At 47.7% G+C, this 72,089-nt stretch overlaps 2 protein-coding genes across 2 annotated transcripts; one reads left to right on the top strand and one right to left on the bottom strand.

Moving 5' to 3' along the window:
- Positions 1 to 44,451: 44,451 nt before the first annotated feature.
- LOC120921590 (vomeronasal type-2 receptor 26-like) lies at positions 44,452 to 63,376 on the top strand (the record flags this gene model as incomplete). The annotated part of the gene is made up of 6 exons (XM_040334094.1): positions 44,452 to 44,717; positions 44,931 to 45,195; positions 57,285 to 57,506; positions 58,907 to 59,010; positions 60,187 to 60,380; positions 62,481 to 63,376. Coding segments are annotated over exons 1-6 (1,947 nt in total), but the record flags the coding sequence as incomplete, so codon positions are not given.
- Positions 63,377 to 69,724: 6,348 nt separating this feature from the next.
- On the bottom strand, positions 69,725 to 70,813 carry LOC120921593 (olfactory receptor 52A1-like). Its single transcript, XM_040334097.1, has one exon. It carries the CDS (start codon positions 70,763 to 70,765, stop codon positions 69,788 to 69,790), a length of 978 nt encoding a protein of 325 aa, XP_040190031.1. The 5' UTR covers positions 70,766 to 70,813; the 3' UTR covers positions 69,725 to 69,787.
- Positions 70,814 to 72,089: the final 1,276 nt, after the last annotated feature.

Raw genomic sequence — 72,089 nt, 5'->3', positions numbered from 1 at the left:
AAACGAATGTTCTTAAGGTATTTTCTTTCGGGATTGAATGCTCTTGGGGTATTTCCTCCTAGGATTGAATGTTCTTGGGGTATTTCCTCCTAGGATTGAATGTTCTTGGGGTATTTCCTCCTGGGATTGAATGTTCTTGGGATAATTCCTCCTGGGATTGAATGTTCTTGGGGTATTTCCTCCCAGGATTGAATGTTCTTGGGGTATTTCCTCCTAGGATTGAATGTTCTTGGGGTATTTCCTCCTAGGATTGAATGTTCTTGGGGTATTTCCTCCTAGGATTGAATGTTCTTGGGGTATTTCCTCCTAGGATTGAATGTTCTTGGGATAATTCCTCCTGGGATTGAATGTTCTTGGGGTATTTCCTCCTGGGATTGAATGTTCTTGGGGTATTTCCTCCTAGGATTGAATGTTCTTGGGATAATTCCTCCTGGGATTGAATGTTCTTGGGGTATTTCCTCCTGGGGTTGAATGTTCTTGGGGTATTTCCTCCTAGGTTTGAATGTTCTTGGGGTATTTCCTCCTGGGATTGAATGTTCTTGGGGTATTTCCTCCTGGGATTGAATGTTCTTGGGGTATTTCCTCCTAGGATTGAATGTTCTTGGGGTATTTCCTCCTGGGATTGAATGTTCTTGGGGTATTTCCTCCTAGGATTGAATGTTCTTGGGGTATTTCCTCCTGGGATTGAATGTTCTTGGGGTATTTCCTCCTGGGATTGAATGTTCTTGGGGTATTTCCTCCTAGGATTGAATGTTCTTGGGGTTATTTCCTCCTGGGATTGGATGTTCTTGGGATATTTCCTCCTGGGATTGATTGTTCTTGGGGTATTTCCTCCTAGGATTGAATGTTCTTGGGATAATTCCTCCTGGGATTGAATGTTCTTGGGGTATTTCCTCCTGGGGTTGAATGTTCTTGGGGTATTTCCTCCTAGGTTTGAATGTTCTTGGGGTATTTCCTCCTGGGATTGAATGTTCTTGGGGTATTTCCTCCTGGGATTGAATGTTCTTGGGGTATTTCCTCCTAGGATTGAATGTTCTTGGGGTATTTCCTCCTGGGATTGAATGTTCTTGGGGTATTTCCTCCCAGGATTGAATGTTCTTGGGGTATTTCCTCCTGGGATTGAATGTTCTTGGGGTATTTCCTCCTGGGATTGAATGTTCTTGGGGTATTTCCTCCTGGGATTGAATGTTCTTGGGGTTATTTCCTCCTGGGATTGGATGTTCTTGGGATATTTCCTCCTGGGATTGATTGTTCTTGGGGTATTTCCTCCTGGGATTGAATGTTCTTGGGATAATTCCTCCTGGGATTGAATGTTCTTGGGGTATTTCCTCCTGGGATTGAATGTTCTTGGGGTATTTCCTCCTAGGATTGAATGTTCTTGGGATAATTCCTCCTGGGATTGAATGTTCTTGGGGTATTTCCTCCTGGGGTTGAATGTTCTTGGGGTATTTCCTCCTAGGTTTGAATGTTCTTGGGGTATTTCCTCCTGGGATTGAATGTTCTTGGGGTATTTCCTCCTGGGATTGAATGTTCTTGGGGTATTTCCTCCTAGGATTAAATGTTCTTGGGGTATTTCCTCCTGGGATTGAATGTTCTTGGGGTATTTCCTCCCAGGATTGAATGTTCTTGGGGTATTTCCTCCTGGGATTGAATGTTCTTGGGGTATTTCCTCCTGGGATTGAATGTTCTTGGGGTATTTCCTCCTGGGATTGAATGTTCTTGGGGTTATTTCCTCCTGGGATTGGATGTTCTTGGGATATTTCCTCCTGGGATTGATTGTTCTTGGGGTATTTCCTCCTGGGATTGAATGTTCTTGGGGTATTTCCTCCTGGGATTGAATGTTCTTGGGGTATTTCCTCCTATGATTGAATGTTCTTGGGGTATTTCCTCCTGGGATTGGATGTTCTTGGGGTATTTTATCCTAGGATTGAATGTTCTTGGGGTATTTCCTCCTGGGATTGAATGTTCTTGGGGTATTTCCTCCTAGGATTGAATGTTCTTGGGGTATTTCCTCCTGGGATTGAATGTTCTTGGGGTATTTCCTCCTGGGATTGAATGTTCTTGGGGTATTTCCTCTTAGGATTGAATGTTCTTGGGGTAATTCCTCCTGGGATTGAATGTTCTTGGGGTATTTCCTCCTGGGATTGAATGTTCTTGGGGTATTTCCTCCCAGGATTGAATGTTCTTGGGGTATTTCCTCCTGGGATTGAATGTTCTTGGGGTATTTCCTCCTAGGATTGAATGTTCTTGGGGTATTTCCTCCTGGGATTGAATGTTCTTGGGGTATTTCCTCCTGGGATTGAATGTTCTTGGGGTTATTTCCTCCTGGGATTGGATGTTCTTGGGGTATTTCCTCCTGGGATTGAATGTTCTTGGGGTATTTCCTCCTGGGATTGAATGTTCTTGGGGTATTTCCTCCTGGGATTGAATGTTCTTGGGGTATTTCCTCCTAGGATTGAATGTTCTTGGGATAATTCCTCCTGGGATTGAATGTTCTTGGGGTATTTCCTCCTGGGATTGAATGTTCTTGGGGTATTTCCTCCTAGGATTGAATGTTCTTGGGATAATTCCTCCTGGGATTGAATGTTCTTGGGGTATTTCCTCCTGGGGTTGAATGTTCTTGGGGTATTTCCTCCTAGGTTTGAATGTTCTTGGGGTATTTCCTCCTGGGATTGAATGTTCTTGGGGTATTTCCTCCTGGGATTGAATGTTCTTGGGGTATTTCCTCCTAGGATTGAATGTTCTTGGGGTATTTCCTCCTGGGATTGAATGTTCTTGGGGTATTTCCTCCCAGGATTGAATGTTCTTGGGGTATTTCCTCCTGGGATTGAATGTTCTTGGGGTATTTCCTCCTGGGATTGAATGTTCTTGGGGTATTTCCTCCTGGGATTGAATGTTCTTGGGGTTATTTCCTCCTGGGATTGGATGTTCTTGGGATATTTCCTCCTGGGATTGATTGTTCTTGGGGTATTTCCTCCTAGGATTGAATGTTCTTGGGATAATTCCTCCTGGGATTGAATGTTCTTGGGGTATTTCCTCCTGGGGTTGAATGTTCTTGGGGTATTTCCTCCTAGGTTTGAATGTTCTTGGGGTATTTCCTCCTGGGATTGAATGTTCTTGGGGTATTTCCTCCTGGGATTGAATGTTCTTGGGGTATTTCCTCCTAGGATTGAATGTTCTTGGGGTATTTCCTCCTGGGATTGAATGTTCTTGGGGTATTTCCTCCCAGGATTGAATGTTCTTGGGGTATTTCCTCCTGGGATTGAATGTTCTTGGGGTATTTCCTCCTGGGATTGAATGTTCTTGGGGTATTTCCTCCTGGGATTGAATGTTCTTGGGGTTATTTCCTCCTGGGATTGGATGTTCTTGGGATATTTCCTCCTGGGATTGATTGTTCTTGCGGTATTTCCTCCTGGGATTGAATGTTCTTGGGATAATTCCTCCTGGGATTGAATGTTCTTGGGGTATTTCCTCCTGGGATTGAATGTTCTTGGGGTATTTCCTCCTAGGATTGAATGTTCTTGGGATAATTCCTCCTGGGATTGAATGTTCTTGGGGTATTTCCTCCTGGGATTGAATGTTCTTGGGGTATTTCCTCCTAGGTTTGAATGTTCTTGGGGTATTTCCTCCTGGGATTGAATGTTCTTGGGGTATTTCCTCCTGGGATTGAATGTTCTTGGGGTATTTCCTCCTAGGATTGAATGTTCTTGGGGTATTTCCTCCTGGGATTGAATGTTCTTGGGGTATTTCCTCCCAGGATTGAATGTTCTTGGGGTATTTCCTCCTGGGATTGAATGTTCTTGGGGTATTTCCTCCTGGGATTGAATGTTCTTGGGGTATTTCCTCCTGGGATTGAATGTTCTTGGGGTTATTTCCTCCTGGGATTGGATGTTCTTGGGATATTTCCTCCTGGGATTGATTGTTCTTGGGGTATTTCCTCCTGGGATTGAATGTTCTTGGGGTATTTCCTCCTGGGATTGAATGTTCTTGGGGTATTTCCTCCTATGATTGAATGTTCTTGGGGTATTTCCTCCTGGGATTGGATGTTCTTGGGGTATTTCATCCTAGGATTGAATGTTCTTGGGGTATTTCCTCCTGGGATTGAATGTTCTTGGGGTATTTCCTCCTGGGATTGAATGTTCTTGGGGTATTTCCTCCTGGGATTGCATGTTCTTGGGGTATTTCCTCTTAGGATTGAATGTTCTTGGGGTAATTCCTCCTGGGATTGAATGTTCTTGGGGTATTTCCTCCTGGGATTGAATGTTCTTGGGGTATTTCCTCCCAGGATTGAATGTTCTTGGGGTATTTCCTCCTGGGATTGAATGTTCTTGGGGTATTTCCTCCTGGGATTGAATGTTCTTGGGGTATTTCCTCCTGGGATTGAATGTTCTTGGGGTTATTTCCTCCTGGGATTGGATGTTCTTGGGATATTTCCTCCTGGGATTGATTGTTCTTGGGGTATTTCCTCCTGGGATTGAAAGTTCTTGGGGTATTTCCTCCTGGGATTGAATGTTCTTGGGGTATTTCCTCCTATGATTGAATGTTCTTGGGGTATTTCCTCCTGGGATTGGATGTTCTTGGGGTATTTCATCCTAGGATTGAATGTTCTTGGGGTATTTCCTCCTGGGATTGAATGTTCTTGGGGTATTTCCTCCTAGGATTGAATGTTCTTGGGGTATTTCCTCCTGGGATTGAATGTTCTTGGGGTATTTCCTCCTAGGATTGAATGTTCTTGGGGTATTTCCTCCTAGGATTGAATGTTCTTGGGGTATTTCCTCCTGGGATTGAATGTTCTTGGGGTATTTCCTCCTGGGATTGAATGTTCTTGGGGTATTTCCTCTTAGGATTGAATGTTCTTGGGGTAATTCCTCCTGGGATTGAATGTTCTTGGGGTATTTCCTCCTGGGATTGAATGTTCTTGGGGTATTTCCTCCTAGGATTGAATATTCTTGGGGTATTTCCTCCTAGGATTGAATGTTCTTGGGGTATTTCCTCCTAGGATTGAATGTTCTTGGGGTATTTCCTCCTAGGATTGAATGTTCTTGGGGTATTTCCTCCTAGGATTGAATGTTCTTGGGGTATTTCCTCCTAGGATTGAATGTTCTTGGGGTATTTCATCCTAGGATTGAATGTTCTTGGGGTATTTCCTCCTAGGATTGGATGTTCTTGGGGTATTTCCTCTTAGGATTGAATGTTCTTGGGGTATTTCCTCCTAGGATTGAATGTTCTTGGGGTATTTCATCCTAGGATTGAATGTTCTTGGGGTATTTCCTCCTGGGATTGAATGTTCTTGGGGTATTTCCTCCTAGGATTGAATGTTCTTGGGGTATTTCCTCCTAGGATTGAATGTTCTTGGGGTATTTCACCCTGGTGGTCTGGTGGCTTCCCTGGTGGTCTGGTGGCATCCCTGTGGTCTAGGGCGGCATACCTGTGGTGGGCATCCCTGGTGGTCTGGTGGCTTCCCTGGTTGGTCTACGGTGGCATCCCTGGTGGTCTACGGTGGCATACCTGTGGTGGGCATCCCTGGTGGTCTTGTGGCTTCCCTGGTGGTCTGGTGGCTTCCCCGGTGGTCTGGTGGCATCCCTGGTGGTCTAGGGTGGCATACCTGTGGTGGGCATCCTTGGTGGTCTGGTGGCTTCCCTGGTGGTCTGGTGGCATCCCTGGTGGTCTACGGTGGCATACCTGTGGTGGGCATCCCTGGTGGTCTGGTGGCTTCCCTGTGGTCTGGTGGCATCCCTGTGGTGGGCATCCCTGGTGGTCTGGTGGCTTCCCTGGTGGTCTGGTGGCATCCCTGATGGTCTGGAGGCTTCCCTGGTGGTCTGGTGGCATCCCTGGTGGTCTACGGTGGCATACATGTGGTGGGCATCCCTGGTGGTCTGGTGGCTTCCCTGGTGGTCTGGTGGCATCCCTGTGGTGGGCATCCCTGGTGGTCTGGTGGCTTCCCTGGTGGTCTAGTGGTATCCCTGGTGGTCTAGGGTGGCATACCTGTGGTGGGCATCCCTGGTGGTCTGGTGGCTTCCCTGGTGGTCTGGTGGGCATCCCTGGTGGTCTGGTGGCTTCCCTGGTGGTCTGGTGGCATCCCTGTGGTGGGCATCCCTGGTGGTCTGGTGGCTTCCCTGGTGGTCTGGTGGCAACCCTGGTGGTCTACGGTGGCATACCTGTGGTGGGCATCCCTGGTGGTCTGGTGGCTTCCCTGGTGGTCTGGTGGCTTCCCTGGTGGTCTGGTGGCATCCCTGTGGTGGGCATCCCTGGTGGTCTGGTGGCTTACCTGGTGGTCTGGTGGCATCCCTGGTGGTCTACGGTGGCATACCTGTGGTGGGCATCCCTGGTGGTCTGGTGGCTTCCCTGGTGGTCTGGTGGCTTCCCTGGTGGTCTGGTGGCATCCCTGTGGTCTAGGGTGGCATACCTGTGGTGGGCATCCCTGGTGGTCTGGTGGCTTCCCTGGTTGGTCTACGGTGGCATCCCTGGTGGTCTACGGTGGCATACCTGTGGTGGGCATCCCTGGTGGTCTGGTGGCTTCCCTGGTGGTCTGGTGGCATCCTGTGGTGGGCATCCCTGGTGGTCTTGTGGCATCCCTGGTGGTCTGGTGGCTTCCCTGGTGGTCTGGTGGCATCCCTGGTGGTCTAGGGTGGCATACCTGTGGTGGGCATCCCTGGTGGTCTGGTGGCTTCCCTGGTTGTCTGGTGGCATCCCTGTGGTGGGCATCCTTGGTGGTCTGGTGGCTTCCCTGGTGGTCTGGTGGCATCCCTGGTGGTCTACGGTGGCATACCTGTGGTGGGCATCCCTGGTGGTCTGGTGGCTTCCCTGTGGTCTGGTGGCATCCCTGTGGTGGGCATCCCTGGTGGTCTGGTGGCTTCCCTGGTGGTCTGGTGGCATCCCTGATGGTCTGGTGGCTTCCCTGGTGGTCTGGTGGCATCCCTGGTGGTCTACGGTGGCATACCTGTGGTGGGCATCCCTGGTGGTCTTGTGGCTTCCCTGGTGGTCTGGTGGCATCCCTGTGGTGGGCATCCCTGGTGGTCTGGTGGCTTCCCTGGTGGTCTGGTGGCATCCCTGGTGGTCTACGGTGGCATACCTGTGGTGGGCATCCCTGGTGGTCTGGTGGCTTCCCTGGTGGTCTGGTGGCATCCCTGTGGTGGGCCTCCCTGGTGTTCTGGTGGCTTCCCTGGTGGTCTGGTGGCATCCCTGGTGGTCTACGGTGGCATACCTGTGGTGGGCATCCCTGGTGGTCTGGTGGCTTCCCTGGTGGTCTGGTGGCTTCCCTGGTGGTCTGGTGGCATCCCTGTGGTCTAGGGTGGCATACCTGTGGTGGGCATCCCTGGTGGTCTGGTGGCTTCCCTGGTTGGTCTACGGTGGCATCCCTGGTGGTCTACGGTGGCATACCTGTGGTGGGCATCCCTGGTGGTCTGGTGGCTTCCCTGGTGGTCTGGTGGCATCCTGTGGTGGGCATCCCTGGTGGTCTTGTGGCATCCCTGGTGGTCTGGTGGCTTCCCTGGTGGTCTGGTGGCTTCCCTGGTGGTCTGGTGGCATCCCTGATGGTGGTCTGGCGGCTTCCCTGGTGGTCTGGTGGCATCCCTGATGGTCTGGTGGCTTCCCTGGTGGTCTGGTGGCATCCCTGGTGGTCTACGGTGGCATACCTGTGGTGGGAATCCCTGGTGGTCTGGTGGCTTCCCTGGTGGTCTGGTGGCATCCCTGTGGTGGGCATCCCTGGTGGTCTGGTGGCTTCCCTGGTGGTCTAGTGGTATCCCTGGTGGTCTGGTGGCATCCCTGTGGTGGGCATCCCTGGTGGTCTGGTGGCTTCCCTGGTGGTCTGGTGGCATCCCTGTGGTGGGCATCCCTGGTGGTCTGGTGGCTTCCCTGGTGGTCTAGTGGTATCCCTGGTGGTCTAGGGTGGCATACCGTGGTGGGCATCCCTGGTGGTCTGGTGGCTTCCCTGGTGGTCTGGTGGCATCCCAGTGGTGGGCATCCCTGGTGGTCTGGTGGCTTCCCTGGTGGTCTGGTGGCATCCCTGGTGGTCTACGATGGCATACCTGTAGCACAAACCCCCCCTGTCAGAGGAGTAGCCGATCACCGGCTCTCCTTTACTTGTGTCTGACCGACGTGAGTGAGGAAAAGACGATCACCGGCTCTTCCTGTTTACATCGTGATCAGCAGTGATTGGACACGGCTGATCACGTGGTGTAGAGCCTCCGCCGGAGATCGGTGTTGCGCGGTGTCACACTGAACTTCCTCGGCACAAAGTGTCATTTCTGAAGGAAAAATAGTCATTTAACCCCTTCCATACCGGGGGGCCTATTCTGGCACTTCTCTCCTACATGAAAATCATCATCCTATTGCTAGAAAATTACTCAGAACCCCCAAACATTATATATGTTTTTTTTAGCAGACACCCTAGGGAATAAAATGGCGGTCATTACAACTTTTTTTCTCGCATTGGTATTTGCGCAATCATTTTTCAAACGCCTTTTTTGGGGGGAAAAAATGGTTTCATGAATTAAAAAATAACAAATCAGTAAAGTTAGCCCAATTTTTTTGTATAATATGAAAGATGAAGTTACGCCGAGTAAATAGATACCTAACATGTCACGCTTTAAAATTGCGCACACTTATGGAATGGCGCCAAACTTCGGTACTTCGGCATACCTGTGGTGGATGCCCACCACAGGTATGCCATAGTAGACCACCAGGGATACCACCAGGCCACCAGACCACCAGGGAAGCCACCAGACCACCAGGGATGCCCACCACAGGTATGCCATCGTAGACCACCAGGGATGCCACCAGACCACCAGGGATGCCACCAGACCACCAGCGAAGCCACCAGACCACCAGGGATGCCCACCACAGGTATGCCATCGTAGACCACCAGGGATGCCACCAGACCACCAGGGAAGCCACCAGACCACCAGTGAAGCCACCAGACCACCAGGGATGCCCACCACAGGTATGCCATCATAGACCACCAGGGATGCCACAGACCACCAGGGATGCCACCAGACCACCAGCGAAGCCACCAGACCACCAGGGATGCCCACCACAGGTATGCCATCGTAGACCACCAGGGATGCCACCAGACCACCAGGGAAGCCACCAGACCACCAGGGATGCCCACCACAGGTATGCTACCCTAGACCACAGGGATGCCAACAGACCACCAGGGATGCCACCAGACCACCAGGGATGCCCACCATAGGTATGCCATCGTAGACCACCAGGGATGCCACCAGACCACCAGGGAAGCCACCAGACCACCAGGGATGCCCACCACAGGTATGCTTTGAAATTGTTTACAGGTTACCAGTTTAGAGTTACAGAGGAGGTCTAGTGCTAGAATTGTTGCACACGCTCTAACGCACGCGGCGACACCTCACATGTGGGGTTTGAACGGCGTTTACATATGTGGGCGGGACTTGCATGCGTGTTCGCTTCTGAGTGCGAGATAACGGGACAGGGGCGTTTTGAATTTTTTTTTATTTATTTTTTATTTTTATTTTGATCACTTTTATTCCTATTACAAGGAATGTAAACATAATTTGTAATAGGAATAGTGTGTTACAGGTCCTCTTTATGGAGAGAGCTAGATAAGACCTCCCCCTCCCCCCACATCTCTCCTCCAGGCTTACAAGCATGAAATCGGTGGGGAAAAAAAATCACCGATCACGCGCCGACAGCCGCAATAGCGGCTTTGTTTACTTCCGGGTACCGGATGGTCACCAGTCATCTCTATGCTTTCCAGGCAGTGCCGACCGATTCGTTCTCCGGGCCCCCGATGGCACGGGAGAGCCCGGAGAAGCACCGGATGGTGGCGGGAGGGGGGAGGGGACTTCCCCTCCCGCTGCCTATAAGAATGATCAAACGGCGGGATCGCCGCTTTGATCGTTCTTATCGTGCGCATAATCGGCGGCTGAAGACGGCGATATTCAATGACGCCTGTAGCTCCTCCCATCATTCAGATATCACCGCACAAAGCCGAGGACGTCCCAGGGACCCCCATAACCATGGTATGCCCAATTACTTGCATGTAACCCTTTAACCACTTCCCGCCCGGCCAATGGACAATTGACGTCCGGGAAGTGGTTGTGAAATCCTGACTGGACGTGTATTGGCGTCCTGCAGGAATACATGCCGGCGCGTGCCCGCGGGGGCGATCGGTGATGCAGTGGGTCAGTCTGACACCCTGCATCTCCGATCTCGGTAAAGAGCCTCCGGCGGAGGCTCTTTACCACGTGATCAGCCGAGTCCAATCACAGCTGATCACGATGTAAACAGGAAGAGCCGCTGAACGGCTATCCCTCACTCGTGTCTGATAGACGCGAGTAAAGGAGAGCCGTTCGGCGGCTCTCCTGACAGGGGGGGTCTGCGCTGATTGTTTATCAGCGTAGCCCCCCCCCCCTCGGATGCCAACACTGCACCACCACGGAAGGGCAGTAAAAAAAAAAAAAGAGAGAATTGATGCCAATCAGTGCCCATGGGGCACTGACTGGCAACATGGGACAACATGGGACTGGCATTGGGATAAACAAGTGATGCCCAGCAATGCCATCAGTTCCACCCCTTAGTGTCCATCAATGCCACCCCTCAGTGCCCACCTATCAGTTCCCATCTGTGCCATCCATAAGTACCCATCAGTGCCACCCATAAGTGTAGCCCATGAGTGCCCATCAGTGCCACCTATGAGTGCCCATCAGTGCCGCCTATGAGTGCCCATCAGTGCCGCATACCAGCGCCACCTATCAGTGCCGCCTGTCAGTGTCTGACAGTGCCGTCTCACCGGTGCCCATCAGTGCCACCTCATCGGTGCCCATCAGCGCCACCCTCATCGGTGCCCATCAGTGCCACCTCATCGGTGCCCAATGGTGATTTGCCAGGGGTCACCAAATCCTTGGCCTGTTGCTGAAGCCCACACCGCTCTCCCAGCCTTTTCTTGGCTGTTCCTGGAGCCCGCGCGGCCGCCCACTCAGCCTCCTTGCAGCCATTCAGTTCACGGCATAGCTGGGGGGAGGGCAGAGACTATAAGTCAGCTGACTGGTGAGGAATGTGAAGTGGGAGGGGCTGAAGGAGACCCTATCTCCTGATTTCAGCATAGGTGTCACCACACTATGAAAATTATTTTCCTGTTAGGGGTCCCCACAATGTGTGAAATGTTGTCAAGGGGTCACGGCACTGGGAAGGTTGAGAACCGCTGGTTTAGAGAGACATTTAGGGCCAGATTCTGAAAGGGCTTACGATGGCGCAACGCCATTTGCGCCGTCGTAAGTCCTAATCTGGCCCCGGCGTATCTATGCAAATGATTCTTAGAACCAGTTACGCATAGATATCCATTAGATCCAACAGGCGTAAGGCTCTTACGGTGTCAGATCTTAGATGCATTTTTTTTCCCGCCGCTAGGTGTCGCCGACGTCGTTTTCCCCCGTCGTCTATGCAAATTAGTTATTTACGCGAGATTCCCGAACGTACGCGCGGTCGACGCAGAGAATTTACGACGTTTCCGTAGCTTTTGCGACGCGTAAAGTTGCCCCTGCTATACGAGGGGCAACCAACGTTAAGTACGGCCGTCGTTCCCGCGTCGAAATTTTAAAAAGTACGTTGTTTGCGTAAGTCGTCCGTGAATGGCGCTGGACGCCATTTACGTTAACGTCGAAACCAATGACGTCCAAGCGACGTCATTTAGCGCAACGCACGTCGGGAAATTTTAGGGACGGCGCGAATGCGCTGTACGATCGGCGCGGGAACGCGCCTAATCTAAATGATCCATGTCCCCTACCCGGATCATTTGAATTAGGCGGGCCTGCGCCGGAGAATTTACCCTACGCCGCCGCATCTTTACAGGCAAGTGCTTTGTGAATCAAGCACTTGCCCGTAAAACTTGCGGCCGCGTAACGTAAATGAGATAAGTTACGCCGCCGCTGTTTTACGCCAGTCTACGAGAATCTGGCCCTTAGAATTTTGTATTTCAGTAATATCTTTATCTCCGTCTTGTGTTGTGTTCCCCTGATAGGTGATATTCCGGGGGCTGGTTACCGTATTCTGGTGATAATTCTAACATTGTAGAGAAAAATAGATCTGGTGACTAGTGTTGCTCACGAATATTCGTATTGCGAATATTCGGCTCGAATATGGCATATTCGAGTATTCGCGATATATTTTGAATTTCGCGGTGAATATTCGCAATTCCGAATATTTGAATTTTTTCAATTTTATTTTTAGAACAGATCACATCCTAGAGATCTCCATCGACGTCTAAAAGCATTGCTGGTATGATTAGAGACCTTGGGCCGAGTAGCTGAAGCCATCATTTTATCTTGCCGAATATTCGCAATGCGATTATTCGGCAATCGGAATATCGCGCGATTATTTTCTCCGCCCTTCTTTTGCATCAGAGCCAATCAGAGGGCTCCTACCGCAGTTGTCGAAATTCCGCAATAAATATCGCATTCGCATTTTGCGAAATTTCGATAAAATATCAGGAATATTCTATTTCATAATGAGCCAATCAGAGGGCTCCTACCGCAGTTGTCGAAATTCCGCAATCAATTTCGCATTCGCATTTTGCGAAATTTCGATAAAATATCACGAATATTCTGAGCCAATCAGAGTGCTCCTACCGCAGTTGTCGAAATTCCGCAATAAATATCGCATTCGCATTTTGCGAAATTTCGATAAAATATCACAAATATTCTGAGCCAATCAGAGGGCTCCTACCGCAGTTGTCGAAATTTCGCAATTATTTTCGCATTCGCAATAGCGAAATTTCGCAAATATTTCTTTTCGATAAAATATCACGAATATTCGAATTTAGCGAATATATCTCGAATATTAGGCTATATATTCGTGATATATCGCGAAATCGAATATGGCGTACTCTGCTCAACACTAAAGGGTGACATCATTCTCCATTGTTAGAGTGATTGTAACCCTTCTGTGTGCCGTTCTCCCGGGACCACCGACACCTGAGCGCCCCCTAGAGACACCAAAAGAACGGCGCATGATTACAGTGGTGGGGCCGCTCCGTTCAGAATAGAACAAAAGAACAACAAAGTCACCAAAGAACAACAAATGTGATATTTTACCGGATTAAAGTCTCTGCCGGATTCCCCCCCAGGAGACAGACGCCGAATTTACTCATCACTATTACGATACAAACGCCCGTCATACAAGTCTTACTACGTCTCCTTCACTTCAACTTCTCGTTCACACGTCTGGTTTAGGTGAATAATAATAAAATACAAATTAAAAAAAAAAATGATAATATTAAATAAATAATACATTAATTTAGAATAAAATGAACAACAATATTAGTATTATTTTAATAATTTTTTTAATTAACTAGCACTGTGAAAATATTTGATACATTGTACAGTGATGTGTACATCAGTGCTAATTGATTAAAAAAAAATTAAAATAATACTAATATTGTTGTTCATTTTATTCTAATTTAATGTATTATTTATTTAATATTGTCATTTATTTATTTTATTTGCTATTGTTTGCTGTTTAGGTTGAGCTTAAAATTATTGATGCTTTTGGACATTTTCCCCTATAAAATGCGGTATATAATGCAAATCAACATTTTACTTAAAAATGAATAAATAAATGAAACAGTGGCCCAGATTCTGAAAGGGCTTACGACGGCGCAACGCAATGTACGCCGTCGTAAGTCCTAATCTGGGCCGTCGTATCTATGCGCCTGATTCTTAGAATCAGTTACGCATAGATATCCATTAGATCCGACAGGCGTAAGGCTCTTACGCCGTCGGATCTTAAATGCAATTTTTTTTTCCGCCGCTAGGTGTCGCCTCCGTCGTTTTCCCCCGTCGAGAATGCAAATTAGCAAAACACGCAAATTCCCGAACGTACGCGCGGCCGACGCAGTGAAGTTACGACGTTTAAGTTAGATTTGCGCGCCGTAAAGTTGCCCCTTGCTATATGAGGGGCAACCAATGTTAAGTATGGCCGTTGTTCCCGCGTCGAAATGTAAAAAATGTACGTTGTTTGCGTAAGTCGTCCGTGAATGGGGCTGGACGCCATTTACGTTCACATCTAAACCAATGACGTCCTTGCGACGTCATTTAGCGCAATGCTCGTTGGGAAATTTTAGGGACAGCGCAAGCGCAGTACGTTCGGCGCGGGAACGCGCCTAATTTAAATGCTCCATGCCCCCTACCCGGATCATTTGAATTAGGCGGGCTTGCGCCGGGGGATTTACGTTACGCCGCCGCAACTTTACAGGCAAGTTCTTTGTGAATAAAGCACTTGCCTGTAAAACTTAGGGCGGCGTAACGTAAATGACATACGTTACACCGCCGCAGTTTTACGCCCATCTACGAGAATCTGGGCCAATGTGACTGCCTTTCTGTGTAGTAAATAGTAAAAATCCTGTACACTATGCTGCGTACGCACGATCGTTTTTCGGCATGAAAAAAAACGTAGTTTTTAAAAACGTCATTTAAAACGATTGTGTGTGGGCTTCACATCGTTTTCCGGCTTCTGAAAAACGTCAATAAAAAAAATTCTAACATGCTCCATTTTTTAACGTCGTTTTAAAAAATTTTGTTTTTCGGGTTGTAAAAAACGGTAGTGTGTGGGCAAAAACGATGTTTTAAATCCGCGCATGCCGAGAAGCAAGTTATGAGACGGGAGCGCTCGTTCTGGTAAAACTAGCGTTCGTAATGGAGATCGCACATTCATCACGCTGTAACAGACAGAAAAGCGCAAATCGTCTTTTACTAACAAGGAATCAGCTAAAGCAGTCCAAAGGCGAATAGAACTTCCCCTTTATAGTGTTGTGTTGTACGTCACCGCGCTTTGCTAGAGCATTTTTCAAAAATGATGGTGTGTGGGCAACATCGTTTTTAATGATGAAGTTGGAAAAACAACGTTTTTTTTAATGCCGAAAAACTATCGTGTGTAAGCGGCATGAGTGTTTGTTATTAGGTGTTGGGTGAATGGTTTGGCCTTGAGCATGAGTTTAGGCCGAACATTGGTTGTTCGCTCCGTTCAGGGAACACCTGAATTTGCAGGGTGTTCACCACGCCGAATGCCATGCAGTCCATTGCACAGTGTATTCTGCACCCTGATTGGGCCAAGCTTTGCCCAGTCAGGGTGCAGTGAATAGCTTGTGATGTCATTGATCCAGCTTGCCCTCAGTCCAGACTTACCATTGGGCTTGACTGGGCTCAAGCCCATGGGCCCTGTGATACATTTGCCTATATGTCTCAGTGTACTGCTCCCTGCTAGCCATGGGTAGATGTAGAAAGGAATTTCATGTGTGATTCATTCCTCTGACAGGTTATTGACGTGCTAATGTCCCCTCACTATTCTAAACGTTAATTGATCTATTGTGTTGTGTAAAGAAGATCTGTGTTTACCCTTAAAAGATGTGTATTGTATCATCAGGCTAAATGATTAGAGAAGTAGTATGTTAATTATTCTGATTGCTTCAGCGTAGTAATTAACTCCAGTGATGTCTTTATCTAAAGAAATGTGTCTGCATGGTCGGCTCCGACTTGTCTCCTATAATCTGTATGGGAAACCCCACTGTGTGAGGGGGGCGTTCCTAACAGGCTGTAACCACATATAAGCTGAGTTTTTGTGTCAATAAAGTGTCTTGGTTCCAGCATCCAGTCTTGACTCATGTGTGGGGAATCCTGTGATGTTCTTGTATGGAGAGGAGGGAATGCTTGACGGGGATATCATACCGATACCGTCACAAATTGGTTGGCAGCAGCGGGATCTTCCCTTCTACTCTCCTTCACACCCGGATTCCAAGCAGACACTGGAAGAACTACTGGAAGGATTTCTAGCAACAAAACCAAGCGGGTCATCATAGCGGAATCAATGGAGATAGACCAGGAGGACGGGATTGCAGCAACGCCAGCAGTACAAGAGATGGATACACCAGTGATTCAGGAGGAGGAATCGCCAGCCAACAAGCTAATGAGAGAGAATCTAGCGTGGTTCGGCCCGAACCCAACGCCGGATGTGGTGCTGAAAGTGATGGACCTGTTAGTAAACGCAGAACTACAGAAGGATAAACAAATAAGGGACGCAGAACTACAGTTAAAACTGGCAGCAGTCCAACAAGCAGCCGCACCTTCTCCGAACAGTGAGTACAGCACAGCAGATGCAAGGAAGATTCCGTTTAGCGCTTTTAAAGCTTTTGATGAAAAGGACTGTGAAATTGATAACTACCTGGCGGATTTTGAGCGACAATGTAACCTGCACCGAATAGCTAGAAGAGAGTGGGTTGCAATATTGTCAGGCAAACTGTCAGGCAAAGCTTCTGATGCTTTCCGGACCGTGCCAGATCAGGATATCCATAGCTACGCCAGGGTTAAAGAAGCGCTCCTGGCTCGTTATGCGGTAACTCCAGAGTCCCACCGACAGAAGTTCAGGGACTCACGCAAAACCACGAAAGACTCTTACGCGGAATGGGCATGCCAGTTGTCCCTGTCGGCCTCTAACTGGGTTAACAGCAGCCAGGCCACCACCGCAGAGGACATTTTGCAACTAATGCTCCTGGAGCAATTTTACAATCACATCCAGACGGACGTCAAGGATTGGGTGAGAGATCGCAGGCCCATGACTCTACCAGAGGCCGCGAAGTTGGCGGATGAATATGCGGATACTCGCAAGACAAACCAGGTCACACCACAGGTACAACCCCCACAACCAACGGCGCCCTCACACCCACCAGCCGCTAGATACCAACCGCCTAACAGACCGATGACATATAGCCCTCGCTACCCACGCCAGGAGGACAACGAACAACGCTGCTTCCGGTGCAAACAGTTGGGTCACTTCAAGCAGAATTGCCCCATGAATGACAACACCAGGTCAAATTGGTCTCAACCTGGGTACCGCTCACCAGCAGCAGCCCATTGTGTAGACTCGGCTTGGGATCCCCAGGAGCTGGGTCAGGAAGAACCATTGGGCACCCCTTACGAAGCCCTCATGGTACAATCTGTTATTACGGACAACAGGGAACACCATTGTCAGCTGGTCATGGGCGACAGCCATGAGCCGGAGGGGCCTTGGAGGGAGCTGGGCAGAAAGAGGCACCGCCAGCTACCCTCCAAGAAGAAGAGGTCCTGGAAGTCATATAACCAGCGGACCTGGGAGGAGAAGAAGCGACTGGAGGAGATGGAATCGCAGCGGGCGCCCCAGATGCGGGCCGAGATGTTCGCCAAGGGCCCACCGGTGGCCCCTTACACCACCACCCAGTTCCTGATGATGAAGGACCACGTGGAAAGCCTGCAGGACATGAGCAAGCAGGATCTGATCCGTGAGTACATAGAGCTGGAGGAGTGCATAAGCCGCATGGAGGAGGAGAACAACCACCTGAGGTCACAGCGGGCTGACCCCCCCAGGCTCCATGAACTGGAGATGGAGCTGGAGAAGCTCAAAGAGGAGAACCGGCGGATGCGGAGGGAGCAGGGGGTGGCTGACCTTATGGGGCTCTGAGTCCCCTCTTCCCCCCCCCGGACTCTGAGCACCAGTGCTACAGCATTTCAACAAATATAACTTTTTCTTTTTATGAATCTCCTGTGATTGTCACTTCAGAGCCATAACCTGCCCCTCCCATAGCGGGACACCTAGACGGCGGCGCACAGACCCATTCGCTGTCTTCACACTGACTTCTGGTGACTTTGCAGATCGCACAAAGACTTGGGGACTGACCGGCGTGTGATCTGACGACCCGGTGACATACCTGAGTCTGAAGCAGTTGCCAAGGGAGGTCAGTCATGCCAAACGGAGTTAACCTCGGACTAAAAGCTCTAAACCCGTCAACCCTACTGGACCAGGAAAGGTCCAACCGGATTTGCCGGAGCAGGGAGCAAAAGGGGGGCCATTGTGATACATTTGCCTATATGTCTCAGTGTACTGCTCCCTGCTAGCCATGGGTAGATGTAGAAAGGAATTTCATGTGTGATTCATTCCTCTGACAGGTTATTGACGTGCTAATGTCCCCTCACTATTCTAAAGGTTAATTGATCTATTGTGTTGTGTAAAGAAGATCTGTGTTTACCCTTAAAAGATGTGTATTGTATCATCAGGCTAAATGATTAGAGAAGTAGTATGTTAATTATTCTGATTGCTTCAGCGTAGTAATTAACTCCAGTGATGTCTTTATCTAAAGAAATGTGTCTGCATGGTCGGCTCCGACTTGTCTCCTATAATCTGTATGGGAAACCCCACTGTGTGAGGGGGGCGTTCCTAACAGGCTGTAACCACATATAAGCTGAGTTTTTGTGTCAATAAATCAGTCTTGGTTCCAGCATCCAGTCTTGACTCATGTGTGGGGAATCCTGTGATGTTCTTGTATGGAGAGGAGGGAATGCTTGACGGGGATATCATACCGATACCGTCACAGGCCCCACCCCCAACCCCCCCTTTTTTATTTATTTTTTATAAAAAAAAAAATTATATATATATATATTATTAAAGGGCCCAGACGTCTCCAGGGCCCCCGGATGGCAACCCCCCCTTTTATTTTTTATTTTTTTATTATAAAAAAAATTACATTTTTTTTATATATATATATTTTTTTTATTAAAGGACTGCGCTGTGTTTGAACCACTGCGCCGGGCGCAGTACACTCTGGCAGGCTCGGCTCCTCTCGCGGTCACGTCCTGTACGTCCTTTACGCAAGAGGAGCCGAGCCTGCCCGACTATACTGCGCTCGGTATATGCCGGCGCAGTGGTTCAAACACAGCGTGGGAAGGACACCACGATGGTCGCAGAAGGACACCGGACCGGACGTCCATGTGGCAACCCCCCCTTTTTTTATAAATGTTTATTTTTTTATTTTTGTTTATATTTTTTTATTTTTTATTAAAAGGCCCAGAGGTCCCCAGGGCCCCGGATGGCAACCTCCCTTTTTTTATGTATTTTTTTTATAAATAAAATAAACATTTATAAAAAATACATAAAAAAAGGGAGGTTGCCATCCGGGGCCCTGGGGACCTCTGGGCCTTTTAATAAAAAATAAAAAAATATAAACAAAAATAAAAAAATAAACAAAAATAAAAAAGAGGGGGTTGCCACATGGGGCCCTGGGGACCTCTGAGCCCTTGAATAAAAAAAGATATATATATATATATAAAAAAAATGTAATTTTTTTTATAATAAAAAAATAAAAAGCAACTTCAATTCGCCCCCCTGCTCAACCAACTTTAATGCGCACCCACCCCCCGCTCTACAACTATGATCGCCTCCTCGCTCAACATCTTCGACCCCCCCCCAATTCTCGGCTCCAGGGGGCCCCTTCAACACTCAAGCCCAGGGGCCCCCACCACCCTAAGTCCTGCCCCAGTCAATGACGTCACAAGGGGTTGGGTTCACCAGGTGACATCACCAGGTGGCACCCCACCCCTTAGTTATTAAAGAGCAGGATCTGAAGGGCGCTTTGTTAAAGGGGTCTTTTAGATTCCGATAAGCACCCTGCCCACAGATCCCCACAACCACTGGCCAGGGTTGTGGGTGTGACAGACTCACCCGGGACAGAGGCTTTTGGAGGGGACTGAATGCTAGCCTCTCACCTTGCGATCATGGGCCCTGGCATTTGGGGGAACGGTGTGAGCTGTATGCCTGGGGACCCTGTGTATGCCATATTAGAGTGACTGATTCATACTGTTGGGACATACAGTGTAAGGAGATGCTAATGCCGTCACCTCCAGCCATCTGTCTGTTCTCTGTGCTAATTGACCCTGCTATTGTGTGAAGATGTCCTGTGTTTACACTTATGATAATTGTAGTGAAGTAATGTGTAGTGTCCAGTAGATAATTGATATTTAGGTATTAGTATGATGATGTAAGTAATGTTCCGCAGCAACACCCAAGTTCTCCAGAGAGTGCAATTTATTTGACTTCCAACACAGAACAAAGTCCAAAGTCCACAGATGATACAAATCCAACAGAGTGCATATAATTCAAAGTCCCATTTGACTAGATCAATTCTAGACCTGTGCCTTCACATTCATTGAGAATATTCTGAGAATGACTAGACCGACCTCCAGAATTATATTGCCTATCCACTGAATGGCTGAGCAATTTGATTGGCCCAGGGCCGATCCTAGGGTCACAGGTGCCTGGGAGCATAAATATTTCTGGCGCCCCCCACATGGGCGTGGTCATTTTACTAACTCCTCCCCTTTACAAATGTTTCTATGGCAATGACTCAACTGCAGAGATGCTCCACCACAAAGTCTTCATTACCCTGGGATCCTTACATGATCTCTTAACAATAAACAAAATACAGGAAGAGAAGCAGAGTACTTTTTTGGGACCTGGAGGGGGGGCCTCTCTGATGGACACAGAGAGGGCTTCTGTTAGAGAGTCTGTTAGAAATACAGAAGATGGTCAGAGACGGCAGACATGATACAGGAGATGGTCAGAGACTGCAGACATGGTACAGGAGATGGTCAGAGACCACAGACATAGTACAGGAGACAGTCAGAGACTGCAGACATGGTACAGGAGATGGTCAGAGACTGCAGACATAGTACAGGAGATGGTCAGAGACTGCAGACATAGTACAGTAGATGATCAGAGACTGCAGACATAGTACAGGAGATGATCAGAGACTGCAGACATAGTACAGAAGATGGTCAGAAACTGCAGACATAGTACAGGAAATGATGGCACAGGAAAAGCAAAACCGGGTTAGCAGATAATCAGGTGGGTTAGGCAAGCGTAGTCAGATTCAGGCACAGGGTCTGGTAACGATGGGCAGGAGAGCAGAGCGGAGTCAGAGCAAGCCAGGGGTCGGAGTGGAGAGGGTCGGATGGTCAGACGGAGCCGGGTCGGTTTGAGGTAACAGGTTACAACAGGTCACAAGTTTCACAGATACAATGCTGCAGATCAGACAGCAAGTGTCACTGCAGCTGCTTGCTTTTTAAAGGCTGAGTGGCGCCAATCGCGCATTAACGCGCACGCGCACGTTCCCGCCATCGTGCACGTGCGCGTGTATTAGGCGCATGCGCGCGCATATGAGCGCGCACATTTGGCGCACAGATGCGCCCATTTGGCTCATATCCGTGTGCATGTGGGACGCGCCTGCGCACATGAATAGGCGATTGGTGCTGATTCTGACCATCAGTAAGTGTGCGCATGCGTGCACGCCGGAGCCTATTGGCAGGTCCCTGACACCCCCACAACCACCGGGCAAGGGTTGTGGGGATGAGGCCCTTGTCCCCATCAACATTGGGACATCCTCCCCATGTTGAGGGCATGTGGCCTGGTACGGTTCTGTCCCCCCGTCTTCTCTGCGGCCGGCCAGGTTAACGTGCTCGGATAAGGGGTCTGGAGTGGATTTTTGGGGGAACTCCACGGCATTTTTTTTTAAATTTGGGGTGGAGTTTCCCTTAAAATCCACACCAGACCTGAAGGGACTGGAATGGATATTTTGGGGGAAACCCACGTCATTTTTTTTTTAATTGACCGCAGGGTTCCTCTTAATATCCATTCCAGACCTGGTAATTAAATTTGGGGGGACCCCCACGCTATTTTTTTTATGAATGAATCCTCTCTGAATTGCCGGAGCCGACAATTCATTAGAGCCGCAAAGCCGGTTTTAAAAGACTTTTTTTTTCCTTTCAGAAATGACACGTTGTGCAGGGACAGTTCTATGTACGGGAAACATGTGATATTTCACATGCTAACTTTACACCCCCCCTAGGTACGAAATTTAAAGGAATATTTAACTTTTATTGTTTCACTTTTAGCATTACTAAAATCACTGCTCCCGAAAAAACAAGACATTTTTAAAACTTGTTTTGCATTGATACATGTCCCCTGGGGCAGGACCCGGGTCCCCAAACACTTTTTAGGACAATAACTTGCATATTAGCCTTTAAAATTAGCACTTTAGATTTCTCCCATAGACTTTAACAGGGTGTTCTGTGACTTTTCGAATTTGCTGCGAACACCCCAAATTGTTCGTTGTTCGCCGAACAGGCAATGTTCGAGTCAAACATGAGTTAGACTCGAACTCAAAGCTCATCCATACTGCTGATAAGACTGTCTACTGATTGAACTATTAGTTGAAAAGATTGAATGTACCTATGTCTCATGATACTGGATGTAAAGTTTACCCCATCCTGTGTCATTATGCAAAGAAGGGGGATTGTTTTAGAGCAGGGGTGTCAAACTCAATTTCATCAGCATTATGATTGCCCTCAAAAGGGCCAGTTGTATCTGTAAGATTAGATGTCCAGTGCATCCCCTCCCCTTACATTAGATGTCAAGAGCCCCCACCCACCATCAGAAGTTGAGTCCTCCACCCTCCCTTACATCACAGTGCACCCCCTTTCCTTATACTGCTGCTGGGAAGAAGATGCATTGCTTGAAAGCAGGAAGTACAGGGTCTGGAGGAGGACCAGAAAAGGGCTGGAGCTCTCCTGCAGCTGCAGGAGAGGAGCGAGGGCCATATGAAATGGCCTGGAGGGCCGGATTCAGCCCGTGGGCCTTGTGTTTGACACCTGTGTTCTAGAGTATACAGTATATCTATTTGAGTTGAAAGGTATCTTAATATAGTGCAGTCTTACCCCAAAGGGTCCCAACGCGCATAGCAGAGTTCCTGGGAAAAGAAGACCCAGGAACCAAAAACAGCACAGAGCGGCAGAAAGGGTGGAAAAGAGAGGTTACGCAGGAAAGGCTTGTGTGAAAAGCCAAGTCTTCAGTAACCCACGGAAGACCGGGATAGTACGGGCCTCCTGGAGCTCAACAGGGAGGCTAATCCATAATACGGCACCCTGGTGGGAGAAAGCCCGACCACCACGCCGGATCTTCTTGGACATGTAGAGATGTAGAGGAGAATATTTGTACCTGTATTTGAATTAATAGTTGATGTTTTCCAAACCACCCTACGCTGTGTCCTCACAACTGACTGGGTGAGCTAAGGGATCTTGGATCGTGGTGGTATCAGGCAATGGAAGCTTATACGATGGACATACTCTTCTTTAGTCTGTCACATTAACCCTCATTATCAGATGAGAGGTACAGATGCCAGCCACCATGTAAGAGGAATTCGGAAGGAGGTTGGGAGAGATGTGGATACAGCACAGGGGACCAGGGTCACTGCAGGACCTGCTGGGATGGTTTGATTCTGTCTGCTGGCAACTGTGGAAGGAAGTGCTAGCTCGTGAGCAGCGACACCAGGGAAAATGCTCCCCTCCATGCACGTAAGGTACTGGTTGCAGTATGAAGTGCGAGTGCTGTTATTGGGGGGAACAGCTGAACAAGGAGTTGACAGCCGAGTTGAGCAGGCTGATCCGGGCAGAGATGCAGTTGGACGGGAGCTACAGAGCCGTCCACTGGTATGTAGCCCAAGTGTGTCCATGGACAGCGGACAACAGTCCCACAGAAGGCTTTGACTACGGTGACCTTGGACTGGAGGCTGTCCAAGGATCCTGACTTTTGGAGTGATCTGGAGTGGTGTTTGGATGAACTGTTGGATTACATGGACCGAAGAATGATTGTCTCAGAAGTGCTCTGGATACAAGAGGATTTGGAGTTTCTAGCCATTCAGAAATGGGAGCTAGAGATCGTCTACAGATGGCTGCTAGCCTCTGTTCAGCAGCAGGGCGTGACTCCCTTTGCTTGGGACCTGGGCCGCCATCAGGGGGTACAGCCAGTACACAAGTAAGGGGCCCAGTTGTCCCGAGGGGCCCGGACCATGGGTCACAACCTAAGCCGTCTTTAACACATGGCAGCTGCAATTAGAACTGACTGGCTTCCAGGATGCAGAAGAGGGTGAAGAGGTGGGTGGACCCCACGTGTGTGCAGGTCGTGGCCCGCTGTCAGGCAGGCTCTGCTCCGGTCAGGTACCACAGTGTGCGCCTGGCTGTGCGGGGTGGGTGAGGCCAGTTAGTGCCAGCGGAGGGCCCCAAAGAGGAGGAGGTCAGGGTGAAGGAGCCTCACCCCGTTCTTTTATGTGTGCAGGTCGGAGGGCCCCATGGAGGAGAAGGTCAGGGCGAAGGAGCCCACTTTTTTGTGTGTGCAGGTCACGGCTCCCTGTCAGACAGGCTACGCTCCAGTCAGGCACCACAGTGTGTGCCTGGCTGTGCAGGGTGGTTGAGGCCAGTTAGTGCCAGTGGAGGGCCCCATGGAGGAGGAGGTCAGGGTGAAGGAGCCTCACCCGTTCTTTTGTGTGTGAAGGTCAGAGGGCCACATGGAGGAGAAGGTCAGTGTGGAAGAGCCCCCCTTTTGTGTAGTTCAGGGCTGCCTGCCAGGCAAGCTATGCTCCAGTCAGGCACCACAGTGTGCACCTAACTGTGTGGGGTGGGTGAGGCCAGTTGGTGCCAGCAAAAGTTTCCATGGAGGAGGAGCGCCCCCATAGCTGCCGCCAGAGACCCTGGTGGAGATGGGGCACAGGCTTAGCTACCCCTCTTGGTACTGCTGTGCAGGTGAGAGCTGGGAGTGCTTCCCAAGGTGTGTGTGACGCTGCCTCCCACCTGTCCCGCTGTCCCTTCACCTGTCCCACTGCCCCATGCAACCCATTGCACCTCCTTTAGAAGAGCTTGCTACAGGTCAGAGTGCTGCTGGCCTCTGCCCTCAACAAATAAAATATGGTTTTCATGTAGTAGCACAAACCCAGAAAAAGGTTGGGCATTGGGACAGGAGGCTGTCAGCCATCAACATGGGGACAAGGTGCTTTGGGGTGGTAGAGCCCTCCCCCACCCAAAAGCACCCGAGCATGTTGTGGGCATGTGGCCTGGTATGATTAAGAAGGGATGGGAGCTCACTCGTTCCCCCTCCCTTTCCTGACCTGCCAGGCTGCATTCCCGAGTAAGGGTCTGGTATGATTTATAGGGGAACACCCTGCCATTTTTTTTTTAAATGTTGGCGTGGGGTTCCCTTTAAAATCCATCCATTTTTTTTTTTTTAACCGCCTCTTCTTTTTTTGTATTCAGCTGTCAGCAGGGAAGCCTATTGACAGCTGATAACTTAACAGTTGTTAGGGATGCCACGGGCAGTTTCATAACAACCAGCTTACACTGCGCCCTGATTGGGCAAAGCTTTGTCCTATCAGGGTGCAGAATCCACTGTGCAGGGTGAACACCCAGTGAATACCTTGCAAATTCGGGAGTTTGGCAAACAGGCAAATGATCGGCCCAAACTCATGCCCGGGCCGAACCGTTCGCCCAACACTAATTGTTACTTGGAAATTCCTGAAAAGTCTGAATCTCTGTCCTGACAAGTTGATTCTCCACCACGACAATGCTCCTGCCCAAACATTCTTTTTTATAGTCTATTCTGGGAATTCAAATGTCACACCTCATAGATGTCCGCCAAACCTTTTTAGCACTATCGGAACTCATCTCATTGATTTACCAAATTATGTTGTGGATTTTTGCTAGCAGAGTTAGTTTGGGGTCCTAAGACCCAACAAATCGGAGTGACTTTTGGACATTCACTTTCATGCAAAATTACAAGGTATCATTTTATCAGAAAAATGTATACCGTATTTATCGGCGTATACCGCGCCGATAGCATACCTTGGAGGGGAAGGAGGGGGACGAGCGCCCGCCGGAAATCACAGAGCCGTCATCTCCTCTCGGCTCTCACTCGGCTGTCACGTCACACACGCACAGTCCCGCCTCCGCCACCAGCATTGGACCAGTGTTCTGTCTGTCACAGGAGATGGTCCAATGCCAATGGCGGAGGCGGGACTGTGCGTGTGTGACGTGACAGCCGAGTGAGAGCCGAGTGGAGAGGAGATGATGGCTCGGTGATTTCCGGCGGGTGCTCGTTCCCCTCCTTCACAGGAGATGGTCCAATGCCGATGGCGGAGGCGGGACTATGCATGTGTGACGTGAGAGCCGAGTGGAGATGACGGCTCAGTGATTTCCGGCGGTGATTTCCGGCGGGCAGGGGTGGACTAAGCATTGCGACTACAGGGAGTTTCCCAGTGGGCCGATGGCTCAGTGGGCCGGCTTCAGTGACAGCGGACCACCGCTCCTCTATCTCTCCCTCCCCGCAGAGCTTACCTCCTCTCCCTCCCCGCAGCGCTCACCTGGGGGAAACAGAGAATCAGGGGGAGGACCAGAGGAGCAGGGGGGATGACAGAGGAGCAAGGGGGAGGGGACAGACAGCTGACTCAACAGCTATGGCCTGGGAGTTTCTCACTTCTGCCTAATCTTGTCCCATAAGGGGGAGCACTTTGCCCCCGGGTGAAATAATGTCTAGCTTCCCCACTGGTACTGCCTATAAGAGTACCAGTACCAACCGTTCTACTCTAATAAAGTAGAACGGCTAGTGGCTAGTGAAGGGGGAGAGGGGGCTTGGGTGGCCAGGGGGGGGGGGAGTTGTCTGGCCGCCATGGGAGAGACCTGTCAAAGTGGGCCAGTCTGGATGAAGTCCAGGGCCAAATTTTTGTCCCAGTCCAGCCCTGCCGGCGGGCGCTCGTCCCCCTCCTTCCCCTCCGAGGTATGCCATAGGTACGCGCTACAGTCTTGGCCAGCGCTGCCCTCGTTTAAGGGTTTCCTCACCCTCCCCTTCATCACAGACTGCTGATCATTTGGGTATAGAAGCCCCAAGCCTCGCTACAGTCCCGGTCAGCGCTGGCTGTGTCTGAGAGTTCCAGCTCCCTCCCTTCCACCATCGAGTGCTGACAGCTAGAAGCCCTAAGGTACTGTGTATCTCCTTGGACATAGGAGCTGCTCTCTGAGTTGCTTGCTGTACATTGCTGCTTATCTTTTTTTAAATTTTAACTGCATTTACTATTTGGACTAAAAAAATGAGTTTTTCCCGAAAATTCCCTCTTAAAATTGGGGTGCGCGTTATACGCCGATAAATACGGTATTTTATGGAAGTATATCTTGTATTTGCACAATTATAATTCTAAAGTACTGAAAGTGTACTGAAGAAGAAATATAAGAATAAATGAACTTTATTAGTTACGCTTCTCAATATATATTTTATATTTTCAGACGATGTTACTATTCTTCCGTTCTTTGTTCTGTAGTGTAAATCAGTCGCAGTCGCTGTGTATAAAGATCCGGTGACTGCGTCTCCTCCTGAGCAGAGCTGCCGGTGACTGCGAAAAAGATCTGCCGTGTGATATGACTTGGTCTTCGATGTCTGGTTTTCGTTACCTGCTGACACTCGTCCTTCCCATCGCCTACCATGGAGTAGTCGTGACCCGGAGCTCGGCGCCTGCTTGTAGACTTGATATGCTAAGGCCATTGTTTGAGTACGAATATTACCAGGAGGGAGACGTCATTATCGGAGGGTTGGTCCCGGCTCATTTCAACAGCAGATATGAGCTGGATCTGAAAACCGGCGGTCTTGGTTTGGCTGGTTCGCCTCGAAGCTTTTCGCTGTGTGACCGGTAAGTCGGCTTTTGCCATCTTTGCTTTATAACTCAACATACAGAAAATATGTTTCTTCTTCTATTTCATTGTATCATTTTATGAAAATGTGTAAATCTTTCTACTGATGTTTATATATTTTCTCATGATTAGACCGCAGTCTTATACAATTAATACATGAGGCTTCCTTTATATTTTATCATCAGACCATGCTGGGATTTCTGATAAATAGTCCTATCACGTCCTTATAGACGGCTCCTGCAGCCTGCGAGCTCTCATGGAATAACATGCGTGTGTGTGTAATCTCCCACTATTTATGTCTCTTCTTCACAACAAAGGTTATTCACGGCGTAGCAGTGAGTCCGCCTGGTAACAATGTATATAGGGGTGTATGTGGAAATCGGTGAATATGACAGCGATTGATTCCCCAGCACGATCGCCATGTGCCGGTCACTCGGAAAGTGATCACCCAAGGGAGTTTTGTTCAGAGTTTTCTTATGAGTCTTTTGAAGGCTTCATTTGTTAGCCACAAATTAATTGAAAATGCAGAATGATTTTTTTTTATTTTTTTTAAATAAAGCAGTCAATCAATAAAAGATTTCTAACACATAGCATAGGCAGCGTTAGATTTACACCTCAAAACACATTTTATTTTTACTCCTCAATGATGATGCCAGTGATAAGGGACACTGTGACTGGTATGACAGTGATCAGGGACACTATGACTGGTATGACAGTGATAAGGGACACTGTGACTGGTATGACAGTGATCAGGGACACTGTGACTGGTATGACAGTGATAAGGGACACTGTGACTGGTATGACAGTAATCAGGGACACTGTGACTGGTATGACAGTGATCAGGGACACTGTGACTGGTGTGACAGTGATCAGGGACACTGTGACTGGTATGACAGTAATCAGGGACACTGTGACTGGTGTGACAGTGATCAGGGACACTGTGACTGGTATGACAGTAATCAGGGACACTGTGACTGGTATGACAGTGATCAGGGACACTGTGACTGGTGTGACAGTGATCAGGGACACTGTGACTGGTATGACAGTAATCAGGGACACTGTGACTGGTATGACAGTGATCAGGGACACTGTGACTGGTATGACAGTAATCAGGGACACTATGACTGGTATGACAGTGATAAGGGACACTGTGACTGGTATGACAGTGATCAGGGACACTGTGACTGGTATGACAGTGATAAGGGACACTGTGACTGGTATGACAGTGATCAGGGACACTATGACTGGTATGACAGTGATCAGGGACACTATGACTGGTATGACAGTGATAAGGGACACTGTGACTGGTATGACAGTGATCAGGGACACTATGACTGGTATGACAGTGATCAGGGACACTATGACTGGTATGACAGTGATAAGGGACACTGTGACTGGTATGACAGTGATCAGGGACACTGTGACTGGTATGACAGTGATAAGGGACACTGTGACTGGTATGACAGTGATCAGGGACACTGTGACTGGTATGACAGTGATAAGGGACACTGTGACTGGTGTGACAGTGATCAGGGACACTGTGACTGGTATGACAGTAATCAGGGACACTGTGACTGGTATGACAGTGATCAGGGACACTGTGACTGGTATGACAGTAATCAGGGACACTGTGACTGGTGTGACAGTGATCAGGGACACTGTGACTGGTATGACAGTAATCAGGGACACTGTGACTGGTATGACAGTAATCAGGGACACTGTGACTGGTGTGACAGTGATCAGGGACACTGTGACTGGTATGACAGTAATCAGGGACACTGTGACTGGTATGACAGTGATCAGGGACACTGTGACTGGTATGACAGTAATCAGGGACACTGTGACTGGTGTGACAGTGATCAGGGACACTGTGACTGGTATGACAGTAATCAGGGACACTGTGACTGGTGTGACAGTGATCAGGGACACTGTGACTGGTATGACAGTAATCAGGGACACTGTGACTGGTATGACAGTAATCAGGGACACTGTGACTGGTATGACAGTGATCAGGGACACTGTGACTGGTATGACAGTGATCAGGGACACTGTGACTGGTATGACAGTAATCAGGGACACTGTGACTGGTGTGACAGTGATCAGGGACACTGTGACTGGTATGACAGTAATCAGGGACACTGTGACTGGTATGACAGTGATCAGGGACACTGTGACTGGTATGACAGTAATCAGGGACACTGTGACTGGTATGACAGTAATCAGGGACACTGTGACTGGTATGACAGTAATCAGGGACACTGTGACTGGTATGACAGTAATCAGGGACACTGTGACTGGTGTGACAGTGATCAGGGACACTGTGACTGGTATGACAGTAATCAGGGACACTGTGACTGGTGTGACAGTGATCAGGGACACTGTGACTGGTATGACAGTAATCAGGGACACTGTGACTGGTATGACAGTAATCAGGGACACTGTGACTGGTGTGACAGTGATCAGGGACACTGTGACTGGTATGACAGTAATCAGGGACACTGTGACTGGTATGACAGTGATCAGGGACACTGTGACTGGTATGACAGTAATCAGGGACACTGTGACTGGTATGACAGTAATCAGGGACACTGTGACTGGTATGACAGTGATCAGGGACACTGTGACTGGTATGACAGTGATCAGGGACACTGTGACTGGTATGACAGTAATCAGGGACACTGTGACTGGTATGACAGTGATCAGGGACACTGTGACTGGTATGACAGTAATCAGGGACACTGTGACTGGTATGACAGTGATCAGGGACACTGTGACTGGTATGACAGTAATCAGGGACACTGTGACTGGTATGACAGTAATCAGGGACACTGTGACTGGTATGACAGTGATAAGGGACACTGTGACTGGTATGACAGTAATCAGGGACACTATGACTATTCACATCGCTGGATTTTTTTTATTTTTTATTAATAAAGGATTTTTTTCTACGGTGTCAGTGTGTTTTTTTTTAACTATTTACACTTCCTTTGTGAAATGGTAGAGGTACAGTGTACCCCATTACCAATTCACATAGGGGGGGCAGGATCTGGGGATCCCCTTTGTTAAAGGGGGTCTTCCAGATTCTGATAAGCCCCCCGCCTGCAGACCCCCACAACCACCGGGCAAGGCTTGTGGGGATGAGGCCCTTGTCCCCTTCAACATGGGGACATCCTCCCCATGTTGAGGGCATGTGGCCTGGTGCGGTTCAGGAGAGGGGGGGGCCGCACTCTGTCCCCCCCTCTTTTCTGCAGGCCGGCCAGGTTAACGTGTTCAGATAAGGGTCTGGTGTGGATTTTTAGGGGGACTCCACACCATTTTTTTTTATTTGGGGTGGAGTTCCCCTTAAAATCCACACCAGACCTGAAGAGCCTGGTATGGATATTTGCGGGGAACCCTACGTCATTTTTTTTATTTTTACGGCGGGGTTCCCCTCAATATCAATTACAGACCTGAAGGGCCTGTTAATGGAATTTGGGGGACCCCCATACATTTTTTTTTCTTTATGAATGAATCATCTCTGTAATTGCCAGAGCCGACAATTCATTAGAGCCGCAAAGCCTGTTTAGAAAGACTTTTTTTTCTTTCAGAAATGACACTTTGTGCAGGAACAGTTCTATGTACGGGAAACATGCGCTTTTTCACATGCTGACTTTACACCCCCAGGTACGAAATTGAAAGGAATATTTCACTTTTATTGTTTCACTTTTAGCATTATTAAATTCACTGCTCCCGAAAAAACGGCCGTTTTTAAAACCTTTTTTTTGCATTGATACATGTTTCCTGGGACAGGACCCGGGTCCCCAAACACTTTTTAGGACAATAACTTGCATATAAGCCTTTAAAATTAGCACTTTAGATTTCAAACGTTCGAGTCCCATAGACTTTAACGGGGTTCTAAAGTTCACACAAACTTTTGGTGTGTTCGCAAGTTCTGGTGCGAACCGAACGGGGGGGTGTTCGGCTCATCCTTAGTGCACATGTCTAGTACACAGTGTTCAAGCAAAGTAACCAGCTAAGGATTGCAAACAATGGCCCAGATTCAGGTAGATCCGTGCAATATTTGCGTGGGCAAAGGGCAACGATTTTTGCTCTGCGCCCACGCAAATATTTTGAAATGCCCGCGATTCACGGAGCAGTAGCTCCGTAAATTGCGCGGTGCTATGCTAAATAGCCCGGCGTAAGGGCGCCTAATGTAAATGATCCCGCCGGGGGCGGGAATCATTTAAATTAGGCACGCTCCCGCGCCGAGCGAACAGCGCATGCTCCGTCGGGAAACTTTCCCGACGTGCATTGCGGCAAATGACGTCGCAAGGACGTCATTTGCTTCGAAGTGAACGTGAATGGCGTCCAGCGCCATTCACGAATCACTTACGTAAACGACGTGAAATTTAAATTTCACGAGGGCGGCTATACTTTAGCATTGGCTGCCCCTGCTATAGCAGGAGCAGCCTTGCGCTAAAGTCGCCGTACGGAAACTCCGTACCTTGCGTGCGCAGGGCCCGCGCAACTTTTGTGAATCGGTGGTAGTATGCAATTTGCATACTATACGCCGATCACAATGGCCGCGCCCCCTAGCGGCCAACGCAAGAATGCAGCCTGAGATATGAAGGCATAAGGAGGCTTATGTCTGTCATATCCTAGGCTGCAGTCCGCGTAGCGATGTTCCTGAATCAGGGGCATTCGCTACGCGGGAGCAAAACAGCTATTGCGCCGCGCAACCTATGGTTGCGGGGGCGCAATAGCTTCTTGAATCTGGCCCACTGGGCGATTGCCCTCTCACCAACAAACAGACCGGATAGAGTTCTCGTGAACATTGATCCTGGAAGAGACGTCCTTTAGGAAGATGAACAGCGATGACCCACCAGCTGCTGGATGCGGGCGTCGTGGTGTCTGTCAAATGAGTTGGTGCCACGTGGATGTCTGACAAGCAGCAGAGTTGGGCCCTCCAGGGCGGGGCTGGAGTCACTCAATCACCGTGTGGTTGGCTGAAGCCCTCTCTCTCAGCAGCAGAGAGGTATGCACTCAGTGAGGCCCAAGTACAGGGATCCTCAAACTACGGCCCTCCAGCTGTTGCGGAACTACACATCCCATGAGGCATTGTAAAACTCTGACATTCACAGACTTGACTAGGCATGATGGGAATTGTAGTTCCTGAACAACTGGAGGACCGTAGTTTGAAGACCCCTGTCCAAGAAGAAGAGAGCGTGGGGTGGATCCGCTGGTTATTGTATAGTACCCCCCCCCCCACCAGAGATCTGTTAGTGTTGCAGAGGGATCTCTGGGATGTGTAGTCCAGGGGTAATATCACAACATCAGAACAGCCGATCAAAAAGACTACTAGTCCCACAATCCTCCCGGCTTGGCTTCACAGATATGATGATAGTTACTGGCGCCCAGCACTAGAGGGACATCAAAATAGATGGAGAATGACGGGGGGTGGTCTGCATAATAAGGTAACTGTAGTCCACTGTATTAAAACCTTTCCATATTCTGCAGTGTTGACCCCGAAGAATACAAAAGCATCTTGGTGATGATATTACATGTCAATGAGATTAACAATGACCCCGATCTTCTGCCCAATGTCACCCTGGGCTTCCATATATTTAGTACTTGTAATGATCCAATGAAAACTTTGGGATACGTTGTAAGGATATTGTCTGGAGAAAAAGAAGCTCCCAATTATTACTGTAAGGGAAGTGGAGAGGTGGCCGCCTTTATTGGTGACAGTTCTTACCATTCCAATCACGCCATGGCCCAGTTACTTAGTCTGTATCGCTATACACAGGTAAGTGATCACTTCAGTATATTATGTATGATATGTTCAGCTGATGGCTTATAGATTCATTCCAACGTCTAGGTGGAATATTTGTAACATTACAGATCAGAATGATCAGAAATGTGAATATTTCAGGTTGTGTAGCATTTGATATAAATATATATTTATTATATGAATGATTATTTTTTCCCATCAGGCTGGTTTTAAAACCACTGGGCCAGATTCAGAAACAAGATACGACGGCGTATCTCCTGAGTCCGGCCGGTCGTATCAATGCGCCTGATTCAGAGAATCAGTTACGCATAGATATCCCTAAGATCCGACAGGTGTAAGTGTCTTACACCGTCGTATCTTAGGCTGCATAATCACGTTGGCCGCTAGGTGGCGCTTCCGTATAGTTACGCGAGGAATATGCAAATTAGGTATTTACGCCTATTCAGAAACGTACGTCCCGCCCGCAAATTTTTTTACGTCGTTTACGTTAGGCTTTTTTCGGCATATAGTTACCCCTGCTATATGAGGCGTAGCTAATGTTAAGTATGGCCGTCGTTCCTGCGTCGAATTTTGAAAATTGAATTTTCGAATTTTGAAAATCTTACATCGTTTGCGTAAGTCGTTCGTGAATAGGGCTGGACGTCATTTACGTTCACGTCGAATCCAATACGTCCTTGCGGCGTACTTTGGCGCAATGCATACTGGGATATTTTACGGACGGCGCATGCGCTGTTAAAAAAACCTGTCAAAAACGCGGAGTCAAGTAAAATTTAAATACTACACGCCCCCAACATCCCCATTTGAATTAGGCAGCCTTACGCCGCAACACATACGTTACGCCACCGTAACTAAGGGCGCAAGTTCTTTCTGAATACAGAACTTGCGCCCAAAGTTACAGCAGCGTAACGTATCGGAGATACGTTACGCCGGAAGAAAGATACGCTCAGGTATCTGAATCTAGCCCAATCTGTTTAGTAGCTGGTCTTAGAAACAGTTTCAGATGTCTTTATTGTCTCTGTAACTGCGGTAAACAAGTCTATAACCTGGGCAAATAGCTTGACTTTTCTGACATACACTATATTACCAAAAGTATTGTGACGCCTGCCTTTACATGAACTTTAATGACATCCCAGTCTTAGTCCGTAGGGTTCAATATTGAGTTGGCCCCGCCCTTTGCAGCTATAACAGCTTCACCTCTTCTGGGAAGGCTGTCCACAAGGTTTAGGAGTGTGTCTATGGGAATGTTTGACCATTCTTCCAGAAGCATATTTATGAGGTCAGGTACTGATGTTGGATGAGATGGCCTAGCTCCAGGGCTGTCTTAATGAGAGGGCACACCTGTGCACTGCCCAGGGGCCCCAGCTTCATAGGGGGCCCCTGCCCTTTCCCCAAAGCAGCTGGTCCTTGAGCCCGGGCTGCCCCTTTACATCCCAGATATCTCCCCAGCACTCTGACCCCTCTACACCCTAGATATCCCTTGCCTCCTACCTACTTGATTTCTGTTTACCTGCACTGTCTCCATTGTAGGGGCCCCAGAGCATTACTTTGCCCAGGGGCCCATGATGCCATTAAGACGGCCCTGCCTGGCTCGCAGTCTCCAATCGAATTCATCCCAAAGGTGTTCTATCAGGTTGAAGTCTGGATTCTGTGCAGGCCAGTCAATTTCCTCCACTTGGGGAGAATATCTTGTACCTGGTGTATCTCTTACCCCCCCTCAGCGATAATTCAGAAAGAGGCGACCCTTCCAGAAGGTGAACCAATGCCTGGGTCCTGTATCGGAGAGTCTGGGGATTACTGGTGATCCTGGAGGGGTGGAGAGTGGTAGTAGAAAGAGAGGGTGAGCGGGTAAAGTAAAGAAGAGAGAGAAGGTTAAGCGTATGAGTTCAAACACTTTGTATCGGCAAAAAGAGTAAAGAAACATGCCCCCCCAGGGTTAGGCATAGAACTGCCAGCACCCATCCCATAAACTGAAAGATCTGGACTGGTTATCCTAATCATCCCTGAGAGGCAAACTAGATGCCCTCTGAGACTAGGGGACGTCCACCACGGCCCGTCTGCTTGTGGTAAACATTAACTTTATACAAGGAACAGAATGCCCTTGGAAATAGTAATTTAAGGAATAGGGTGAGAATAGCCCACATAGAGGTATGGGGTTAAGCCCAGGTCGAGTGAGTAGGAAATGTCCCAACCAGGGCCCTGGTTCGGGTATGAGGATAGGCCAGTCATGTTGGCAGTGTCTCTTTTCACCGCTTGGAATGTTGTGTCAGCCAGTTGGGTTGCAGGAGGCTTGCTGGAGGTGGTCTTTTCAGCGACAAGGAGGGTCTCTTGTTGGGTGGAGGGGGAAGATGTTTCTGAGAGAGTAGGCCAAGGTGGAGCAGTAGACGTTCACCCTCCAAAAAGGATGAAAAAGCCGTATGCCTTATTGCTGTATGAAAAATTCAGGCGGAGAGGAATAGACCATCTATATGCTATTTCCTTCTGCTGTAGGATCTGGAGAAGTGGTTTAAGTGACCTTCTATTTTGTACTGTGTAGGGTGAGAGGTCAGCAAAAATCTGAACCGTGTGGCCCAGAATACTGAGAGCGGATGTGCCTCTCGATTTCCTCATCACCTCCTCCTTCACCAAATAAAAGTAGGGTTTGACTATAATATCTCTGGGTAGTCTGACTGGCGGGGGGGCTGTAATGCCCTTTGAGCTCTGTCGAGTTCCAGGCGGTGGTCAGCAATATCCGGGATAAGCCCCGTGATAAGGGCTTTGACAGCCTGTCGGACATCCTTCATTGATTTAGGAAGCCCCTTAATCCTGAAGTTGTACCTTCTTGACCTGTTCTCCTGGTCATCGGTCTTTGAAAGAGTGATTTCTAGTTGGTCCTGGACGTCTCGGATCCTGGTCGAATTTTGATTTATTCTGGCAACAGACTGGTCAGCCTTCTTTTCAATGACCTCTATCCTCATCCCCAGGTTCTGCAAGTCTGCATGAATTGATTAAGTGATTTGGGCTGCATTCAGTGCAAGGCCTCCGGACAGCATCTGTGAGAAGGTAGCCATCATAGATGGAAAGTCTGTGGGAGCTGGAGTGGTGTCACAGCCTTCCTCCTCATAGGCTAATAGGCCTGTATTTGGATCATGCATAGGGGTTGTAGGGATCCCTGGCAGCGATCTCCCCAGCAGGGATTCAGTGGGAGAGGGTGCCATAGTCAGTGCGGAGTTCGCTGTACCTGTTGAGAACAGAGGAGCTGTGTCTTGATCTGCTATGGATGCTTGGGCTGCAGCATCTGTGTTTCTCCCTCGTGAAGCGGTCACCATTTCAGCGTAGCTGATCGGGCCTGCGGTGGAGCTCATTTGGCGGGTGAGGCTTCTCCTGGCTGATGCTGAGGTCATCCGCCCGTTCCCTAAATGTTCCCCTGCCTGTTCATCCTGGTGAGGCGGGTGGGTGGGCGTTCTGGAGGCTGCAGCGGGGTTTCACAGGGCCTTGGTGCCACGGAGCTCTAGAGGGTCGCGGCCATCTTGGGAGCTGACCCGCATGCGCCTCCCACTTTTGATTTTTCATGTTCGTGTCCCATAGACTTTTCCCAGTGTTCGCACAAATTCTTTGTCTGTTCGCAAGTACTGGTGCGAACCGAACTGGGGGTGTTTGGCTCATCCCTATTTTTAGGGCATAATGCCGCGTGCACACAATTGGAAATTCTGCCAAGAAAAGTTTGATGTGAGATTTTGGTCGGAAATTCTGACCGTGTGTAGGCTCCATCTGACTTTTTCTGTCAGAATTTCCGACAGCAAAAATTATTGTCAGAAATTCAGATCGTCTGTATGCAATTCCGTGGCGCAAAAAAAAACATGCATTCTCGGAATTAATTCTACGCATGCTCGGAATCATTGAACTTCATTTTTCTCAGCTTGTTGTAGTGTTGTACATCACCGCGTTCTTGGCGGTCGGAATTTTGTGTGACCGTGTGTATGCAACACAAGTTTGAGACAAAATTCAGTCGGAAAAAAAAAAAATCCACAGTTTTCTTGTCGGAATTTCCGATCATGTGTACGTGGCATAAGGCTTGGGCACAGACAGGAATTCTGAGGAAAAACTGAAAATGTCTTATCAAATACTTACCGTAATTTTCCTTTCCTGATGGATTCCATGGCAGGTTAACCCCACCTCCACTCCTCCCCTATAGGACCCCCTCCCATAAATCTTTGCTCGGAGCCAGAGGCCGCATTCCGTAACTAGCCTCCTCAAGACACTGGGAGGGGGGACTCCTGCTGCCATGGAGTCCATCAGGAAAGGAAAATTCCGGTAAGTATTTGATAGGAAATGTTATGTTTTCCTTTCTGACTCCATGGGAGCCTACATATGGAAAGTAACTCTCCATACAACCAATAGACGGGCAATGCTACCCCAAGGCCTTAATTTGTACCATCAACTGACAGGACCTGCATGTCAAAATAAACAAAGCATAAGGAAGCAGACTCTACACAATAATGAGCCGTAAATGTATTGATTGAGGACCACAAGGCTGCCCTACAGACTACATTTGGAACCACATGCTGTGAAGCTGCCCAAGATGTAGACCCACTCCTGGTCAAGTGAGCAGACACTACCCCCAAACGAGCCAAGCCCTTGGCTCTCTAAGCCTGTTGGATGGCCTAGGCCAGTGATGGCAAACCTTGGCACCCCAGATGTTTTGGAACTACATTTCCCATGATGCTCATGCACTCTGCAATGTAGCTGAGCATCATGGGAAATGTAGTTCCAAAACATCTAGAGTACCAAGGTTTGTCATCACTGGCCTAGACAATCCGTGCCACAATCATCCTAGATGAGGCATGTTCCTCTGTCCTTTCTGGCAAAAGAATGACCATGCGTTCAGAAGCCTGATGGAATTTGTAGCTTTGTAGATATAAAAGACTCATGTACCCTTGGGAATTGAGGCAAGCATAGGTAACAGCACCGCTCGAAAGAATGTAAAGAAAAGTTCTACATGACCAGTGAATCAATCTCTGAGGCTTTTTATGCCGACGTGATAGCCAGGAAAAAGGCAAACTTGACAGAGAGACCTTTAACGGAGAAAGCCCTAGAACACTCTGCTCCAATTCCTGAGAAGGAGTTGAAAACAAGAGGGACACTTAATTTGGAAAACCTCTGCTTACTCAGAGGTCTGAGCCTAGCTGCTCCCTTGAAGAATTGTTGGGCAGGAAAAGATACTTAGACCGGCATACACCTGTGAAGGCCGATAAAGCTGACACTTAAACTTCGAGGAAGCTGATCATTAGAGCCAGATCTAAATCCGACTGGAGGAAGCCTAGAATATTTATACCTTCTAGATCACTACATGATCTGTCAGCAGCAGACATGTATTGAACAATCTTTGACCAGATTCTCCCGTAAACTTTGTGTTTTATTCTTCTAGTTTTCAACAGAGCAGACATACATCTGGAGGAGCAACCGTGGACCTCCAATCTCAAGAACCAGACCGTCAGACGCAACCGTGCTGGACATGGATTTAAAAGTGCACCCAGTGACAGAGGGTCTGGCATAAGCAGAGGGTGCACTGGGTTACGGAAGCTGAATTGTGCTAGCAAGGGGAACCCTGGCCTAATTGGCCAATAGGACATCACTGCTTCCACCTCCACAACCTCTGTTCAGAGTCTTTGTGGAAACCCAAGGTTGACCAGAACTGGAAGAAATGTACAGGAACTGCATTTCCAATGATCCATCAGGGCATCTGTGTCTGAAAATCTCCACATGTAGAGACAATTCGTTGTTGTCCAATTGGACTCTGGAAAGAAAGTCTGTTCGAATATTTTAGACTCTGGGGACATAAGCCGCTGAGGTGTAGGCTCGAATCTTCTGAACCCAAGACATAATTGGCTCTGCTTCCTGTAATAGAGAACAGGCTGTGAGTCCCCTTTGTCTTTTAATGCAGGAGACCGCTGTGGTGTTGACTAACCTAAGAGTAATGAAGCTCCTATTCGTTATATGGTGAAAGGCCTGTAGGATGCAGAAGGCTGCCCGATGTTTCAGAATGTTCAACACAATCTGTGAAATTGACAGCCCCATCTGCATTGAGCTATCCCCGACAGGCAGCAAGACCCCCCCCCCCCCATTCCGTATTGCTAGCATCGGACATGATTGTGAAATAGGAAATGGGGCAATAGAATGGCAAATGAGCCAGTTTTTCCATTGCAGCAACCAGGGACTCGCTCTCATGACTGAGGTTATGTAGAGGACCTGAATTATGCTTCCTGGCTTGCACTGCTTGCGAAATCCCTTCCGAAAGGGCCGCCTTCTTCAGCTTCCACTGGACCCTTGGATCCGTAGGCACCATAGTGCCAATCATTTTAGACACTAAAAGGTGCACAGGTGTGAAGAAGACAGGGCCAGGAGTATTCTGTTCCAGAACATCGGAATGCAGAGTTAAGGCGATGGTCCTCTTGATTATATTGAACTGAGCCCCGAGGCATACAGGAGACTGAGTGGGCTCCAGGTGACTCTTTTCCAGATTCAGCTGCCATACAAATTTGAGGAGCATTGAAAAGACCTAAGCTCTGGGCTCCCACAACTGCCCTTTGTTTGGGACAGTAGGAGAAGTACGTCCATGTAACTATGCAGGCATATGCTCCTTGTTCTGATAAAGACCATAACAACCAATAAAACCCTGAAAATACACTGGGTGATGTTGAAAGTCCAAAAGGCTGGAGCTGGAGATAGTCTCGACCCTTAGTGAACCAAAGTAACTAGCGGAAGTCTTCTACAATTGGCACACGAAAGTAAGCATCTATTGGAAACAAGCCAGTCACTGGCTGGACCCCCTTTGAATCAGACACAATGTTTCCAACATACCCCCATAAATTAACGGCGGCGGCGTAAGCTACGCCTGGGCCGCCCATGGGCATGGGCATGGCTAACCAGAGGAGCCTCCTGGGGGGGGGTGAGCAGGGGAAGGAGGATCATCCTGGGGGGGTGGGTGAGCAGGGGAAGGAGGATCATCCTGGGGGGGAGGGTGAGCAGGGGAAAGAGGAGCCTCCCCTGGTGACTGTACTCTTGCTGGCCTGCCCTCCAAGGCCACTGCTATCCTGTTCAGACAGATTGTGAGGGCAGCCGTATTGGCCTGGCCAGCCCAGGTATTGGCCTGGACAGCCTGGGTCAGGGCACTCACCTCCTGGGCCACGCATGTTGTGGCGGTCTGCAGGTCACACAAGCATGTGATGACCGCCAAGGAGTTTGTGGCCACATCAGAGAGTGACTCCTTAATTAAGCCCAGGCTGTCCTCCATCTGGCTCAGAGTCTGTTTAATCTGAGCCAGATTGCGGGTCTGCCGGGCATTGTCCCTCTGCAGACTGGCCGGCAGACACTCGGCCACCCCCCTGGTCTCATGGGTCGCCATCCTGTCTTGTGGCCTGGGAGGAGGGGAGAGAGAGACCCTTGTGGGTTGAGGCCTGTTGGGGGAGGAGTGGGAGGGGCTACCCCTGATGGTGGCCTGACTGCTGCCAGCCTCAGGGGTAGCCTCAAGGGTCAACAAATCCGAGGCCAAAAGGACTTGCCTGGCAATCTCCATATCTTCATCCTCCAACCCCTGATCCTCCTCCCCCTCAACCTCCTCATGAGGGGAGGTGTGGCCACTCCCCTCCCCTGGGGACTCCTGCCCTTCTTGGGACTCCTCAGCAGCCTCTTGTCCAGGGGATGGTGCATCCTGGCCTGATGGCCCAGCAACCTCCTGGCCTGATGGGCCAGCAATCTCCTGGCCATCTGTGGAGGACACAAAACAATCACAGGTTGGAGGATCCACACACTTGGCACACACACATGCTAATCACCAGATAGAAAAAGCCAAAACTTACCTGTCCTCACAGGAGAATCAGATTGATAGCCAGGCAGGCCCACCACCTGCTGTGGGTGGAAACACCGGGCCACTACCCATTCCTTCTCACTCAGCCTGATGGGGCAGGGTGCGCCTCCTCCAGTGCCCCTGGCATGGGCATTGATCTTGGCCATCTTCTCACGGACCAGGCTCTTAAGATCGTTGATCTTCTTTTGTATCCCACCGGGGGTCCTCGTCTCCCCCCCCAGCCGCATTGATCTGATCCGTAATTTTTTGGATGATCGCCTTCCTCCTGGCCGGGGGGGTGTTCCGGCTCTCAGGGCCATGTAAATAACGCCCATATTGGGCGATGCCCCTAGCAAGAATCTGCTTCTCTATGCTCGAAAAATTGAGCTTCCTGCGCTTCGGTGCCATACCACCCAACACTCAGCAACAACAAAAAACAAACACAACAAACAAACACAAATACTCACACAACAAACAAACAAAAATACTCACACAACAAACAAACACAAAAATCAAACCACACAAGCAGACAGCTACTACAAATTCAAAAACAAACTCCGAAAAAACAAACAGAAAAAAAACTCAGAAAAAACACACAACTACTACACTCTACTACTCCTCCAAATTTTTTAACTAACACGAACCTCACCAACACACACCAACAGACGACAGAGCAGAAGCAACTTGCTCTAGGAAAGGGGAACACAGGGATGTACTTTTGCAAGGGAAGTGTGTTTGTCTGGGGCTATTTATACACAGGGCGATTCTCAAACTAAGTACGCTTGGCCTTTTTCCTATCTCACTGATTGCGCCGAGCCAAGTTCTGCACATGCCCAGTGAGGTGCTGATTCGTGCGCGCATGCGCAGTACGGTCGGCCCTTCATTTGCATGGGGTCACGGCTCATTACAATGGAGCACGCCCACTTCCTTCCCACTTGCAATAACCCCGCCTTACGCCTCGGGATTTAAGTTACGCTTGCGCAATTTGAGCCGCAAATGCGCTGTGGATACAGCACTTACGACAAAAAATTAAGGCGCCGGAACTTAAATGACATACGTTTTGAGTAACTTCATTTGTGCCGCTGTTTGTGAATCTGGCCCTAAGATTTGTTTCGCCATTGAGAGTCTGAAATTCGTTGAGGTGTTGGACTGTGCTTGTGAAGAAGGGGTTAAGGTCAGGTCGTTTGGCTAAAGGCATTGGCTGCACGTGCAAAGGAGTGACGTGCCCAAGCAACGTGCCCAGAAAATAACTGAAAGTGGGAGGAGTTACCCACCCCTGTGTGAGACGTAAGTGAGCATGTTGCCAAGAGACAGTGTGATTTGCCCATCCTAGAGAGAGGATCGTGCGCTCGTGTAGGTGTATCCAACACCATCGGAGAGGCTGAGGCCTACTATGTCTTTGGCTGATGTTAGCTCAAGTTCCGCTCCAACTGGAGCTTCGTTGACGGACACTGGGATCCGAATGAAGCCGCAGGGGCATTTCGTGCATTATACGAGCGGCAGCGTGGAGGCGCTCGGTGTGTCCTGGCCAAGATGTGAGGGGCTGGCAGTCCGGATCAACCTTTCGCCCGATGTTTGAGGTGCGGTGAGTACCTTTTAGAAGTGGATCAGCCTACAGATTCACCCTGTGCCTATCGAGTGGACTGGATCACAGGGACCGTTACTTACTCCCTGGCCCGCTACCGCTACTGCTACTGCTACGCCTGTTGTGTCCCCTACTGTGAGTGACTGTGACCAAATTGAAGGAAAGGTTTTTGCAGCAGGTGTGGACCACGTGTATGGCGATGGTACCCGCTCGTCTCGCCACCAAGAAGGTGGGCTATGTGAAAGCTTCCCACGGCCGTGGTCGAGCCCTGCCCCATCGTATAACGGGAACAGACTCCGGGGAGATGCTCGCAATGGACTCTGGGGATACCATGCTGCGGGTGGATATCCCACAAACAAATTGGGAGGTTGTGTTTGATAAAGGTGTCGTCACCGGAGGGAAGGATGTGCCTCCAACCATGACACATGCCTTGAAAAGGTCTCCCGAGGCCTGTGTGATGCCAGGACTGGGACACTCCCGTACACTACCTAAACTTGCCTGCTTACAAAGAATCTTAATGAAAAGGGTAGCCCTTGATTATGGGTGGGAGTTCCCCTATGTGCCCGAGGCCACCATAAAGGAGATTGAGGAAAATCGTAAAGGATGGTACCGAGATGCCATTTGGGTCTACCTTAAAAAGCCGTCCCGGGTCTTTAATATGTTGTTCATCCTAACTCACCGCTTTGAAGGTTGTCGGGAGTCTTGGAGCTATGGCTGGCATATTTACAGTGATCGGGTGGTAATTTAACGGCCTGGAAAAGATGACCGGATCTATTCGATCACAACTGTTGACAACCAGGGAAGAACCCTTACCTTGCCCGATCCCAGGTTCTACTTGTGAGGAGAACCGGCAGAACTTGCTCACTGGGTTTGTGTTTTTTTTACTCCTTTTTGAAGAAGTCCACTCAGGAACTATGTTTTTCCTCGCAATTGCTGAGAAGTGTTTGACTCTGGGGGATAAGAACCTAGTCAGTTTAGATTAGGGCTCAAGAGGACTTCTTGGTCAAGAAAAAAAAAGAGAATATATCTTCGCTGGCAGAATGTGGTGCACAATTAGATCAGAGACATTGCCGCTAGAGGGCAGTGTTCGATAACTTTTAGGAGAGACTTTGTTTGTTTTTCTCTCTCTTTTCATAACTTGCCTAGCACTTAGGTTTTGAATGCTCCTTGGTAAGGAAGGAGGCTTCATCTTTGTGGCGGAAAGGTGCAGCTTCACTCTTCTTTAGGGAATGTAAATAATTTGTGATTGTGTATGTTTCTTTTTGTTTTTTTTTTCAGGTCCAGTTGATCTTCTATCAAGACTGTCAGAGAATGAGGCAGACTAGATAAATAGGAATATTAATGTGAATTGTACAAATACTGTGATGTGATAACATTTGTTATGTTTTATTTTCTCTCTTCCTCCCTACTGTCACTGTATTGTTCAGTGGATTCAGATGGGCGCTCAGGCTTGAGACGCCATAGTTCTGACACTGGGGACAGTGTCTAGTTTAGTGGGGGGAGTATGTAGCGGCCTGCTACTTTCATAGCTGGCGCTGCCTTAAATTTAGAGGGTAGTCAGAGATTTAACTCCCTCTGACTGTATTGTTTTACCAAATTTGGGCCTCTGTTCCAGCCGTGGCTGTACTGTGAGTGACCATTATTGTTGTCTGGGGTGTTGGTCCCATCCCAGGCTAAGGGTGGCAGCAGTCGAGTCAAGGTGTATTGGGTGTTTTTTCTCGGCAGCCAATCAGTTTTAGGGGTTGATAGCCAGAGCGTAGACCCACAACTAACCAGCAGCTCCTTCGGGGGTAGTGATACACGTGGGGGCTCGTCCGGGATTGGCTGTTACTATATTAACTATTTCTTATTATTTCATTGTTTGAATAATAATACATCCCATGAAAATATTTCCCACCGCACTATCCAGATGAGTTATCGGGTCACTGACACTTATGGAAAAATGTATCCAACTTTATTCCGTATGACCCCGGAAGATCAGGTCCATTATGGAGCCCTTATAAAATATTTGCAGCATATGGGGTGGAACTGGGTTGGAATATTAACATCATGGGACGGCAGCGGTGATGAGGAGGCCCAAGATCTGAGTAAGATGATGAGCCAACACGGGATCTGCATAGATTATATCATTCAGATCACTCCAGATCCAATGAAGCTTTCTCAGAACGCAAGAATTATTAGTGAATCAGCGGCTAAGGTGGTCATAATGTGTGGAACTTTCACATTGAACTTTTTTTATTTGGCTTCTCACATACCCGCTGTTATGGAAAAGATCACATTTATTTTTCCACCATCATGGAGTAAACTAAATAATATATATGATGTGAACTTTACACCAATCAACTGCAGCTTCTTATTTCTATGGGCGCAAAACAAAAGAATAAACCTCAATATGTATAAGAATCGTGTTTCCTTCTACAGCTGCTTCCACGACCCGATCCTGGAAGATATTTGGATTAATGGGTTTGGGTGCCTCTCCCCAAATCCACACAAAAATTACTATTTTCAGTTAATCTATGGGTTTTCTGCAAAAGATTGTAGGGATATTAAAGATCTTTCAGAGATGTTTGATGCGTATGCAGCTCTGCCCACCTATGCATACAGGGCTGTAAATGTTCTGGCCCACGCTCTACATGGAATGTTAATGGAGAAAAAGACATCTGAGCCCAATGGATTCCAGCACAGAGTAAGTTGGATAACAAGTGTTTATATGACTACGATCCTATTCTAGCAATATAAAATAATTACGTGAGATGGACTACTATCTCTGTCCTCCCTCTCGCTGCCAGTGTGGTCAGGAAAACTGCAGTCACCAACATGAATGTATGTTTTCTTCTACAGTTTTCAGAAATCCCAACCTGCAAAAACTCTAATTTCAGGGAGGTGCCCCCCCCCTCCACAGAGGAAAGCAGTGAGCAGTGTATGGGGAAGATCAGTATACACATGGGCAGAGCAGTACACAGGGGGAGAGCAGTGAGCAGTATACGGGGGAGAGCAGTGAGCAGTATATGGGGGAGATCAGTATACAGTAGGGCAGAGCAGTATACAGGGGGAGAGCAGTGAGCAGTATACGGGGGAGAGCAGTGAGCAGTATATGGGGGCAATAAGTATAGAGTGGGGCAGAGCAATATACAGGGGTAGAGCAGTGAGCAGTATACGGGGGAGAGCAGTGAGCAGTATATGAGGGAGATCAGTGAGCAGTATATGGGGGAGATCAGTATACAGTGGGGCAGAGCAGTATACAGGGGGAGAGCAGTGAGCAGTATACGGGGGAGAGCAGTGAGCAGTATATGGGGACAATAAGTATAGAGTGGGGCAGAGCAATATACAGGGGTAGAGCAGTGAGCAGTATACGGGGGAGAGCAGTGAGCAGTATATGGGGGAGATCAGTATACAGTGGGGCAGAGCAGTATACAGGGGGATAGCAGTGAGCAGTATACGGGGGAGAGCAGTGAGCAGTATATGGGGGCAATAAGTATAGAGTGGGGCAGAGCAATATACAGGGGTAGAGCAGTGAGCAGTATACGGGGGAGAGCAGTGAGCAGTATATGGGGGAGATCAGTATACAGTGGGGCAGAGCAGTATACAGGGGGAGAGCAGTGAGCAGTATATGGGGGGAGAGCAGTGAGCAGTATATGGGGGCAATAAGTATAGAGTGGGGCAGAGCAATATACAGGGGAAGAGCAGTGAGCAGGTTACGGGGGGAGAGCAGTATATGGGGATGGCAGTAGGTAGTATAGAGTAGGGGGAGCAGTGAACAGTATATGGGGATGGCAGTGGGTAGTATAGAGTGGGGGGGGGAGCATTGAGCAGTATATGGGGATGGCAGTGGGTAGTATAGAGTGGGGGGAGCATTGAGCAGTATATGGGGATGGCAGTGGGTAGTATAGAGTAGGGGGAGCATTGAGCAGTATATGGGGATGGCAGTGGGTAGTATAGAGTGGGGGGAGCATTGAGCAGTATATGGGGATGGCAGTGGGTAGTATAGAGTAGGGGGAGCAGTGAGCAGTATATGGGGATGGCAGTGGGTATTATAGACTGGGGGGAGCATTGAGCAGTATATGGGGATGGCAGTGGGTAGTATAGAGTAGGGGGAGCAGTGAGCAGTATATGGGGATGGCAGTGGGTATTATAGACTGGGGGGAGCATTGAGCAGTATATGGGGATGGCAGTGGGTAGTATAGAGTAGGGGGAGCAGTGAGCAGTATATGGGGACGGCAGTGGGTATTATAAAGTGGAGGGGAAGCAGTGAGCAGTATATAGGGATGGCAGTGGGTAGTATAGACTGGGGGAAGAAGTGAGCAGTATTTGGGGATGGCAGTGGGTAGTATAGACTGGGGGGGCAGTGAGCAGTATATGGTGATGGCAGTGGGTAGTATAGACTGGGGGAAGAAGTGAGCAGTATATGGTGATGGCAGTGGGCAGTATACAGTGGGGGGAGAGTAGTGGAGTGGTTTGGGGGGAACAGTATACAGAGGGGAGCAGTGAGCACTGGCAGTATAGGGGAGCACAGTAAGGGGAGGAGCAGTGAGCAGCATGAAGTGTACTGACCACATTAGGGAGCGGAAAGATTGTAGATGGAGGGATTTGATGTAGGAGTCACTTACCATATTGATAGAGGTGAAGCCTTCCAGGGTTGCCATGGATGTTCTTCCTCCCAGTCCTCTACCATGCAACTACCTGTGCATGTATGTGAATATGGCCACCCCCCCGCCCTGTCCACCAGCTCAGGAAGCCTGCGGAGAAACTGCCGGCTGGGAGAGAGACCATCGGGTCTGGCAGCCACAGGAGTTTACACATTGGGGAAAAGGCTGCACTGCTCCCAGGGGAAAGCAGAGGCAGTCCTGGTTACATAGTGTCTGACAGGTGCCCGCTCAGATCCCCTGGAGCATTGGAGGGGCACAATTGCAACCCCTGAAGGTCCTCCAGTGGGGTTGCATATTGAGGAACCGATGTGTCCATTTCTCTCCTGCTGCCGCTGGATGCCTGCAGGAGAGAGAGGAGGAATAGGAGAAGCGGGCATTCAGCGGTGGCAGGAGAGAAATGGACACCTCCATATACCACCCCTTCCCTGGCAGAGTGTGACAGGGCGCATCGGGTGCCCAGGAGCCGCAGCCTAAAGCGGGGGACTCCTGCACCACGCAGGAGATTTGGGATGTCTGAGTTTTAAAGATAAAAAAATAGTTGGTCTTTAAAATAAGAAGGGAGGGGGATGATTGGACTTTTTGACCTTTTTTTTTTACTTATTTCTTTGTGTACACCGTGTTAAAAGGTACATTCAAAGGGCCAGATTCTCAAAGAGTTACGCCGGCGTATCAACAGATACGCCAACGTAACTCCGAATCTAAGCCCGTCGTATGTTTAAATGTATTCTCAAACTGAGATACACTTAAACATGCCTAAGATGGCCTGCAGAGCGGACTTTTTCCAGCGGACAAATGTTTCTTAACATGCTAAGAAACATGTCCGCTGGAAGCCTGTCCGTCGGACGTGTTCGGTCGTCTGTACAGACTCACCGGACATGTCCGATCGGCCGCCATCCCTCGCATGCGTCAAAGTGATTCGACGCATGCGTGGAAGCATTGACCTTCCAGGGTCGCGCACGTCGCCGCATCATCGTCGCCGCGACGGCGCGGCCACGTCGCGACACGTCACCGCGTTTGTTTTCCGCGGGGATTTTGGTCTGATGGTGTGTACAGCCATCAGACCAAAATCCGGTAGCGGACATGTCCGATGAAAACGGTTCGCGGACCGTTTTCATCGGACAGATCCGCTGGTGTGTACGGGGCCTGAGAGATACAAGGCGTAAAGATAAACATGCCCCCTAGGTGGCGTATCAAAAGTTAAGTTATGTTTCCCGCGTCGAAATTTGTCAATTTTACGTCGTTTGCGTAACTCGTCCGTGAATGTGGCTGGACGCCATTTACGTTCACATCGAAACCAATGACGTCCTTGCGACGTCATTTAGCGCAATGCACGTCGGGAAAATTTAGGGACGGCGCATGCGCAGTACGTTTGGCATGGGAACGCGCCTAATTTAAATGATCCACGCCCCCTACCTGGATCATTTGAATTAGGCGGGCTTGCGCCGGGGGATTTACGCTACGCCGCCGCAACTTTACAGGCAAGTGCTTTGTCAATCAAGCACTTGCCCGTAAAACTTGCGGCGGCGTAACGTAAATGCGATATGTTACGCCGCCGCAGTTCTACGTGAATCTGGCCCAAATAGTCCAGATTCATAAATGGTATGTTTCACGTATACTGTATATATATATAATAAATAATAAATTCCACTGCGCTACTGTGAGTAAACAGAGTAATGAAAAAGTGATGTGTAAATAATACCTGAGGCAGCTATATCTAAAAGGTGTTCACATAACACAATAAGAGAAAACAAACTGAATAAATGGTGATAAGCGCTCCAGGTATGTGATGGAACACAATACAGTATATGAGCAAATGAATAAAACACAATCAAATAAAAAGGGGGTGAGTGACCAAACTCAAAAATGTGCTGTGCGTGTCAAAGTGAACACTGGAATTAACTGAAAAGCAGTAGTGTAAGGACACCGTGAAACACTATGGGGGTGTCGCGTCCCCTGTGTATCAAGAGTCACTACAAAGTGCACATGTGCATATAAATAATGTAAAAGGATAAATGGTGATAATAGGTAATCCCTAGATAGATCTAAAATAGGCAGCAATATTGATGGTGATATGACAGTCTATTGGTGAGGATGGTGGAATGTTCACATATGACAATTCCTGTATGCAAGGCAGTGATATGGGGATCCTTATTGGTATTGTAGTTCCCTTACCATGAAGGTGCTATATGTACGCATATAGGGATATCCCTCAGGGTTTCCAAACGCCTATTCCCTTGGGTCACTCAATGCAGGTATTTTCAGCAGGTGTATGCCTTGAAGATGTTGATAGTATTGGTCCTCCGGGTCTCCAATTACTCGGTTGGCTGCAGCTGCTGCATCGCTCCAAAAGGAGTCCAAATGGTGGTATTCCAATGGGTAAAGCAATGGGATAAGGAGAAAAAATTGCCTCCGATTGTGTAGTGGGTTTAGGGATCCAAAAATTATTTATTTAAGAACATATAAAAAGCAGGTGATACAGAGGATAGCTCAGACGGCGGTTAGATATTTCCAAACAGCGCTGGTGGATACAGTGCAGACGTGGCATTTGAAATTACCGCCTACGTCCTGTGGCCTCCGGCTTGTGTGAGTGATTTCCTCGGTCTCGGCTTGCGACTCCCTACGGCGTTACGTCACGCACCTCGTGACTTCATCAGGGGATGAAGTCACGAGGTGCGTGACGTAACGCCGTAGGGAGTCGCAAGCCGAGACCGAGGAAATCACTCACACAAGCCGGAGGCCACAGGACGTAGGCGGTAATTTCAAATGCCACGTCTGCACTGTATCCACCAGCGCTGTTTGGAAATATCTAACCGCCGTCTGAGCTATCCTCTGTATCACCTGCTTTTTATATGTTCTTAAATAAATAATTTTTGGATCCCTAAACCCACTACACAATCGGAGGCAATTTTTTCTCCTTATCCCATTGCTTTACCCATTGGAATACCACCATTTGGACCCCTTTTGGAGCGATGCAGCAGCTGCAGCCAACCGAGTAATTGGAGACCCGGAGGACCAATACTATCAACATCTTCAAGGCATACACCTGCTGAAAATACCTGCATTGAGTGACCCAAGGGAATAGGCGTTTGGAAACCCTGAGGGATATCCCTATATGCGTACATATAGCACCTTCATGGTAAGGGAACTACAATACCAATAAGGATCCCCATATCACTGCCTTGCATACAGGAATTGTCATATGTGAACATTCCACCATCCTCACCAATAGACTGTCATATCACCATCAATATTGCTGCCTATTTTAGATCTATCTAGGGATTACCTATTATCACCATTTATCCTTTTACATTATTTATATGCACATGTGCACTTTGTAGTGACTCTTGATACACAGGGGACGCGACACCCCCATAGTGTTTCACGGTGTCCTTACACTACTGCTTTTCAGTTAATTCCAGTGTTCACTTTGACACGCACAGCACATTTTTGAGTTTGGTCACTCACCCCCTTTTTATTTGATTGTGTTTTATTCATTTGCTCATATACTGTATTGTGTTCCATCACATACCTGGAGCGCTTATCACCATTTATTCAGTTTGTATATATATATACACAGTATCTCACAAAAGTGAGTACACCCTTCACACCCCTCACATTTTTGTAAATATTTTCTTGTATCTTTTTATGTGACAACACTGAACACTGAAAAAAAAGGCACTTTGTATCTGTTTGTATGCATCTGTTCAGAAGATTTCATCCTCACTTTCTGTCCCAATGCCAAAGGTTTTTTTTGAAAATTTGGGTTTTTTAGTGAAACAAGGATTGTGATAAAGTGAGTGAGTGAGAAACTTATATAGCGCAACACATGCAAACTGAATAAAGCATCAGTGGACAGGAGACACCTCTTACAGAAGAGAATTTTCCTTCCTAGAGGTAGATTTCCTCTCACTTCCTGTTGTCTCCTTCCATTTGCAAGTAGGAGTCGTTTGTAAGTCGGATGTTTGAAAGTAGGGGCCTGCCGTATATACTCTGCAGAAATTTGGGCCCTAGGTGTTGCCACAACACTCTAAGCCCTCACAGTTAGTCTTGGTGGGCGCTGGGACGCCCTGCTGTAAACTATTATATCAAGAACTGTAATTACATGCCATTGTTGAACAGTGGTAGAAAAATTGGCCTTTGGTGGTGGCGCTGGTGCCACAACACTGTTACTCTTGGTGGGCGCTGGAACAGGCCCTGCTGTGAAATATTAGATCAAGTATTGTAATTACATGGACTTGTTGAACAGGGGCAGAAAAACTGGGCCTTTGGTGGTGGTGGTGGTGGTGGTGCTGGTGCCACAACACTGTAAGCCCCCACGGTTAGTCTTGGTGGGCACAGGAATGGGCCATGCTGTGAAATATTAGATCAAGAATTGTAATTACATGCACTTGTTGAACAGGGGCAGAAAAATTGGGCCTTTGGTGGTGGCGCTGGTGCCACAACACTGTTACTCTTGGTGGGCGCTAGGTACAGGCCATGCTGTGAAATATTAGATCAAGAATTGTAATTACTTGCCCCTGTTGAATAGGGGCAGAAAAATTGGGCCTTTGTTGGTGGTGGTGCTGGCGCTGGTGCCACAACACTGTAAGCCCTCACAGTTAGTCTTGGTGGGCACAGGAATGGGCCCTGCTGTGAAATATTAGATCAACAATTGTAATTACATGCCTCTGTTCTGACGAAGTTCCAAGGCACATGGAACTAAACATGTAAACTCTTTGGGATCAGCACCCCCCGTACATGTTGAGCTTTGTTACCCCCGTATTGGCTCAGCGATATCTATACTTTGAGCCATAATGCAGCTTGCTGGAGGACACCATATGGAGACATGAATTGCCTACATTGAGGACAATCACCACCCTCCGTGTAGAGTTGCATTATAACTGTTTGGACTGGAGACTGGAGATTATTATATATCTTGTTTGGACATTGGCATCAACTATTGTTTCACCGGACAATCAATGTATCAATGTTCCTTGTCCCTCTGGTATTTTCATTGATATCTTGTCTCTTCTAAGCTATCTATTAGAGTGGAGTGGTGTCTCTTATTATTTTACCACATTCATGTGGTTTGTATATTTATTTCCAGGTGTTTTTTCAGTGCCGCTTTTCCACACACGGACAGTGGACATTCATAGCCTGTCATTACAGGGAATCACTGTCCTGTGTGGGAACTATTAGGGGTATATTTTGTTAGTAACTTGGCTCTTTATCTAGGGGGGGGGGGGGTGTCTGTGATTTGTGGAGGGTGGGTGTGCTATTCATGTATATCGGTCCTCCTTCGGGGGAATTGAGCTTGTTTAGTTATCAGTATATGCCTTTACTGGGGTTCTTCTAATGGGGAATGATCTGGGTAGGTCCACCTATTACTTATAGGGGACCTATTACTTATATAGCTTATAGCTTTACTAAAATTTGTAGTCAACTCTTTAGGGTGTACAGCGGTCTGTTTCTTTATTATTTTTTTTTTTTGGTCATGCCCCTGTTAAACAGGGGCAGAAAAATTGGGCCTTAGGCACTGGTGCTGGTGCCACAACACTGAAACCCCTCACAGATACTCTAGTTGGAGCGCAGGAATGAGCCCTGCTGCAAAATATACCACTGTGCCGGTTCTCATTCTTACTGACCATAAAAATCTCACATTCTTGTCTGAGGCTAAGCACCTCTCTCCCAGAAGGGCACGATGGGCTCTTTTCTTGTTGAGCTTTGAATCCATAGACAGAGGCCCTGGACCCACCTATCTATGGATTTCATTGTGGAGTTACCCAACTCCCAGGGCAACGCAGTTATCCTTATGGTGATAGACCGGTTCTCAAAAATGTCTCACTGTATTCCACTTAAGAAGTTGCCTACGTCTAAGGAATCGGCTTCCATTTTTGCTTGGGAGATCTTTCACTTACATGGTTTACCCAAGGTCATTGTCTCTGACAAGGGAAGTCAGTTTGTGGCGCGGTTCTGGCGAGCCTTTTGTGCACAATTCGGAATTAAGCTTGCCTTCTCCTCTGTGTATTACTCGTCTAATGGGGCTGCAGAACGAGTCAATCAGTCCTTGGAGCAATTCCTGCATTGCTATATTTCTGACCATCACAACTGGTCAGACCTCTTACCTTGGGTGGAGTTAGCTCACAATAGTGCTCTGAATCCTGCTTCCCGTTTGTCCCCGTTTATGGCGAACTATGGTTTCCAACCTTCCGTGTTGCCTGACTCGTTTGTTCCTCAGAGTATTCCTGCGTTAGAGGGACATCTTCGTGGTCTTAATTCCAACAGGGTACAAGTCCAGGAGGCTTTGCGACAGCCTAATGAGAGGAACAGACTCCATGCTGACCACAGATGCCTGCCTTGCGCCTTCCTACTAGGTCGGGGACAGAGTCTGGCTGTCATCTTGCAACCTCCGACTTTGTGTTCCCTCTCTGAAGTTTGCACCTCGGTTTTATTGGACCTTTCCGTATACTTGGTAGGATAAACCCAGTGGCTAACGCGTTGGACCTTCCTTCCAGTATGCGCATCTCTAATGTGTTTCATGTCTCTCTGCAACCGTTTTATCACCTCAGTGCCACGTCCTCACACTATACAGGTTGAGAGCCATGTGGACTATGAAGTACAGTCGATTGTTGACTACCGTAGGTTCCGTGAGCGCATACAGTGCCTGGTGCATTGAAAGGGGTATGGTCCGGAGGAACGCTCCTGGGTCCCATCCTCGAACGTACATGCCCCTGTCCTTCTCCATGATTTCCATAGACATTTTCCCCTCAAGCCCAGTGGTCCTCCGAGGGGGAGGGGTCGTTGAGGAGGGGGTACTGTCAGGGCTGGGCTCAGCCCTTCTTCTCTGTGCTGGCAGCTCAGCTGTCAGCTAATTGCCATCTCCCATCTCTCCACAGCGATCCACCTGTTGATGATCCTGCTCGTCAGCTCTGCCTATTTAAAGCTTTTCAGTTCATTTGCTCTCTGCATTCGCCTGTGTCAACATCACAAGAGACTTTCTCCTGCATTCCTGTTGAAGACCTGCTTGACTGACGTTCCCTCTGGCTACAGATCCTGCTTGCTGTACTACTACCTTTATCGCTGGCTCTTGGACATTGGCTTGGTCGACTAACCTATCCGGTTAAAAAATAAAAAACCTATCCGGTTACTGAACTATGTTTTGACTACGCTTACTCTGTTTACCTTTTTATTTTTATTATTAAACAAGAGTGATTTAACTGTACTTCTGTCTCGGTCTGATTCATGGTTTCTGACAAGGAAATGGTTCCAGTAATCCATGTCCTTAGTCTACTTGTCTTCAGCAAACTGATAGGCCTCGTACACATGGCCGAGGAACTCGACGTGCCAAACACGTCGAGTTCCTCGGCGAGTTCAGCCCTGAAGCCGCCGAGGAGCTCGGCGGGCCGAGTTCTCCCATAGAACAACGAGAAAATAGAGAACATGTTCTCTATTTTCTCAACGAGTTCCTCGGCGGCTCCATCGGGCCGAAAGTGTACACACGACAGAGTTTCTCGGCAGAATCCGGCTCTGACCGAGTTTCTCGCTGAATTCTGCCGAGAAACTCTGTCGTGTGTACGAGGCCTTAGGCCTCGTACACACGACCGAACATGTCTGCTGAAACTGGTTCGCGGACCAGTTTCAGCAGACATATTTGGTCGTCTGTACGGCCAACCGGACAATTTTCCGGCGGATCGGACAGGTTTCCAGCGGATGAATGTTTCTTAGCATGCTAAGAAACATGTCCGCTGGAAGCCTGTCCGTCGGACATGTCCGGTCGTCTGTACGACTTACCGGACATGTCCGCTTGGCCGAAAGCCCTCGCATGCGTCGAAGTGATTTGACACATGCGTGGAAGCATTGACCTTCCAGGGTCGCTCACGTCGCTGCGTCATCGTTGCGGCGACAGCGCGGCCACGTCACCGCGCGGATTTCGGTTTGATGCTGTGTACAACCATCAGACCGAAATCTCAGCGGACCGTTTTCATCAGACATGTCCCCTCGTGTTTACGAGGCCTTAGCGGACTTTCTTATGCATCATCTTTAGAAGAGGCTTCCTTCTGGGGCGACAGCCATGCAGACCAATTTGATGGTAAGATTGGGCGACTGAGCGGTGGAAGGTCAATGCTTCCACGCATGTGTCAAAAAGATATAATAAAATATATATAATAAATGTGAGGGGTGTACTCACTTTTGTGAGATGCTGTACATGCAGATTCATCCAATCTGGAAATGAAATGAATGATTGACGGTTCTCTGTATTCTTAGGTTGGAGGATTCTTTTTATATCAGAGAAATGTACATGGGAACATTGCAGGAGAATCAAAAAGTGAAGAATACGTGATTCTCCATAGAAAGACCACCTAGTAACCTGAATCTAACTCTATCGTTTTTCTATTTTTTTAACCACTTAAGGACCCCTTCACACCGATATACGTCAGCAGAATGGCACGGCTGGGCACAAGCATGTACCTGTACGTCCCCTTTAAGAGCCCAGCCGTGGGGTCTCAAGCACGCTCGCGGCCCGGTCCGAAGCTCCGTGACTGTGCCTGCGGGACCCGCGGACCCGATCGCCGCCGGTGTCCCGCAAACGGTCACAGGAGCTGAAGAACGGTGAGAGGTGTGTGTAAACAAACCTTCCCCGTTCTTCACTGTGGCAATGTCAGTGATCGTCTGTTCCCTGATATAGGAAAAGACGATCAGTGACGTCACACGTCCAGCCCCGCCCCCCTACAGTTAGAAACACATGTGAGGTCACACCTAACCCCTACAGTGCCCCCCTAGTGGTTAACTCCTAAACTGCAATTGTCATTTTCACAGTAAACAATACATTTTTATAGCGCTTTTCGCTGTGAAAATGACAATGGTCCCAAAAATGTGTCAAAAAATGTGTAAAAAATTTGTCAAAATTGTCCGATGTGTCCGCCATAATGTCGCAGTCACGGAACAAAATGCTGATCGCCGCCATTAGAAGTAAAAAAAAAATATTAATAAAAATGGCATAAAACTATCCCCTATTTTGTAAACGCTATAAATTTTGTGCAAACCAATCGATAAACGCTTATTGCGATTTTTTTTAACAAAAATAGGTAGAAGAATACGTATCGGCCTAAACTGAGGAAAACTAAAAATGGAGGGCCAGATTCACAGATACGTATTTTCAAATTTGCTGCTTCGTATCTTGATTTGGAATCCTCAAACCAAGATACGACGGCTTTTGGGATAGATCCGACAGGCGTACGGCTTCGTACGCCTTCGGATCTTAGGATGCAATACTTCGGCGCCCGCTGGGTGGAGTTTGCGTCGGGTATGCAAATTAGCTGTTTACGGCGATCCACGAAGGTACGCGCGTTCGTCGCATTCTCTTACGTCGGTTTTTCCCGTCGTAAAGTTAAGTGTGCTATTTAGATGGTTTAAAATTACACCATCCATGTTAAAGTATGGCCGTCGTTCCCGAGTCGAATTTAAAAAAAATTTTTTTGTGTAAGATGTCCGGGAATACGAAAGTACGTTACGCACGTCGCCGTTCAAAAAACACGTTGGGGCGCCGTAATTTCGCGCAAAGCACGGCGGGAAATTTCCAAACGGAGCATGTGCAGAACGTTCGGCGCGGGAACGCGCCTAATTTAAATGGTACACGCCCCATTTGAATTAGGCGGGCTTGCACCGGACGGCTTTACGCTACGCCCCCGAAAGTTTACACGCAAGTGCTTTGTGAATCAAGCACTTACGCTGGAAACTTGCGGCGGCGTAACGTAAACAGAATACGATACGCCGCCGCAAATCTACATGAATCTGGCCTGTTTTTTTATATATTTTTTGGGGGATATTTATTATAGGAAAAGTAAAAATTATTTAATTTTTTTCAAAATTGTTGCTCTATTTTTGTTTATAGCGCAAAAAAATAAAAACCGCAGAGGTGATCAAATACCACCAAAAGAAAGCTCTATTTGTGGGAAAAAAAGGACGCCAATTTTGTTTGGGAGCCACGTCGCACGACCGCGCAATTGTCAGTTAAAGCGACGCAGTGCCGAATCGCAAAAAGGGGCCAGGTCCTTTACCTGCATAATTGGTCCGGGGCTTAAGTGGTTAAGCAGAATGTAACTTTAGAACTCTTCTAACTGTATGTTTATCTGTGTATTTCCATGAAAAGCTGCACATGTATGTGAGAAATGTTCATTACACGGACTTAATCGAAGACGAGATCTACTTTAACGAGAGAAAAGAAATTCCAACCGATCTTATTTTACAAAGCTGGGTGTTTGTTAGCAATGCAGCTTTTTATCATATCCCAATTTCCATGATTAAAGGTCCAGATTTTGTGCCTGAAACATTTCCCGATATGAGTCGTCCCGGCTTCTGGAAACGAGGCAAAGTAAGAAATCCCTTCATTCTTCTCTGTTTATATTGTCTGCTGAGGAGGTTCATAAAGAGGATTTATAGGGATCATTTATCTTTTATTCTAAGATATACCGTATTTATCATCCTACAACGCGCCCCGGCGTATAGCGCGTACCCCCAACCTAGAAGAAAAATTCTTTGAAAAAACGAAATACTTACAGTTTGGATGCCCCTCGTCGGTGTCTTGCCCGGCATCCATCACGTCCGTCGGCGGCCTTGTCCAGTCCGGCGTTCTTCTGCGGCCATCGCGGTGTCCTCCCCGCTGTGTTCTTCAGCCGATCCCCGTTTTCCGCGCTGTGTTTGAAGCACTCCGCCGACATATACCGAGCGCAGTACACTCGGGTATACTCGGGCAGGCTCGCATAAAGGATGTACAGGACGCACAGGACGTGACCGCGTGAGGAGCCCGAGCCTGCCCGAGTATACCCGAGTGTACTGCGCTCGGTATATGTCGGCGCAGTGGTTCAAACACGGCACGGGAAGTGGGTATGGGCGTATATCGCGCACCCACGATTTTGCCCTGATTTTAAGGGGAAAAAAGTGCGCAGGATACGCCGATAAATACGGTACATACAGTGTTCCAGCCAATGTGTCTGTTCATGGAAAGTACACTGACAGGAAAAAAAAATGCTTCTCTTTTTCCCCCACTTATCTGTTGTGATCAGCATTCATTATTTCCATTTGTTTAGATGCGGTATTCATTATTTTGATAATTCGGGACTTCGAATGCATTCAAATGTATTAGGTTCCATTCATATAGAGGCGGTATTCGTTATTTTGGATAATTCCTAACTTTGGACGCATTCGTATTCGTTACCTTCCATTCGTTTAGATGCAGCATTCGTTATTTTGGATAATTCCTAACTTCAGATAAATTCGTATTTGTTACGTTCACTAACAGAAAAATTTGAAAGGAAATTCCAATACCTGTAATTTATTGGGTTTATAACTGTATTATAGTTTTTAACATTAATATTATTTATTATTAATAAATATTAAAAATAGAAACTGTAATAATGTTTTTTAATTTATTTATAATCAAAAATACGAAAAACAAAATTATCCAAATGTTTTTCATTCTATTGTATTTTCATTCTTTCTGATTTTCTGATTTTCAGTCTTTCTGATCTTCGGATTTAAATTTTTTATGACTTTCAGATTTTCAGTCTTTCTGATTTTCTGATTTTCAGTCTTTCTGATTTTCTGATTTTCAGTCTTTCTGATTTTCTGATTTTCAGTCTTTCTGATTTTCTGATTTTCATTCTTTATGATTTTCAAATTTTCAGTCTTTATGATTTTCAGATTTTCAGTCTTTCTGATTTTCTGATTTTCAGTCTTTATGATTTTCAAATTTTCAGTCTTTCTGATTTTCAGATTTTCAGTCTTTATGATTTTCAGATTTTCAGTCTTTATGATTTTCAGATTTTCAGTCTTTATGATTTTCAGATTTTCAGTCTTTATGATTTTCCTGATTTTCAGTCTTTATGATTTTCAGATTTTCAGTCTTTATGATTTTCAAATTTTCAGTCTTTATGATTTTCAGTCTTTATGATTTCCTGATTTTCAGTCTTTATGATTTTCTGATTTTCAGTCTTTATGATTTTCCTGATTTTCAGTCTTTATGATTTTCCTGATTTTCAGTCTTTATGATTTTCTGATTTTCAGTCTTTATGATTTTCGGATTTTCATTCTTTATGATTTTCAAATTAAAGCGACAGTTCCGCTGCTTGATCGTTCTTATAGGCAGCGGGAGGGGATGTTCCCCCCTCCCGCCGCCATCCGGTGCTTCTCCAGGCTCTCCCGTGCCATCGGGGGCCCAGAGAGCGAATCGGCCGGCGCTGGCTGGGGAAGCATAGAGATGACTTTTGACCAGATTGTCACCAGTCATCTCTATGACCGTCGGAGGCCCGGGCGCGACGTTACCTGGAAGTAAACAAAGCCGCAATCGCGGCTGTCGGCACGTGAGATCGGTAAATGTTTTTTCACTTATTTCATGCTTGTAAGCCACATCTCTCCATAACGAGGACCTGTCACACTGATTTCTATAACAAGGAATGTTTACATTTCTTGTAATAGGAATAAAAGTGATAGAAAAAAAGTGTAAAAATAAAAAAATTAAGTAAAATAAAAATAAAATGAAATTTTTTTTTTTTAAAACGCCCCTGTCCCCGGTAGCTCGCGTGCAGAAGCGAACACGCATGCTAGTCCTGCCCACATATGTAAACGCCGTTCAAACCCCACATGTGAGGTATTGTTGCGTGCGTTAGAGCGTGTGCAACAATTCTAGCACTAGAAATCCTCTGTAACTCGAAAATAGTAACCTATAAAAAAATTTAAAGCGTCGCTTATGGAGATTTTTAAGTACCAAAGTTTGGCGCCACTCCATGATATTCCATTATTGCGCAAATACCGTGCGAGAAAAAAAGTTGCAATGACCACCATTTTATTCCCTAGAATGTCTGCTTAAAAAAAATATATAATGTTTGGGGGATCTGATTGTCTAGCAAAAAAATTGTGATTGTTACATGAAGGAGAGAAGTGCCAAAATAGGCCCGGTTGTCAAGTGGTTAAACGGCTGTAGGGAAAGGACAGTTGTAGATAAACAGGCACAGCTTGTGTAGGAGGATTTGTTTAATATCTGTGTATCACCTAAGGCCAGTCACTTCACTGGATATATGGGTTACAACCACTGTAATAATAATAATAATAATATCTGATTTTCAGGTTCCGGTATCTCGATGCTCGGATCCCTGTATTCCCGGCACCAGTAAAGCATTCGGATCCTCAGTTCATACATGTTGCTATGAGTGCGTCTCGTGTCCGGAAGGAGAGAGCTCCAACATTTCTGGTAGAGTTTGTATTTCCTAGTAAGTTATTGTTGGACTGGGCAGCGGTTACTGCCGTATTAAAGTGTCATAATTCAGACACAGAATTGTCCATGAATATTTACCATTATAGCACCAGATAGGTCTTACTCAGCCACAGAATATCGTCCACAAAGCGAACCTGATACAGCGTCATAAAGGCCATCAATTCATGTATGGAATGGAGGATCCATGGTTTGGTAATTGAATGGATCATATGAAAGTCCCTGAATGGTATGCAGACAGGGATGGACTGGCCATTGGGACTACAGGGAGTTTCCCGGTGGGCCGATGGCTCAGTGGGCTGGCTTCAGTGACAGCAGAGTGCCGCCCCCCTCTGCTCCTCTGTCTCTCCCTTCCACAGCGCTCACCTGGGGGGAACAAAGAAGCAGGGGGAGGACCAGAGGAGCAGGAGGGATGACAGAGGAGCATGGGGGACGACAGAGGAGCATGGGGGACAACAGAGGAGCATGAGGGGATGACAGAGGAGCATGGGGGATGACAGAGGAGCATGGGGGGAGGGGACAGACAGCTGACTCAACAGCTATGGCCTGGGAGTTTCTCACTTCTGCCTAATCTTGTCCCATAAGGGGGGCACCAAACTGATTCTTTGCCCCCGGGGTGAAATAATGTCTAGCTTCCCCACTGGTACTGCCTATAAGAGTACCGGTACCAGCCGTTCTACTCTAATAAAGTAGAACGGCTAGTGGCAAGTGAAGGGGGAGAGGGGTCTTGGGTGGCCGGGGGGGGTGCAGGAGTTGTCCTCCAGAGGAGGTTGATTAATTGGACCAGTATGAATGGTATCTCCATCAGCAACAGTCCATATTTACATAAGAGTCCCAGAATATAACTGTATACTACTTTAGAGACCTCAATCACACTATAGGTAGAATACCTTCCACATGCGTAGAAGTTATCAGTCAAAGTCTTCTATTGTATGAAATGCGACGTTCAGGTAATTCCAAGAGCCAAACCAATATCCATACTCCAGAATTCATATAAAGGACATGTGTAGATATACTTATCAATCCTTCTGTCTGTGGTGGTCTCAGTTTTCAGTCTCCAACGGAGAGTAGAGATTGCTGTGCTTGGACATTGTGGTCCCTTGTTGGGCCACCAATCAGTCATAGTGAGGAGGTGCATGTCTGGTATTGTTCCTAAACCTGACCGGTTTCGCAACTCATGATATATAAGTTCAAGGTTTCTCAGCCAGGGTTCCATGGAATCCTAGGGTTCCTCCAAAAGGTTGCTAGAGGTTCCTTGTACAATGAGCGATTTCTACCTCTCAGATAAGTTCCCACTAAATCCATTGATCTTTATTAGCTATCTGTAAAGGGGGTAATTCTTCCCAATGACCACAAGTGTAAGGAGCATTCTTCCCACCAGCCATCACACTAGATTTGGTAATTTTTAGCAGGGGTTCCCCGAGATTGAAACTAATTTCAAGGGTTCCTCTTTGTTGGAAAATTTGACACTCGTGTGATGGTCAGTGGGTAAAAATTTTCCTTAAACTTGTGGTCATTGGGAAGAATTACCCCCTTACAGAAAATTAAAAAGATCAATAGTGTCAGTGGGAACTTCTCTGAGAAGAAGAAATTGCTCATTGCTTGAAGGAACCCTGAGCACCCTCTGGAGGAACCCCGAGCACCCTCTGGAGGAACCCCGAGCACCCTCTGGAGGAACCCCCGAGCACCCTCTGGAGGAACCCTGAGCAACTTCTGGAGGAACCCTGAGCACCCTCTGGAGGAACCCCGGGCACCCTCTGGAGGAACCCCCGGGCACCCTCTGGAGGAACCCCCGGGCACCCTCTGGAGGAACCCCCGGGCACCCTCTGGAGGAACCCCCGGGCACCCTCTGGAGGAACCCCGAGCACCCTCTGGAGGAACTCTATGGTTCCTTGGAACCCTGGTTGAGAAACCCTTCTCTATAATAACATTTAAATATTTAGGTCATGTATTATATTTTCTTTAACGTTCCCACAATGCACTGATGGAAATCTGATGGCTAGTTGTCAGTCAAGTCAATTTGTTATCTCTGAAGCTCTGCCCCCGATGCTCATTGTGTTTGTATTGTTCTTCTTTCAGACAGTGAAATCTGCATGAAATGTCCTGATGATGAATGGTCAAATAAGAAGAGGGATCGGTGTGTTCCAAAGTTGTTGGATTTCCTCTCCTACACCGATGACACCATTGTTGGAGTATTTTCAGCTGTCTCCATCCTCTGTTGTCTTCTGACTGGTTTGATATTGAGGAAATTTATACATTATCAGGACACCCCCATTGTTAAAGCCAATAACCGGAACCTGAGTTATCTTCTCCTGGTCTCCATCATGCTGAGCTTCCTCTGTGTCTTCTTGTTCCTCGGCCATCCAGTAGATGTGACCTGCATGCTCCGTGTCACCTCTTTTGGTGTCATCTTCTCAGTTGCCGTCTCTTCTCTTCTTGCCAAAAGTATTATGGTGTATATTGCTTTTAAAGCCACCAAACCTGGGAGCCCCTGGAGGAAATGGATGGGAGCCAAACTTCCTAATTTTATCATCTGTGTCTTATCACTGGTCCAAGTAATAATCTGTGTCACTTGGTTGTCTATTTCTCCCCCCTTCCAGGATCAGGACATTCACTCTTATCAAGGGAAGATCATCATTCAGTGTAATGAGGGTTCAGTGATCGGCTTCTACTCTGTCCTGGGATATATGGGGCTTCTGGCAGCTGTGAGTTTCATCATCGCTTTTTTAGCCAGGACATTACCGGACAGTTTTAATGAGGCCAAGTACATCACCTTCAGCATGCTGGTGTTCTGCAGTGTCTGGATTGCCATGATCCCGGCCTATCTGAGCACCAGAGGGAAATACATGGTGGCTGTGGAGGTTTTTGCTCTAATAGCCTCAAGTTCTGGACTTCTTGGTTGTATATTTTTCCCCAAATGTTACATAATTCTGTTCAGACCCGACCTGAATACAAAAACTGGTTTGCTTGAAAATAAAAAATACCATATATCTCTGTAAAAAAAAATATAATCTATATGTGTTAGAATTATATACATATATTCACATTGTTAATGTTTTATTACTATTAGGGTTGTCCCGATACCGATACTAGTATCGGTATCGGTGCCAATACCAAGCATTTGCCCGAGTACTTGTACTCGCGCAAATGCTCCGATGCCTAATCCGATACTTGCCAGGTGTGCTTCTGTCCCCCGCCGTGTACCGCTCCGGTCCCCCGCCACGCTCTGCTCCTGTACCCTGCCGTGCTCTGCATTGGTCCCCCTTCATGCTCCGCTTGTGTCCCCCGCCATGCTTTGCATCGGTCCCCCCGCCGTGCTCTGCTCGTGTCCCCTGCCGAGTACCGCTCCAGTCCCCCTCCGTGCTCTGCTCCTGTACCCTGCATCGGTCCCCCGCCGTCCTCCGCTCCCCTCAGTGTATAGCTCCAGTCCCCCGCCGTCCTCCGCTCCCCTCAGTGTATAGCTCCAGTCCCCCGCCGTCCTCCGCTCCCCTCAGTGTATAGCTCCAGTCCCCCGCCGTCCTCCGCTCCCCTCAGTGAACCGTTCCGGTCCCCAGCTGTCCTCCGCTCCCTTTAGTGTATAGCTCCAGTCCCCCACCGTCATCAGCTCCCCTCAGTGTATAGCTCCAGTCCCCCGCCGTCCTCCGCTCCCCTCAGTGTATAGCTCCAGTCCCCCGCCGTCCTCCGCTCCCCTCAGTGAACCGTTCCGGTCCCCAGCTGTCCTCCGCTCCCTTTAGTGTATAGCTCCAGTCCCCCGCCGTCCTCCGCTCCCCTCAGTGAACCGTTCCGGTCCCCAGCTGTCCTCCGCTCTCCCCTCCCTGTATACCTCCAGTCCCCCGCCGTCCTCCGCTCCCCTCAGTGAACCGTTCCGGTCCCCAGCTGTCCTCCGCTCTCCCCTCCCTGTATACCTCCAGTCCCCCGCCGTCCTCCGTTCCCCTCAGTGAACCGTTTCGGTCCCCAGCTGTCCTCCGCTCCCCTCCCTGTATAGCTCCAGTCCCCCGCCGTCCTCCGCTCCCCTCAGTGAACCGTTCCGGTCCCCAGCTGTCCTAGCTCTCCCCTCCGTGTACCGCTCCGGTCCCCCGCCGTGCTCCCCCCCCCCTCTGTCCCGATCTGTCAGGATGGAGAGCGGAGGAAGGAGCCCTTTTTCGAATGAACAGTCAGTGATCTTTTTTTTTTTGTCAGCGATCACTGACTGTCCATTCATAACTGAGCATAGTAACTGTGTTACAATGTCTCAGTTTATGAATGGAGAGGAGCCGCTGTCTCCTATACATTCATCTACAGTGCAGTTGAGCCTGTCTCAAAGAGGAGATATCAGGGGTCTGTTAAGACCCCCAATATCTCACCAAATCCCCCCCCAACAGGGCTGATAAAAGAAAAAAAAAGAATTGTAAAAAGAATTTTAAAAATAATAACACACTGACACCGCCCCACAAAAGAAAGCATTGTAAAAAATAATAATTGTAAAGAATATTTAAAAAAAATTAATTGTAAAAAATAAAATTGAAAAAATAAAAAAAACAGTCCACACGTCAGTACTGCATATTAGTGCCACTGTCAAAATAAAATAGAAAAAAAAGTATCGGTATTCGGTATCGGCGAGTACTTGAAAAAAAGTATCGGTACTTGTACTCGGTCTAAAAAAAGTGGTATCGGGACAACCCTAATTACTATCTATATCATTGTTAATTGTAATGCAATTGAACATCGGATTACGAGCATAATCCATTCCAGGAGAATGCTCGTAATCCAAAGTACTTGTCACCACCGTTTACGATATTCCATTCCACCAACCACGACAGCTTATCCGACACTCCGCAATCCAGCAGACAGGACCCATTAGATTTCCCCCAGAAATAACGAGACAGAGCTCTGTTACTGGTTCCAAAATGAATGACTGAATACTTTTAATGGTAAAACTCAGTCTTTTTATGCAGTTACAAGCATGTGACAGTTAATCACAGGGACAAAGACACACTCCACCCACACATCACACAATGGGGGGCTAACGAGTCTCCAATACACATGGTTGGGGAGGAGGACCTTCCCCTGGTGTTGCTGCTCAAGAGCTAGCGCTTCCTTCCAGAGTTGGCAACGAATCACACCCGACCATCCCAGCAGGGCCTCCTCTGATACTGGTACTCTGTGCTGTATCTGCATCTCTTGTAACCTCCTTCTGAATTGCTCTTCCATGGAGACTGGTATCTGTACCTCTCCTCTCCCTTCAGTTGGTGCTGCTGTGACTTCTGCTGCTGCAGCACCACTTTGCTGTAGCCAAGTGGCATCCACAGCCGCTATAACCAGGTCTATGATCTCCGGTGGAGGATTAGGACCCTACTGTGCCAGTCCTCGTTTAACAGCCCGATCAAAACTTTCTTCCTCAGGTGTCCTGTCTGTTACGCTGGGCCTTTCAGCTCTATCCATTTCGACAAGTTCTGCGATAATGTCCCTTTTCTTACGGTTGCTGGCCGGTCTGCCCCGGCTCTCCAGTAAGTCCATGGGGGAAGAGAGCTTCAGCCGTTCATACTGTGTCTCCATTGTCCTGTGCCCTTGTAGCTGTTCTTCTGGCGATGGAACCATCCCACTGCTGTGCCACCACTGTAATGGTCACCACCGTTTACGATATTCCCATTCCACCAACCACGACAGCTTATCCGACACTCCAACAATCCAGCAGACAGGACCCATTGCATTTTCCCAGAAATAACAAGACAGAGCTCTGTTACTGGTTCCAAAATGAAGGACTGAATACTTTTAATGGTAAAACTCAGTCTTTTTATGCAGTTACAAGCATGTGACAGTTAATCACAGGGACAAAGACACACTCCACCCACACATCACACAATGGGGGTCTAACGAGTCTCTAATGCACATCCCACAGACTTTTCGGCACCGGTCTGACATGATTAACATGACCTAATTACTACACCTGAGAAGTCAGACGTTATGACTGCTATTCAAATCACATATAATCATCAATAGTATTTCATACCATACAGTGTCATTAGCATCACACAATGGAATATCTAGGAGCAGACTCAATTAACACCTCAAAAGCATGTGTCCCCAATGAAAACACTCCATTGACCTGCTGGAGTCAGACTTTAACAACTTGTAATATTCCAAGATATCCTGCAAAGCATGAATTATCAGTAATGTCCCATCTCGTGTAATTTATAATTATTTATCATTTCTCAGTCACCCTATGCCCAAAAGGGGCACAGGATGACCCCAGACCCAAGAGTCATTAGTGACGCTGGCACAGGAGTACCCCACATCCTTCAAAGGTCTCTGGGTGTCACGGGCTATTCCGTTACAGTACTCGTTACAGTACTCGCATATCAAAGCGAGTTTTCCCATTGAAGTCAAAGGAAACAAAAATAATTAGTAACACATTGGGGCAGATTCAGGTACCTGCGCGCCTAGTTACGGCGGCGCAGCGTATTGTATTTACGCAACGCCGACGCAACTTACATGAGCAAGTGCAGTATTCACAAAGCACTTGCTCCGTAAGTTGCGGCGGCGTGGCGTAAATGGGGCCGGCGTAAGCCCGCGTTATTCAAATGTGGAAGGGGGGCGTGTTTTATGCTAATGTGTGATGACCTGACGTGATTGACGTGTTTTTTTACGAACGGCGCATGCGCCGTCCGTAGACATATCCCAGTGTGCATTGCTCTCAAGTACGCCGCAACGACGTATTGGTTTCGCCTTGAACGTAAATTACGTCCAGCCCTATTCGCGAATGACTTACGCAAACGACGTAAAAAATTCAAATTTCGAAAAGCGGGAACGACGTCCATACTTAACATTGGCTGCGCCTTCTAATAGCAGGAGCAACGTTACCCCGAAAATGCCTTACGCAAACGACGTAACAAAACTACCGCCGGGCGCACGTACGTTCGTAAATCGACGTAACTAGGTAATTTGCATATTCTACGCAGAAAACAACGGAAGCGCCCCTAGCGGTCAACGTAATATTGCACACAATTATACGCCGCCGCATTCAAGTTACGTCGGCGGAGGAAGCCTAAACTAAGTTACTCTTAAACCGATGTTCCACTGTATGCGAAAGAGTTATGCCATTTATTATTATTATTATTTTTTACTCTAGTGATAGTTTGGTGATTTTTAGTGGACAAACGTAAAAAAAAAGGGGGAATTCAAAGAAATTCTTCAAAGAGGAACAGCCGGTTGGGACTACATTTGTTTATTAAATATCCACATATGAAATCGAATAAAGAATTAAATAGATACACCCACCTCCACCACATTCAGTAACTTTAGGACTGAGTATAGGAGGGGAGACATATCGCTGTTCCTACACACACACACATCTCCATGCTAGCCTGTGATATTTATGTACATGGGAGGAGTCTGTGATACTTATGTACATGGGAGGAGTTTGTGATACTTATGTACATGGGAGGAGCCTGTGATACTTATGTACATGGGAGGAGCCTGTGATATTTATGTACATGGGAGAAGTCTGTGATACTTATGTACATGGGAGGAGCCTGTGATATTTATGTACATGGGAGGAGTTTGTGATACTTATGTACATGGGAGGTGCCTGTGATACTTATGTACATGGGAGGAGCCTGTGATATTTATGTACATGGGAGAAATCTGTGATACTTATGTACATGGGAGGAGCCTGTGATATTTATGTACATGGGAGGAGTCTGTGATACTTATGTACATGGGAGGAGTCTGTGATACCTATGTACATGGGAGGAGCCTGTGATACTTATGTACATGGGAGGAGTCTGTGATACTTATGTACATGGGAGGAGCCTGTGATACTTATGTACATGGGAGGAGCCTGTGATACTTATGTACATGGGAGGAGCCTGTGATACTTATGTACATGGGAGGAGCCTGTGATACTTATGTACGTGGGAGGAGCCTGTGATAATTATGTATTATTTATATTAATAATATTTATTATTATGTATTATGGACTATTTTTATTTCAATTTTTATTTTTGATTTAACTATCAGATGAATGTACATTTGATTGATTGCTAATTTATCACACATTTGCTTCCAGTTGTGGATGGCAGAAGTATTTTCACAGTGTTTAACATATTTTTATCCTACCGAATGGTTTATGTATACACCCAATACATTATTGTTTATGGTTTGATACTAGTCAACTGGTCACACCTTGAGTGCACCTGTACTTATTTTTTGCTATCACATTTAATTTAGGTATTTTTAATACCGCCATCTAGTGGACAGAGAGTATCACTACACCATCGATTAATATTCATTTTATTTTGTTGATCCTCGCTATCTAGCGTAGGACTGTTCACAGGCTCACACCCTGGTCACACAGGGAATACAACAGACAGCGCCACCACCCCCAACTTTTGTATTTATATTATCTATGTTTTCCTTGGACAACATGTTTTAGGGGGGGCAGCAGTCTGTTATCCACTTTTTCCTTCCTCATACCTACTTTACATACGCGCAGGCAACACCTTTTCTTTTCTAGACTATAAAAGGGCCCAGGGCAGCTTCCCCCTTTGCCCTGCCTTAAAGACAGCCCTGAGCTCACCTATACCACAGTGCTGCACAAAAAAACATGTCTCGAACATGTCTCACAGTATAATAAATTACCATTTGCTCTGACAGTACAGCAGTGCTGTAAAGTGAACACAAAGCCAGTCACATTACTCTCTGCACCAGAGGAGCTTGCAATCTAATGCCTCGTACACACAACAGTTTTTCTCAGCAGGAAAAAAAAACGATGTTTTTCCCGACGGGATTCCTCTCAAGCCTGCCTTGCATACACACCGTCAGGCCAAATACCGGCCATCCAAAGCGTGGTGACGTACAACACGTACGACGGGACTATAAAGGGGAGGTTCCATTCAAACGGCGCCACCCTTTGGGCTGCTTTTGCCGATCCTCGTGTTAGTAAAATTTTGGTGAGAGACGATTCACGCTTTTCAGTCTTCATGCTTTTCAGTCCGTTACAGCGTGACGAATGTGATACCTCCATTACGAACGCTAGTTTTACCAGAACGAGCGCTTCCGTCTCATACTTGGTTCTGAGCATGTGCGTTTTCCCCCCCTTGGAAAAGCGTATACACAGCCAGTTTTCCCGACGGGAAAAAAGAAAGCTAGTTCGCTTTTTTTTCCGGCAGTTTTCTCGTCGGGAAAACTGCGACGAAGCTTACACACTGACGGTTTTCCCGGCCAAAAGCCCTCATGGCAGTTTTCCCGACAGGAAAACCGGTCGTGTGTACGAGGCATCATATCTCTCCACAGTCACACGTACTTGGAGTAAATTTTAGGTGAACCCGTCAGACCTCTGCAAATATTTGTTTATTTTGGGAATCTGAAGCATTCAGGATGAACATACATCAGCTCTACAGATTCAGTCACTTTACATGAAGACTTTGATATGTAGATAAAGCTTTCCAGACTTGTTCCCGGATCAGTTTGGTCTTCACTCCATAAATAATCGGATTTAGCATGGGAGGAACGAGAGTGTACGTATCGGCTAGAATTATATGAACGTAAGGTGGAATCCTTTTACCGCCATACCGGTGGGACAGGAAAGTGAAGAGGGCCAGACCATAAAAACTTAGAAAGATGCACATATGAGGTATGCAGGTGTTAAAGGTCTTCAGTCGGGCCTCTTTGGATGGAAGCCTGAAGACGGCGTGGAAGATGGCGCAGTAGGATATCAAAATAAACAGCATGTCTGTTCCTGAGATTGTGAACGCCACAGCCAAACCCAGAGCGCTGTTTATTCTGATGTCGGCAGCAGCAAGTTTCACGATCGCCATGTGCTCACAGTATGAATGGGGCACAACGTTGGTTCTAAATGCTGGAAATCTCTGGATCAAAATTATGCAGGGAGAAAACAAAATGACCGCTCTGAGCAGTAAGAAGATGACCAGTTTAACGATGATGGAGTTGGTCATTATGGACCCGTAGCTGAGCGGTTGACAGATGGCGATATAACGGTCAAATGCCATACCAAGCAAAAGTCCCGACTCCAAGCTGGTGAAGGAATGAAGGAAGAACATCTGGAGGAGACATGACTCAAAACCAATGTGTCTCTTCTGGAACCAAAAGATGGACAGCATTTTTGGGGCAATGCTTGTGGACAGAAGGGCGTCATTGGAGGCCAACAGAGAAAGAAAAATAAACATAGGCTTGTGGAGGACAGAAGAGGCTGAGATGACGGCCAGGAGTATCATATTTCCCAACAAGCCCAGGACATAACATAAGCAAACAACGAGACCTACCCACTTATAAACTCCTTCTAGTCCGGGAATCCCAACCAGGATGAATGAGGTGGGATAGAATGTGCCATTGACTTTGATGTTCTTTATTTCACCGTTGATCATCTTCTGCACCCAAGTCCACAGTTGGAGGATTAATATACTGTAAGGTCACCTAGGTTACCTAATGGGATAGAAGACTTATAATTAGGACTGGAGAATGAATACAAATTAAAAGTACCGTATATACTCGAGTATAAGCCGAATTTTCCAGCACATTTTTTTTGGTGCTGAAAATGCCCCCCTCGGCCTATACTCGAGTCAAATTTGGGGACCCAGTACCGGCCGGCCGTAGGTCCCCTGGATCCCAAAGTTGGCACACATATAGCCCCACTCTTCCTCTACAAGTTTGCAAAGTTTTTAGTCCGGTTGACCTACAGGCAGGGAGCAATTATTTTTCAAAGTCGGGCACCCCTTCTATAGACTCCCATGTTAAACTGTAATTTCTCCGGTGAATTTGGGGACCCGGTACCGGTCGGTCGTAGGTCCCCTGGACCCGGAACTTGGTACACATGTAGCCCCATTTCTCCTCTACAAGTGTGAAAAGTTTGTTGTTCTTCCATAGACTCCCATGTTAAACGTCAGTCTAGTCATGGACACAGTGAGGCATGGACACAGTGAGGCATGGGCACAGTGAGGCATGGACACAGTAAGGCATGGGCACAGGGAGGCATGGACATGGACACAGTGAGGCACAGTGAGGCATGCAGATGGACACCCTAGGCTTATACTCGAGTCAATACATTTTCCCAGTTTTTTGTGGTAAAATTAGGTGCCTCGGCTTATATTCGGGTCGGTTTATACTCGGGTATATATGGTAATAATTTTTTTTAATGGGAGAACATTACTTGGTCTGTAAATACAGTAATTGATAAATAAAAAAAAAAAATACTTTTATCTGACTAGGAAGATGTTTTAGACATGCGCACACTGAAATATTTTGGTTTCGGAATTTTGTTTTTGTCTGAAAAATACATATACCGTATTTATCGGGGTATTGCTCGCTCCGGCGTATAGCGCGCACCCATAAATTGGACTCACATTCCTGTAAAAAAAAGATTTTAGTACTTACAGTTTTGGTGTCTTGCGCGGCGTCTGCGGCTTCGGTGGTGTCCTCCTCGTCGGGTCCGGCGTCCTTCTGCGGTGTCCTCCCCGCTCGACTTCCCGCGCTGAGTTTGAACTACTGCGCTGGCATATACCGAGCGTAGTACACTCGTGTATAGTCGGGCAGGCTCGGCTCCTCTCACCGGTCACGTCCTGTGCGTCCTGTACGTCCAGGACGTGACTGCGAGTAGTTACTCCCGAAATTCGTTTTTATTTATTTTGTTTTGTTAAAAAATGCATTCGTCTGAAAATCCAAATTAATTAAGGTCAAATCTGTCATTGAAGG

Source organism: Rana temporaria (assembly GCF_905171775.1).
Source record: "Rana temporaria chromosome 2 unlocalized genomic scaffold, aRanTem1.1 chr2g, whole genome shotgun sequence".
Lineage (NCBI taxonomy): Eukaryota > Metazoa > Chordata > Amphibia > Anura > Ranidae > Rana > Rana temporaria.
Note: the sequence above shows the minus strand (reverse complement) of the source record. Positions and strands in the feature narration are given on the sequence as shown.

Bases quoted from the DNA above. Each gene is read 5' to 3' on its own strand.
- LOC120921593 (XM_040334097.1), bottom strand. From the start codon at position 70,765: ATGATCAACGGTGAAATAAAGAACATCAAAGTCAATGGCACATTCTAT.